The 72,089-nt window shown below is 37.5% G+C and overlaps 1 long non-coding RNA gene across 1 annotated transcript; it reads right to left on the bottom strand.

The window, feature by feature from the left end:
- Positions 1-15,808: 15,808 nt before the first annotated feature.
- Positions 15,809-44,913, bottom strand: LOC144334816 (uncharacterized). The gene is made up of 3 exons (XR_013405056.1): positions 44,785-44,913; positions 23,946-24,076; positions 15,809-16,007 (listed from the first exon to the last, which is right to left on the bottom strand). It is a non-coding gene; the product is annotated as an uncharacterized LOC144334816 (long non-coding RNA).
- Between the last annotated feature and the right edge of the window lie 27,176 nt (positions 44,914-72,089).

Below are 72,089 nucleotides of genomic sequence, written 5' to 3'. Positions count from 1 at the left end.
GGAACAAATTGAATCCCAAACACACTAATAATGAGCTCCGAAATTGAGTCAGTAATAAATAGCCTACCAGCCAAAAAAAGCCAAGGACCTGATGGATTCACAGCCAAATTCTACCAGATGTACAAAGAAGAGTTGGGAGCATTTCTACTGAAACTATTCCCAAACATTGAGGAGGAGAGACTCCCACCCAACTTATTCTATGAGGCCAGCAGCATCCTGAGACCAAAACCTGGCAGAGACACAACAAAAAAGAAAATTTCAGGCCAATATCCTTGATGAACATTGATGCAAATCTCCTCAAGGAAATACTAGCAAACTGAATCCAGCAGCATGTCAAAAAGTGAATCCACCACAATCAAGTAGGCTTCATCCCTGGGATGCAAGGTTGGTTCAACATATGCAAATCAATAAATTTGACTCATCATGTAAACAGAACTAAAGACAAAAATCACATGATTATGTCAATAAATGCAGTACAGACTTTTGATATCATTCAACACCCTTTCATGTTAAAAACTCTCAATAAACTAGGTGTTGAAGAAACATACTTCAAAATAATATGAGCCATCTATGACAAACCCACAGCCATCATTATACTCAATGGGCAAAAGCTGGAAGCATTCCCCTTGAAAACCAGCAAAAGACAAGGATGCCATCTCGCATTACTTCTGTTCGATATAGTATTGGAAGTCCTAGCCAGAGCAATCAGGAAAGAGAAATAAATAAACGGCATCCAAATAATAAGAGGGGAAGTCAAATGATCTCTTTTTGCTGAAACATGATTCTATATCTAGAAAGCCCATAGTCTTGACCCAAAACCTCCTTCAGCTGATAAACGACTTCACCAAAGTCTCAGAATACAAAATCAGTGTGCAAAAATTACAGCCAGGCCAAGACCCAAATCAGGAAGGCAATCTGATTCACAATTGCCACACACACATAAAATAAAATACCTAGGAATGCAGCCAGGGTGAAAGATCTCTACAAATGAGAATGATAAAATACTGATCAAAGAAATCAGAGAAGACACAAACAAATTGAAAAATATCCCATGCTCATGGAAAGAATCAATATCATTAAAATGTCTATACTGCCCAAAGCAATTTACAAATTCAACGCTATTCCTATTAAAATACCAATGACATTCTTCACAGAACTAGAAAAAAACCATTTTAATATTCATATGGGAACCAAAAAAGAGCCCAAATAGCCAAGGCAATCCTGAGCAAAAAGAACAAAGCTGGAGAAACCACTCTATCTGATTTTAAACTATACTACAGGGCTGCGATAACCAAAACAGCACGGTACAGGCACAAAAACAGGCACATAAACCAAAGGAACAGAAGAAAGAGCCCAGAAATAAAGCTGCACACCTACAATCATGTGATCTTTGACAAAACTGACAAAAACAAGCAATGGGGAGAAGACGCCCTATTTAATAAATGGTGCTGGGATAACTGGCTAGCCATACACAGAAGATTGAATTTGGAACCCTTCCTTACACCATATACAAACATCAACTCAAGATGGATTGAAGCCTTAAATGTAAAACCCAACACTATAAAATCCCTGGAAGACAACATAAGCAATACCATCCTGGACATAGGAATGGACAAAAATTTCATGACAAAGACACCAAAAGCAATCATAACAAAAACAACAATTGACAAGTGGGATCTAATTAAACTTAACAGCTTCTGCACAGTAAAAAAAGCTATCAACAGAGTGAACAGACAACCTATGGAATGGGAGAAAATATTTGCAAACTATGACAAAGGTTTAATATCCAGCATCCATAAGAAACTTAAATTTACAAGAGAAAAACAACCCCATTAAAAAGTGGGCAAAGGACTTGAACAGACACTTCTCAAAAGAAGACATACATGTGGGCCAACAGCATATTAAAAATGCTCAACATCAATGATTATTAGAAAAATGCAAATCAAAGCCACAATGAGATACCATCTCACACCAGTCAGAATGGGTATTATTAAAAAGTCAAAAAATAACAGATGCTGGCAAGGTTGCCCACAAAAGGAAACACTTGTACACTGTTGGTAGAAGTGTAAATTAGTTCAATCTTTCTGGAAAGCAGTATGGCAATTCCTCAAAGAGCTAAAAGCAGAACTACCATTTGACCCAGCAATCCCACTACTGGTTATATACCCAAAATATATAAATTGTTCTACCATAAAGACACATGCATGTGAATATTCATTGCAGTACTATTCACAATAGCAAAGATACGGAATGATGTAAATGCCCGTAAATGACAGAATGGATAAAGAAAATGTGACACATATATGCTCTAGAATACTATGCAGCCATAAAAAGAATGAGATCATGTCTTTGTGGGAACATGGATGGGGCTGGAGGCTATTATCTTTAGCAAACTAATGCAGGAACAGAAAAGCAAATACTGCATGTTCTCACTTATAAGTGGGAGCCAGATGATAAGAACTTAAGAACACAAAGAAGGAAACAACAGACAGTGGAGTCTACTTGAGGGTAGAGGGTGGGAGAAAGGAGGGGAGAAGAAAAGATAACTACTGGGTACTGGGCTTAATACCTGGGTGATGAAATAATCTGTACAGCAAACCCCCATGACACGAGTTTACCTATGTAACAAACTTTACATGTACCCCCGAACATAAAAGTTTTTAAAAAGGCTGTTTTAATAACTCTCCATGAAGTTGGATAGATTTATTAATAGAACTCCCTGCTCAGGGGAAAAGGGGAGCTTGCTAAATTGTATTTATGCCATCTTGGAGCCCAGAAACAGAATGTGAAATACTTTTATCTTTTTGAGTCTTAAATAAGATCTGTCTATAAATGTGGTATCTCTCCTCTAATTTTATGACATTTAATTATTTTACTTCATGGAATTTCTATACGTTTAGACCATCTCAACCTTATATTTTCATTACCGTTCCCCTAAGAGCCTTTTTAGATTGATTTAGATTTCCCTCCCCCCATGAAATCTTAATATCCAGTTCTACTGTGTATCTCTTTATGTGCTCAACATATATTTGTACTTTATACATAACAATAGCAAGATTCTTTTAACCTCAAGAATCAGTTTTTATCCCTTTGGGAGCAATATTGCCCCTGTAGAGATTGCATGGATTTGAGTGACAGAGAGAAGCCCCTAACTAAGTTGAGCCTTAGTTCCCTCATCTCTAAAATTAAGAATTCAGCTCAGTTCAATCAATATTTCTTATGCTCTAGGCATTGTTCTAGGGCCTATAGCTGCAAGGGTGAAGGAGACATGGATGCTATTCTTACTGAGATGATTGCTGTGTGTTCTGCGCAGAGCATTTTCAGTATGTAATATGTTCCATAGCAAGGTTTATGATGGATATAGTAGTTTTTCTTGAATGGTGTCTTTAGGATACTGTGAAAATTTTTTTTCTAATTTTTAAAATTTTATTCTAAAATAAAATTAAAAATATTTTTACTGAAAAAAGAGATTTTTCAAAATGTTAGAGTTGAGAAGACCCTGGAGATTATCTCATTCAAACATCCTGGGCCCTCAGACACATACGGAAGAGTTGTTGCTGCTGGCTACTGAACTGGCCATAACTATTTGTCTGGTGCTGTCACTTCAGTCCCAACTCTGTTGCCAACAGACTAAGTGACCTTGGTCAAATTATTGACCATTTCTAGGTCTCCATATCCTCACTTGTGAAATTTAGAAGATGAACTGGAGGAATTTCCAAAGCTTCTTTCATTATGAAAATTTTAAGATTCTCAGATTTTTTTCTTATGTGTACAATAAGGTGTGCTAGTATTCAAAAACAGTGTAAAATGAATGTAGCATATTATTTAATAGAAGCATATACCTTCCCTTAGGGATGAAAGCTGAAAATAAGCCAGACTGTATGTTAGATAGCAAGACTGATTCTTTATTTAGTTTTTCATGTATTTTCCTAAATCTCGCCCAGACTGGAGTGTAGTGGTGTGATCTCACTCACCGCAACCTCTGCCTCCCAGGCTCAAGCAATTCTCCTGCCTCAGCCTCACAAGTAGCTGGGATTACAGACACACGCCATTATCGCCTGGCTAATTTTTATATTTTTAGTAAAGATGGGGTTTCACCATGTTGGCCAGACTGGTCTCGAACTCCTGAACTTAAATGATTCACCCACCTCAGCCTCCCAAAGTGCTGAGATTGCAGGCATGAGCCCCCACGCCCGGCTTCCTTCAGACTTTTTTATTGCTTTCTTTTTCTACCTTCAAAAAGCACAAGTGAAACCCTGCCTGAATTGATTTCTTTACTGTGTTTGAAATTGATTTTGGGTATATGGCCAAACATTTTAATTCTTAGTTCAATGATCAGCAATTTTCATTATTTACTAACATTACATTGAATTGCCAGTACGAGAAAATTATTATTGGCAATAACCTGTTCTGCTCCCTTCTGGATCTCATTTACCTCTGTGGTATTCCTGAACATCTTCTTTTTGTCTTTAGGACTCAGGCCAAGACTGGCTAATTCTTTGTCATGATTTAGCACTGAATCATTTTGATTATTCTCTGATGTGTGTTCTCAGACATAGAATGTCCTCCTATAGCAGTCTATGCAAAACTGCGCATAGCGGCATTCCCTAGTGAAATTTCATCAGTACTTTATGTGATGCCAAAATAACATCAAATACCATAAAATATGGTTTATAATAATCTTACTTGCTTTTCTTTCTCAGCTGTCAAAGATTATACAGATGGTTTGGTGAAAAGTCCACATTTACTCCCACAGAGTTCCCTTCACATTTCTACTTGATAATAATTTTTAATGTTCATTCCTAATCTTTTTTTATTATAAAACAGCTTCATTTTGAGAAGTGGGATAGAAACAATTTTCTCCAGATGAGAGGATGGTAATCCTTTCCTGGGATTGTGTATGTGGGTTGGGGAATGGTGGGAAGAGAAGATTCGTCACAGCCCACATATTCTGTGTGGACATAATTCTGATTTAAAACACTATGGGTAAAGGATGAGAGATTGACAGCATCATCAAGGCAAAACTGGTGTCCTAGGACAGTGCTATCCAACAGAACTTCCTATGATGATGGAAATGTTCTATCTGAACTATGTAATATAGTGTCTATTGAGCACTTGAAATGTGGCTTTTGTGACTAAGGAAATGAGTTTTTAATATTATTTAATCTGTACCAATTTAAAATGAAATAGCTGCATGTGGCTGGTGGCTACCGTATTCTTATCACAACCCCAGGAAGCAATGTGACTAGATGCAGGGCCCAGAGACCTGTTTAAAGTTGAACTTATATCTCTGTTCCACTATTGCGTAACTGTGTTCCTAGGGAATAGTTTATCTCATCTCAATAACACACAATCATCATACCTGCATCTTAGGGCCATTGTGGTGAGCAAAAGAAACAACCTATGCAAAACATTGGACACAGTGACTGTTACACAATACAAGTTATACCTATTAGGTATTATTTTAATAACTTTTTAAGAGATGTGATTTGGACTGTTGTACCAAGAAGTTGAAATTATGTATCCAGAACTGAAGGTTGAATTTCTCCTTCATATCCCTTCTCAGGAACAATATCAGCTCCAGAAAAAAATTGAGAAAGTAAAAAAGTCCTTCCTGAGAGAACTTTGTAAATCAGGGACCTAACCTTCCTAAAGTTAGTATTTACTTCCTCTCAACATTCTTTGGTTCTTTTCAACATGTGTCTGTCTTCCTATTTCATTTTGTGTCATTGTTAAAAATCCAGGAATGTAAAAGCTCTTCATAGAACACTTAGTTGGCAGTGATCAGGTTATTTCTGGTTTTCACTTCATGTTCCCTTCCAGGTATTTGTGGAAAGGGATCGTCGTCTGTGGAAAGGCCGCCAAATGTCAGGTTGCCGAGCAGCAATCACTTTTGCAAGCTATTTGAAAATAACTTGTGTTTGAACTTCTTGATTGGTGCCATCAATCCCTTTCCTCCACAACAAGGGACTAAAGCAAGCCGTGTTTAGATGTCTTAATAGGGATGGTCTTAGAACGATACGAAAATTAGGAAAGAAAAATTTAGTTTCTTATTGACCAACACAAGTCACTTACTTTCATATGATGGTTTCAAATATGCACCTTAAAATTAAATTATATAACCTTGCCTTTGGAAGCACCACCGGAATTTAAGGTGCATTTAAGTAATAGTGGATTGTTACTAGATGCCAGTGGAAGTGCTTCTAGCTTCTATGTCAATGGAAAGTAAATTCACAATCAGTGATATGACCATCAGTACCTCATGTTGACCCAATATGCATTATTTTTTCCTCTTAAGAGTCAGAATAATAAGAAACAGATTTTGACTTTTATGCTTCCTTTTTGTTTTTCATTTCTGTATGCTGTCAACATAAATGAAAAAGGATGTTGGAACTTTTCTCCACCTTTCCCCCGGAATTAAAGCTGACTTCTTAATTTTGCATCCTGCTCAAAATTGTACAGGGCCAAATGTTTACTACAATCCTGCCTCTCTCCTTTAAGGAGCACATGAATGTATATATCCTAACACTTTATTTGAGGCTGAGTGCCCCCTCGTAGCCAGGTGTGCATTTGTTAAATCTAAACTCATAAGCAAGGGTGTCAGAGTATCATGAGCTACAAAAAATAAAATAAAATAAAACCTGAACGTCTGGCTGAACATGCCGTCCTTCTGCAGAAGATAATTTATTTGTTTTCTTTCTCTTGCTGAACTGCCACGCTCTGCCTTTTGACCTTTTTTTTTTTTTTTTTTTTTTACTGGAATATGGGTGGTTCATACCATTCTCTATTTTCCTAATGATTCTCACTGATAGTGATAAAATGTGACCCCAATATAAATTAATTAAAGATTTTCATTAAACCTCAATCCTGGAACATTTAAATAGACTGCCTCAATTGTTTTCGTTTTAATTTGTGAAACACAAGTGTTCCTGAATCATGATTCCTAATATTTTCCTAGGAATGAGACTACATTAAAATCTTAATTAGTCCCTTAAGCTTTACAGACATTATTTTATTTTTATGTCTGATGCCAGTTTAGCACAAAGTACTTTTGCAGTAATTTTCCTTTGGTATTCTATTTTTTTATCTTTGAGGTTAGGCTTTGAGGTTTATGGAGAACATGTACGGGGAGGGCAACTGTTACATCAATCATATTTAATCAGAACCTCTTTTCAGAGTTACTTGCATGGTGAAACTGAAAAAAATCTAAACTGAAGTAAAAATTATTATTTGAAATCCTTTTTAAAAACTATACCAAAAAAGTACTTTATTTATTGATGCAAGAATGCTATTCACTTTGCTACTACTACATGTTGAGTTTTCAATCAGAAAGTGGTGTGTTATCATTAGGCAATATAGACTAACATTTTAATTTCACAATCATTAAAATACAAGGCAGAAAGGAGGTCTTTGTGTTGTAAGTATGATTTTTTTTTGTCTGATTCAAGACAATTAAAATTAGTCCTATCTTCCTGAGGCTGTCCCAATGGGATATATATATATATATGTTTGACTCTATTAATACACTATATTGATCTACAATTCATCTAATTGGTGAGAGGATGTTAATGGATTCCATTAGTCCATTTTCTAATTTCCACATGTTCTAAGGACCATAAATCTTTACTTCATCTACTTGTAAGGAAGACGCAGTTCCAATAGAACTGGCTAAAAACAGGAAAAAGGAAATTTCTAGGAAAATTCATTAGTACAAGTAGGATCCATTCAAATATTCCTAAAGTCTCTCCTTTAGAGATGTCAATTCCATTAAAAAAAACGCCTGCTGAAAATAGCATATTACAAATGCAAATTTGTGCAAAATCTGTTCCGTGATATTAGGGGTTATTCAGTTGGTCCTGAATCCGCAGTCCCAACTGACCTGCACCATTTTTGCTTGTGATTGTTACAGTGATTTTAAGAAGTAGTTGTCTAGGAGAGATACTCTATGCAGCTAAGACAAGGAGGTCTACTCATGAGGGTTACTATAAGCAAGAGAGAAAATGCTTGTTAAATGACGAGCACAGTGCCTGTAACACACAATAAGTACAGTGGCTATGATTATTACGAGGGCCACTTTATCATCTTTAGTAGTTTAGACAATAGTGACAGGAGTTGTAAACAAGTGCTTGCTGTCATCCTTCTTTGAGAGTATTCTCTCAGGTATTTATCTTATACCTATAACAACAGTAGAAAACCAGACATAATCTTAAAGAACCCCAGAGCAGAGCTGATCGAATTGTTGGCTAACAGTGCTAAACCCATCCACACCAAATAAAACCACCTGGGAATTTGTAGTATTAAGGCATTAGACTTAAGAGTCTTGGATGGCAGGGAGAGATGACCCAGACAAGGCCCTTATGATGCTGAGAAGAAATCTGATGACCAAGGAAGAAAAGAAACTTGCTGAAGATTCCAAAGCTATTGAGTTTAGCAAGCCATGAATATAACTGAGATTTTCAAGTCATACAGCCCTGTACTCTTTCCAATATTTCACAATGTTTCCACCTTAGTAAACGCTGATTTGGGAACCACATTCCTTTGTTTGGCTTTACTGACTATTTGTTGAGTGCCTGCCATGTGCAAAATGCTATGCTTAGTGTTGTGGAAGGTGTGAAGATAAACAAGAGTTTGGCCTTCAAAGAAACTTACATATACATATATATATGTTCCTTATATGTAAATTTACATCACATATAACACCTGAGGTTCCAGATGGTCCAATCTCTATGTGGTGTAACATATAAAAAACAGCAGTATCTACTGGCTCTTTGAAGAAAACTGCAATCTTGAACATTCCTTAAAGGAGTTTTATACAGTATACATATCTATTAGAAATATTTCCTCTTTTAAAATTTCTTATTTATAGATGGCACTAAATCTTTTCATCTCTCTCTCATCCACACAGCCTCCTCATTACCACGGTCCTACTTCATCACCATCTTCTCTGTTGTATTTTTTTAATGAACAAAAAAGGAAAAAGAAGAAAGAAAAAGAAAGCAAGCAAGCAAGAAAGAGAGAAAAAAGGAAGGAAGACAGGAAGTGGGACAGTGGGGTAGAGGCCAGGCACAGAGGTTTATGCCTGTAATCTTAGCACTTTGGGTAGCTGAGGTGGGAGAATCACTTGAGATCACGAGTTCGAGACCATCCTGGTCAACACAACAAGACTCCATCTCTACCAAAATAAATAAATAAATACATAAATGCATAAACATTAGCTATTTGTGATGGCACACTCTTGTAGTCCCAGCTATTTGGGAGGCTGAGTTGAGGGGATCGCTTGAGTCAGGAGTTAGAGGTTATAGTGCACTACCACTGCACTAAGCCTGGGCAACAGAGGAAGACCTCGTCTCTTAAAAGAGACAGAAAGAGAGAGAGAGAGAGAGAGAGCTTTGTATCGACTGCTTTCTTTTGGTGGGGGAAGAGTGGTAAATGTTAGCTTTCTGTCTTCTTGAATTCTTTCTAGAGTCCTGGTAAAATTTTTCTTTCTACCTTTTAAAAAACAAGTAATATCTAACAAGGTGATTATTGATGGCCACAAGATTCATGGCTGAGTTTCAATTGCCTCTCACACCCTACTTTCTTTTTTTTTTTTTAATTAATTTATTATTATTATACTTTAAGTTGTAGGGTACATGTGCATAACGTGCAGGTTTGTTACATATGTATACTTGTGCCATGTTGGTGTGCTGCACCCATCAACTCGTCATTTACATCAGGTATAACTCCCAGTGCAATCCCTCCCCCCGCCCCCTTCCCCACGATAGGCCCCGGTGTGTGATGTTCCCCTTTCTGAGTCCAAGTGATCTCATTGTTCAGTTCCCACCTATGAGTGAGAACATACGGTGTTTGGTTTTCTGTTCTTGTGATAGTTTGCTAAGAATGATGGTTTCCAGCTGCATCCATGTCCCTACAAAGGACACAAACTCATCCTTTTTGATGGCTGCATAGTATTCCATGGTGTATATGTGCCACATTTTCTTAATCCAATCTGTCACTGATGGACATTTGGGTTGATTCCAAGTCTTTGCTATTGTGAATAGTGCTGCAATAAACATACGTCACACCCTACTTTCTAAAGCTTTTTGATTATCAAAGTAGAGAGAGGAACCTATGAGAATCACTAGAACTGCTAATGTATTCTTCGCGTTAAAATAAAGAACACAATATTCTATTAACAGGTTGCACAAAAATTTATTTTACATGAAAAAAACTGATTTATTTGAGAAGTTATTGATATGCCTGCTTGGATTAGAAGCTACAACTTTAAAGGAGCCAGATGCGAATTATCAATCATCTGTTTTGTATGAGATGACAGGAAGACTTGGTGATTCTGGAGGGCAGAAATGTAGAAAGTGGGGGTTTGGGGTTACTGAAAGGATGTGATCAGAGTCTCTTTCATGATTCATAAATTCTTGGATCACTTTTTGTTTCCTTTCAGCTCATCCCACATTTCTTTATCAATAAAATAAATCATCCCATGCCTTATAAATGCTAGACTTTAAGCAAGAAACAATGATTTCTCACCCCAAAAGATCCACTGGCTTTAATATATGAGCTAAATGTCAATTTGGCATCTGTCATTTGCAGTAAAGACTTAGGAATTTTAACTTTTCTTTTAATCTTCCAAATTAGCAAGGTGACCAAGGGTCTCATTCTGTTTTATTTCTGCTGGATATGTTTGCTGATTCCTCTTGTCTGCAATCTATTTTAAAAGTTATCTAGGTGTTAACATGTCATTGCACGGTTTTCTCCCAAATTTTCCAATCTTTTTATGGGTGGTGTTTCAGTTTTTTCAGGTAGTATTTTCAAGCTCAACTTCTGGATGTTTCTTACCAGTGGTTTCATGACACCTGCTATCATTAATCTTCCACACCACAGTTTTGTCACAAGGAGTTTCATGCTGCCTGCTAAGACTCTGCAGAAAGGGTTTGAGGGTCTTCTATTATGAATGTTTATTGACATGTCAGCCTGCTCTGTGAACCCTCCCACGGGAAGCATTTTATCATTTCCCTCCTCTCTATACCTATCGCAGTATTCAATAAATGTTTATTTTCTTGAATTGCTGAAGGCTTTTGAAACTGATGTTATGAAACATATTGAGACATTAGAGCTAAACTACCCAGTGTATTCAAGTCACATAGAACTAAAAGGATGAGCTATCACTACTTTTTAAGTTACTCTAGGATTTATTTTAAACAATCAAAGATTGAACATATTTTATGTGTCAGGTGCTTTACATACATTAACTTGTTTAATCTTATCAAACTATATGAAGGTAAGTACTATTATTATTATTTTATGGATGCTGAAGCTGAGGCTCAAGGAAGCGTTGTAACTTGCCAGATGTTAGAGAGGTAATATGTAGCAAACAAGAGTTCAAATGTTGTCTTTTCAGACTTAATCATCTTTCCTGCATGTCACGAGACCCCTGGCTATCTTTGTAAGAGGCAAACATTACTATAGTTAATGGAGGTGAACCCTAAGGAAAACATTAGTTACATTGTTTTCCCTAATTTCCAACGAAATTGAGAATTTCTTAATTATGCTATTTTTTGTTTAATTATAAAGATTATGAAAATAAGATAATCTGAAGAGTAATATCAGGTAAATGTGGAACTTGTAGATGCACAAATATTATTGAAGTTTTTGGAGTCTGAACATACGTTGGACATTTAATAGACACAAATTCAGATGTGTTGTGCTGTTGGCTAGAAATGGTACAGAAGAAGCTTCATCTACCAAATTCTATCCCTTACCTTAACTCCTACCTTCACAGACATAGAAAACAGAGTTTATTCTATAGAGAGGTATATATATATCAAAAATTCTTATTCTATGGTAGCTTGCAGATTTGTTGGACTCCAAACCTTGAATTCAAATGGTATTGAACTGTGTATGTTCCATGTTAATATTTAATTGTGACTTTTTACATAAATTGTTTAAAGTTAAAACAAATCCCTCCCAAAAGTGCCCCATTCTGGGAGATTAGTCTTATGTAATCATGTAATCACATTTTTAAATTTCCATGTTTTATAAATTAGAAGTGGGACTCCCAGTCGTGTGTTGGTATTTGGGGATAATATAGCCAGACGATTCTGCTAGGCATCACATTTTACTGAAAGAACGAAGCATATTTATCCCATTTATTATTATTTGATAATAAAAATATTTAGGCCAAGTAAATATCTTCTTATCATTCAGGATAACATCAAGGGCATAGGTTCTGAATTTTATATCTTGATATATCGTAAAATTTACTTCATTTTGTTGTTGTTGTTGCTCTGCCTTTGTCTCCCCCTGTTGTCTTCAAGGTGTGGAGTTGGTGTTACATCCAGAGATTAATACTAGATATGATTGAACCTATCTGAGTGGCTGCATATAAAAGTTATTCTGATAAAGGCATTCTCTTATAAGTTCCTTTGATAAAAGTTAAAAACTTTTTTTTTTTTAACTTTAAGTTCTGGGATACATCTGCAGAACGTGCAGGTTTGTTACATAGGTACACATGTGCACCTATAAATTCGTCATCTAGGTTTTAAGCCTCACATGCATTAGGTATTTGTCCTAATGCTCTTCCTCGCCTTGCCCCCAACCCCCCGACAGGTCCCAGTGTGTGATGTTCCCCTCCCTGTGTCCATGTTTTCTTGCTTTCAACTCCTACTTATGAGTGAGAACATCTGGTGTTTGTTTGGTTTTCTGTTCCTGTGTTAGTTTGCTGAGAATGGTTTCCAGCTTCATCTATGTCCCTGCAAAGGACATTAACTCATCCTTTTTTATGGCTTCATAGTATTCCATGGTGTATGTGTGTCACATTTTCTTTATCCAGTCCATTATTGGTGGGCATTTGGATTGGTTCCAAGTCTTTACTATTGTAAATAGTGCTGCAATAAACATGTGTGCATGTGTCTTTATAGTAGAACGATTTATAATCCTTTGGGTATATACCCAGTAATGGGAGTTGCTGAGTCAAATGGTATTTCTGGTTCTAGATCCTTGAGGAATCGCCACACTGTCTTCCACAGTGGTTGAACTAATTTACACTCCCACCAACATTGTAAAAGCGTTATTGAGTCATGTCTTCTTCCCAAAGCTATGCTTCATTGGTGAAATAGTGATTCACTATTTCATCTCCATCACTTGGAGAGTAGAAAGAATAATCTTTTATTATTATTATTTTAAAACAAATATCTCCACTGCTTTGTTATAGCCTACATATACATTCTCTTAAAATTTCTCATAGGTTTTACTTCCATAAAATGATCAGTGTCTGTCCCATTCAAACATTTTCAAAACTGGTTAGTGGTGATAAACTCATTTTCAGAGGGACAGTGGTGACTGAAATGGATATGAAAACATTATCAACTTCTGCCACCTAAATGATGATATGGTCATATTCTTGGAGTCATTCTGCATTTTCACATAGAACTTTATTTTCAATATTTCAAAATAAGTTGTCCTGCTATATTTCAAAAATTGAAGATGCCATCAATACTAAAATGTAATATCATTTTGTGACAATGAGAGAAAAAATGCTGCCAAAAAAGCTCAGGCACACCATCAATTATACGACATCTTCTTATTTTAGAGACATTAAAATGTGAAAATCTTTGCTTCTTAGAACTGATGAATGCAATATTTATTTTTATTATTAATTATCCCAAATGACAGCAAAACTCAAAGCATATCACTTTTATTTGCTGGATCAAGCTTAATTTGATTCATATTTATTACATAAGATGAGTGATTAAAGTAGGAGGTATCAAAACTTAACCAATTTACTTAATATGGATGAAACTCCACTGTGAATGAAAGAATGAAGAGAAATATAAGCGTCTGTCAGAACCTCCAGAATGTTTAGCACACTATTTTAACATTGGATAAATGTGTTTTGCACTATGGAAAAATGCAGTGATATGGATCTGGAAATCCTTACAGCTATGAAGCATTACTAATTACAATAAAATGTAACACAGTCTTGTAAATTTAAAAAGTGAAATCCAAAGCAATAACTGTTTTATGAGCTATACTTTTATTCTATGGATAGGCTAGATAACACATTTGTGAACATTTAGTTTCTGCACTAGCATGACAATTTTATCTTATTCTATTCAATAGCTGTTGTCTTTCTAAAAACATATTTATAAGCATACCCAACCTCTGAATGCATAAATTATTTAGTGGGAGAAAATTAAGAACTTTCAAAACAACATAAACTTTTTGAGGTCACCAAGGTACTATTAAGTAAATTATTGCCCCACAGTTCTAAATGGTACCTAGTAGCCAGGAAGAGTTTAATGCACCTTTCAAAGTGCCTAATTTACTCTCAGGGAGGAACAGAATAGTGGACAGGGTCTGGATGATGAATTACACATCGAGATGCATTTTCCCAAGTGAATTGGGCTCAGTGTTGTCTGAATAAAATTAATGCCTCACATTTATTTCAAACTTGTGAAAGCAAAGGTCTACAAATACTTTCAGAAGTCTAAAAAAGACCATTCTATTTACCTAAATGCAGTAAAGGGCAAGGCAAACTCAGTTACATAAAATTGGATTGTTGGAGATAAAATGTTGGCCAAGGCAACTGAATGAAAAGAATCCTGTGTGTAATTTGGAAGGGTCACGGAACAAGCAAAACTGAGAATGAAATCTCATTTGAAAGATAGCTAAACTTTCTGTAATTCTTGGGTGTTCCAGAAAGGACTTACTTGCAAGAATTTAACCTGTTCAACCTTGTAGAATCTATCACATCTGACATCTGCCAGGATCACAACTGAAGGTGGTATGTCTCCAGGCCATCAATGCTGTTGTGTGTATTTGCTGAAAATTTTGTTTCTTTTCTTTTCTTTTCTTTTTTTCTCTCTCTCCTTCCTGCCTTCCTGCCTGCCTTCCTTCCTTCCTTCCTTCCTTCCTTCCTTCCTTCCTTCCTTCCTTCCTTCCTTCCCTCCCTCCCTCCCTCCTTTCCTTCCTTCTTTCCTTCCTTCCTCCCTCCCTCCCTCCCTCCCTCCCTCCCTCCCTTCCTTCCTTCCTTCCTTCCTTCCTTCCTTCCTTCCTTCCTTCCTTCCTTCCTTCCTTCCTTCCTTCTTTCTTTCTTTCAAGTCTCGCTCTGTTGCCCAGGCTGGAGTGCAATGGTGCGATCTTGGCTCACCTCAACCTCCACTTCCCGGGTTCCACAGATTCTCCTGCCTTAGCGTCCTGAGTAGCTGGGATTGTAGGCATGTGCCACCATGCCTGGCTAATTTTGTATTTTTAGTAAAGACAGGATTTCTCCATGTTGATCAGTCTGGTCTCAACCTCCTGACCTCAGGTCCACCTCGGCCTCCCAAAGTACTGGAATTACAGGCATGAGCCACCGTGCCCAGCTGAATAATTTCTATTGCAAATAAATGATAGAGTATTTTTGCCTTTTGAAAATTTTCCTTTGTTAGTCTTACAGTTTCAGAGAGATTACATGAACGTCTGGTAACTTACTTATTATTGCTTTTCCTTTGGGGAGTGATAAAAGATTCTGGAGTTATTTTTGAATCCTAGGGCTCTGAACTCATGTGATCCTTACTTCCAAACAGCCTTAAGCAATTGAAACTTAAAAGCACACTGACTTTGTATTATCACAGTTTCACTTTCACAGATGTCTGGCTATTCAATTCATTTAGTATCATATTTAAGACTACTATAACTAAACATAACGCTCTTGGACTGTAAGACCATTGAGGACAGATTCTATAACAAAGTAGATTGTGTTACTATTCACCAAATATTCGGGTTTCTCTCCCCGTGGTGCCCTCCCCCATAAGAGATTATGTGTCCCCTTTTGGCTGAATTTAGGAATAGTCATGGGAGGAAGTGACATGTAAGTAGTTCTGTGCAGAAGCTTTGAAATTAGTGCTTGATTCACCATTTCTCTTTTCTCTCAATATCCTGTCAATATACCATGTCAAGGCTCCTCAATCGAACTGGGTGTCCTAGTGAAGATGATGATGGAGTAGATCCACCGTTGACCTGTGAGAGACCTATAGCATAAATGAGGAATAACATTTGTTGTTAATGAGTGAGATTTTGTTGTCCTTTGTTACTACAGTATAATCTATCTGACATACTCGTGCAAGTGCATAAGACCTGGCATTTTGTAGGTATTCAGTAAGTATCTGTTGAATGAATCAATTTTTAGACTTTTGTAGCAAATCATTGTGCACACCACCTGAAACTGGGTTTTGATATATCATAATTGCCTGTGGGTAAAAATAAGCACGACAAAACATGATTTCCCTCTAGCTTTGACTCTACCTTCAGAAATAGTCCCTCTCCTTTGAGAACTTTGGGAACATTCTTTTGTGCTTCATCTCATATTTTTTCTTCTCTCCAGCTTCATTGGGAATGTGTCATTTTTTCTGTCAGTGGCAAACTGGCATATATGTCACTAGTTGTTACCTCAAGGCACTGCTGTTGATGATTTTAGACAAAGACAGCATCAAAGATGAACTTGACTAATGTTGAGGATACCAGTGTCAGCATCTACTGGGCAGAACGCTTTGCCGTGCTGCTTTTCTTCTCAAGAACCAAACTTTTTAACAAAACAATTCTTTTGGGGTTGATTTTTAAAAATTTTACTAGATTTCCATACTTAGAGTCAGTCATGAGTTCCTAGTTGCTGAGCTAGAAGATAATCAGAATGACAGGCATCATGCCTTATCCAGAGTCTGCTCCAGTTCCGCTTCATGTCTTTGAACCACATTTGTAGTATAATAGCTAAAACCCACTGAGGGAGTGCTTATATCCTAGCCACTGTTCAAAGAGCTGTACATATTTATTCTGTTGAATAAATCAGCCATGTGATGAAAAAACTGAGAAACAGAGAGGTTAAGAGACTCTGCCGTGGTCACACAAAAAGGTCATCCAGGCTGTCTTCTTTAGAAACCAGTCTATATTATACTTCTTAACTATATTTTGACTTTTTTAAAAATTTACTTTAAGTTCTGTGAATGTGCAGGTTTGTTACCTAGGTATACATGTGCCATGGTGGTTTGCTGCAGGTATCAACTCATCATCTAGGTTTTAAGCCCTGCGTGCATTAGGCATTTGTCCTAATGTTCACCCTCCCTTGTCCCCCAACCCCCAACAGGCCCTGGTGTGTGATATTTCCCTCTCTATTTCAACTCTTAAAAAAAAAATTCCTTTTGGCAGTTCCTTAGACATTCACATAAGCAGAACCCTAGTGGCCACATTCCATTTGCTTTCCATTTATGCCCAGCCAAGGTGCATTTCTATAGGATACGACCCAGTGTCTGCTCTCATGTTGTTGACAAACATTAAGATGATAATAATAATCTCAGACGTCATCTTGTCATTTTATCATGGCACATTCAGTATACTATTCAAAATCCACGAAATATTTGGAAGCACTGAAATTGCATTTATTATAAAATATGATATATTTAAAACGTTTTAGCTAGGACATATTCTCAATTCTTTGTTTTAAAATGGGATATGGGACTTTTATTTTTATTTTTCTTACAAATTGGTTTTTTTCAACAGAATGAGAAGACAGTTTTGTCAGTCTGTGTGATTTCCCATGTTGGATTGTGTAGAAAACACATCTAAGTTGAAATCATGATTTGGCCTTGACAATATAAAATCCCTATCAGAAGTAAAATGCTAACTAATTATTACCCAACCACCAGTGACATACTATATTGTAATTAAAATAACCTCATTTGTTTATAATGAAGATGGGAAATGTGAGAGAATATAATTCTTTCTGAATGATTACAATTCAAAATTATACATGTATTGTATTTACAACCACTAAAGGTACCTGTACATATTCTAATACACAAAAGCTAGAATGGAATGAATCCCAATCATGATGGCTAGGTTAAAGTTGTGAGATTTGGAGCCAATTAAAAATTATGTTTTCAAAGTATTTGTTATTTTTAATAATAAAAGTAAAAAACAACATGAAAATAGAACTTAATATTTAAAAAATCAGTTTCAACAAATTTAGCAATTATATCTAATAATACATTTAATTTCTGAAATTCTACTCTTAGTTATATTTATTAACAATTGGATTGTTGACATCTAATATCTTCCAACTATATTGTTCTCTGTTCTCTTCCTAAGAAATTCAGAGGAGTGAAGTGAGGTGCGTGGAATGGTTTATAGAAATAAGATAAGCAGAGATCTTATCCTGGCTCCTTTGGAATATATAAGGTAATAAAACTCCATACAGTTGTTTTTACTGGCAAATATTCAAATACCAGCCTTTGAGTTAGAGCTTCACTGGTCACAAGTTGGCAAGGTAAGCTTCTGTGCAATGTCTGTGAATAAGAGTCCCTAAACTGATTAAACCGACTAGGGAAATTGCCAGGCTGTATTTGAATGTTATTAGTAATGCTTTAAAGTGCTAGCAACAAAGATCCTAATTAGGTTTCCTTAATTCTATCCAAGGTAGTTCATGAACACAAAGGTCAAGTTCAAAACCAGAGGCTTTTGTATCTGGGAGGGTTGAGAAACGGGCAGCAGCACATGTGCAGCCACTTTTTTCCTTTATCCAAGGTAGACAAGAATCAACTACTTAGCGTTTTCATGATATTCCCACATTGGGTTTCAAACCTTTTTCATGAACGCTGTAAGCAGTTCATATCAATTGCTTGGAGTTATCACATGGAATGAAACTATTTGACATTCCACACTTAACCCACTGGCTTTTCAGATGAGAAAAGAGACTCATGGAAGAAGGTAGGAAACTAATTCTAAGCGTGTTCTGTTTTCAAGGTACTCTGACAGGTATTTGGCATGTGTTCCTTCAAAAAATATCATTAACATTCCCATTGGACAGATGATGAAACCGAATCTCAGAGACGCTAAGCAATATGCACAAGCTTATAGTCCTCACTAGCTACAGATGCACAATTGCCATATGATTCTCTTAACCCTATCTAGAAAATTAATGTTTTGCTCTACCACCAAACTATAAGGTAATGTTATTCTTTCTGTGAAGAAATTAATGTATGATGTTAAAAGAATCCTTCTTGGGTCAATGACAGCCACTCATCTCCCTGTGAACCAGAGAAACAGACTCATAAATAATAAAACACTATGCATAGCAGCCACCTGGCACCTAAATATTAATAGTGTGTATGTGAAACACTTTTATATAACCATACTAAAGGCATTAAATAAATGTCAGGGCTTGAAAAATTACCACTTTGGGTCACTGCTGGCCACTAAATTCTACAGTCTGACTATTAAAGCAGTGATTTTTTTTTTTTTTTTTAAAGACATTTGCTTTTCTGGGCTTTTCTTTCCAGGAAAAAAAATGTATCTTTCTGAACCATAAGGAGAGCAGTTTGAAGCTTAAAATTTGCAAACATCATTACTATTTATGAAGTTTGAGCCATAGTTACTCCTAACAATTTCCACTCCTTTTCTCCGCACTCAGTGTTTGCAATCTCTCCGCAACCTGGGCAACTCAGACTGGCAAATTCTCCACAGTGCAGAGCAGAACCAGGACCCTCCGCGTGCATAGAGGACAGGCTTTTACCATCAGCGATGAAGTATTTGTTCCTTTCTCCAGCTCCTTCTGGGAAAATGGGCTTCCCAAGAGGGAAGCTTTCTGATTAGGAAAGTTTTTCAGATTCCCTTTTCCTAGATAAATCATATTGTGAATTATTTTGTTGAATTCCTTTCCATTTGTTTTCTATTTAGTTCTTGTTTCATTCCCTGTAGATCTCATACATCCCTCTGAATAGTAAATTCTAATCTGTTTTCAAAATAAACATGCAATCAAAGAAAGAAATATTAGGAGGAAGGACAGAAAGGAAAGAATCCAGCTAATCTTTATTATATATTTAAAGCTTATTTAGGAGCTAAATCTTCCTCCACAGCTCTACCCTCACATCAATATATTATCTGACTTCTGTAAAAACAAAGGCAAACAGATACCATTTTTTTTCTAGTTAATTTTAATCAAAATGCAGAACATGTCATCTACATACCCCTGGACCTCGGCCGATTTCCAGAACTCTAGATCTGTTTCCAGAAACTTCTGCTGCTTTGTCAGTACAATTTCTGCTAGACTGACCTTATGATCTCCAGCATCATTTTCTAGTCATTCTTTTCCAAGCAAAGCCATAAGGATGGGAAGAAAATTCTCTGGAATGTGACAAAACTGGCACAATGAGAACCTTATAAGGTTTGTGCTGGCAGCAACACAAAAATCACACTGGCTAGGAGAATTAACCATACCATGTGTAGTTTCATGGTAGGTACTTAGAGTTCTCAGTAATTAATGTCCATGGTATAACCAAAAGCATATCATAATTTTATCCATGTTCTAATGGGAGATATATTGCTTTAAATATAATTGTATGTAATAGCCTAATTTTCTAGGCCACTTTTTGAGCTCTTCTACATTTTAGGACTAGAAAAATAGTGCCAGCATCTGACAAATATGAAAAATCATGTTTACAATGGATTTTAACATATTTTATTTCCTTAAAATAATATTTATCCTGAAAAGTATTCATTAGTGCCGTGTATATTTTCTGTAAGAAGAAAATAAAAATACCCCTATTCTGATTGCTAAGATAAAACCACTGATAACATTTTAGCTATTTCCTTCTAGCATTTTTCTGCACATTTAGTTACATATCAATAATCACATAATTAGAGAATACTGCACAATTTGCTTCATCCTTTTTCACTTATGTGATAATAGCTATTTCCCTATATCCTATTTGATGTTAAAATAATGACTCTCTTTGAGGAGAAAAGAAGTTAGTTTTTGGGAGACACCATTAAGTAGTTGCCTCATTACTAATTCTTTTTAAATTAATGATAATTATTTATACTTATAATTTGTGCACTTTTTGTTCTGTATATTACACTTCAATAAAAAGCTTATTAAACACAAAATCTCAAATTAATTAAAACGTGATTCACCATGACTGCATAACATTCTATCATACATCTCAACAATGATTAATTAGGCCATTCTGCCATCCTTAGACATTTAGTTTGTTTTCAGTGTCTAATACAAATAACACTGCTGTAAATACATTGGTATTAAATATTCATCTGTATAACATTCACTTAGGGTAGAGTTGTAGCATTATTTGCCTCTTTCTTGAGAAGAAATGCATTATAATGAAGGAGAACGATTAATGTAAATACATTTTCTGCAATGTATTTATTGATAGGGTAAACTGGTAGAACTCTTAAATTCCTATAGTTATAGCCTGAAAGAGAAGGTGGGACTGCAAAATCCTGAGTTGGACCCCCACATGTGAACCAAGTTTCACCTGTATGTGAAACTTGTACACATAGGGGAGATATTCTTCATCCTAGCAAACTGAACAATTGTCTGTTCAATTCAATTGGGTAAACCATTTTTGAGCACCAAGTACATGGCAGGACTCTCCTAGACACTAGAGACAGAGATGCAAAAGGTACAGCTCTGTACTTGTTTAGAAATAAGAGTTGATCCCAGAGGAAGAGTCTCAAACTAGTGTGGACATGAATGTTCCTCCTCATTTCCCAATCCCTTTATCTGTATATTGGGATAATAATACTTAACCTTAGTGGCTTGTGGTGAGAATTAAGTCAAACAGCATTTACAGAGCACTAGCCAGTGGTGCTATTCAAAATATTTAACAATCCATATAAACTGGCATCAATCAATTGGAAGAAATGCTGGTTTAGACGAAATGGAGGCAGGTGGTAAAGAATTGCTCTCCGACCTGATGCTTTCTGGCCGAGTACTTTGTGCCCTTGTGTAACATAGGTACTGACAATCATTAGTTTTTCTTTCTTTATTCCTTTTGATTTCCTCAGGTAAAATAAAATATCCCAAAACTCATATTTGCTTTTGAATGAAATTATTTTGCATTCACAATATTTGGAGAAGCAACCTCAGAAATATGGTTTGTGATCTAACACTCTTTCTTTGATTTTTACCCAATAGGAGTCACTGGGCCTCTTCAACTATTCTTCCATTTATTTCCTTTGTGTCCAACTCCTATTTTTTTCTACTGCCAACAGTCACAGCAGCTTGTTAAGAGAAAAATTACATCATATATTTACTCCTAAAAATATTGGCAGTGAATATAGGAACCATGTGGGAGGTGGGGATGGGATATGGGCCTAGTCATATAAATATAGTAAATGAAAAATAAAAAAACCCAAAACCCTATTTTCTGGGAGTAAGCTTTAGGTTTTTGATTACCATTTAAACTGTTAAATTTTACCTAATTTACTAAAGTAAAAATAAATAAAAAGGATTATTACAGAAGTTGAATAACAACTACAAGTATAAAACACACATCAATTACTGTAGATTTTTTTTAGGTGATTATGGTTAAGTAACTACAGTTCAATAACAACAACTTGGAAATATGTTAACATTTGCTCTTCAAATTGAGAAGATAAATACTTTACACTACAGGAATGAACCATCTGAGCTGCTCAAATCTCATATCGCCTTTGAGTTCCAGTAAGATTCCCGCATCTTGCTGCCATCTGAAAAATTTCTTTTTGGAAACATAAGAAATGTGGAGTCAGGAATGGAAATATTAGGTGGTGCAATAAGGAATGAGAGTTTTCTGTAAGTTCATGTCAAAGATGTCATTCAAATGCCCACTGCATAATATGGCTTTTATTGTACTCAACATGCTGCTTTGCCTCTGGTAAGTGCTTAATACACATTGAGGGAATGAGCAGGGACAGAATGAATGCTTTGTAGACACCATAGGTAAAGTGATATCTTTGGAAAGAATATTTGCTCTGGAACCTGAATGTCCATCAAAGGTGCACTTGTTGACTAATGTTGAGGATACCAGTGTCAGCACCTACTGGGTATGATGAAACTGAGTCAGAGAAGCTAAGCAATATGCACAAGCTTATAGTCCTTATTACATAAATATAGGGCAGAACCCTTTGCCTTGCTGCCTTCTGTTCTCATAAGCCAACATTTTTAACAAAATGATTCTCTTGGGTTTGGTGTTTAAAAATATTTTACTAGATTTTCATCATTAGAGTCAGTCATGGGTTCCTGGTTGCTGAGCTAGAAGATAATCAGAATGACAGGCATGTGGTGTCTATGAAGCATTCATTCAACACAGGTTGAAGATCTCCAATTCTATTGGTTACTATCTAAATGAATATGGGAAAATAATTTAAACTTTGATCCTCAGAGTCCTCATATGTAGCGTGAGAAAAATAATATATTTGGAGAATTGCTATAAAGTTTAGAAACAATGTGTATATAGTGACTGGTCAGAGTAGAGTCATAAGTAATAATAACTATCATTTATTTGCTGTTTATAAGTAACATAAAAGTCTAGGAACTATGAAGCTGTGGGACTTTAAAAACACAACAACAAACAAACCTCTCCTTATGGTATCCTCAACACAAATGTAAATGAGCAAATTCAACAGTTGTGACATAAGAGAGGTAAAATTAGGAAAATATCTCCAAATAAACATTTTAAAAATGAATGCTTTACTTCTCTTTGAAGTTTGTGTCGAGTAATGTTGATTTCCACAGTATTTCAATTTTTAGTATAAATAGCAATGCTTTGATCTTGGTAGGAGGCATCCTCTGTGAGTTCTTGTACAATATGCAGGTGAATACCAATCTAAATATTTCACATTTCATCTACCTTCTCATGAAGCTTTACTAGATCAAACACTGTAGGAAAGCTCATTTTTTGAAAACTCTGATCCAGCCAAATTAAAAACTCTGATCCAGCCAAATTCTCTGGAGGCAAAAGAATGCTTTAGTTTGTCAGTACAACATCTAAGGTGGAAGTAAGGTGGAGTAGAAAAATAATTACCTTCTTTCAGGAGGGCTTCAGTTACAGCCTCCTTTTTTTCTGTCACTATTAGATAAACTCTATGCAAGATTGTTCTCCAAGGTTTCTCTCTGTTCTTACCCTTTGGCTTCTTACCCTTCGGTCTTGCATTGACTCTGCTTTGCTCTCTGTTCTCCTGGTCATCCTCAGACCCAGAGCTACAGGTAGGGTAGGCTGCTTCTCGGTCTTTCTCTTCTCTCTAGCAGAGTCAGGGCCCAAATTGGGACCTTTGTGACAGAAAACAAAAACCATCTTAGAAAGGTAGGGAATCAGCAGGATTGGGAGAAATTGAATAAAAGAAGAAGAGTTACATGACCAATGCAGTCTGTGCATTGGGGTGGGTGCACCAAGGAAACAAGCATTTATTTGCTGCCATACCCTTCTCCTCCAACACCCATCAAATGCAGCTCCAGATGTCTTTAATTTCTGTAATTATTTCTGTAATTGTTTATTGTGGTCAGGTCAAATTGTTTATAGCATACTTTCTTTGGCCACCAGCATCAGTTAAATAATATTACTAATAGTCAATTTTCTCACTATGTGCCTGAATATATGCTAAATACATTAATTACTGAAGTTACTCCTCTCACTGACTGTTCAAAGTGGGTATTATTATCAATATCTTACAGAAAAGAGGAGCATAAGCCCATATTTCAATCCAGATAGCTTGACAATAGAGTCTGAGCTCTATGTCATTCTACTGTATTCCTCTTTAGCTATGTCCCAACCAGTTTGTATTAAAAAGAATGAGGTCCCAGGTGTGGTGGCTCATGCCTTATTCCCAGCACTTTGGGATGCTGAAGCAGGCGGATCACGAGGTCAGGAGTTTGAGACCAGCCTGGCCAGCATGGTGAAACCCCATCTCTACTAAGAATACAAAAATTAGCTGGGAATGGTGGTGCGGACATGTAGTTCCAGCTACTTGAGAAGCTGAGGCAGGAGAATTGCTTGAACCTGGGAGGCGGAGGTTGCAGTGAGCCAAGATCATACCACTGCACTCCAGCCTAGGTGACAGAGTGAGACTCTGTGTCAAAAAAAAAAGGAATGAGGTATAGTGACTAATGAGATGCACACATCATGCATGATAAGATCTGACTTGTACTTGGTGCCTGCCCTCAGCAAAATTTCCTTTGCACAAAAATTGGGACACAGGAACACAATCAGACCTTCCTGGCTAATCTTCCTGCTTCTACTCTCACTACTCCATTCTAGCTCATTCTGAATATGGCCACTGATTGATCATGTTACATCTTGTTTTAAAAACTCCTTGGTGGGGATGGCATTGAATCTATAAATTACCTTGGGCAGTATGGCCATTTTCATGATATTGATTCTTCCTATCCATGAGCATGGTATGTTCTTCCATTTGTTTGTGTCCTCTTTGATTTCACTGAGCAGTGGTTTGTAGTTCTCCTTGAAGAGGTCCTTTACATCCCTTGTAAGTTGGATTCCTAGGTATTTTATTCTCTTTGAAGCAATTGTGAATGAAAGTTCATTCCTGATTTGGCTCTCTGTTTGTCTGTTACTGGTGTATAAGAATGCTTGTGATTTTTGCACATTAATTTTGTATCCTGAGACTTTGCTGAAGTTGCTTATCAGCTTAAGGAGATTTTGGGCTGAGACAATGGGGTTTTCTAAATATACAATCATGTCATCTGCAAACAGGGACAATTTGACTTCTTCTTTTCCTAACTGAATACCCTTGATTTCTTTCTCTTGCCTGATTGCCCTAGCCAGAACTTCCAACACTATGTTGAATAGGAGTGGTGAGAGAGGGCATCCCTGTCTTGTGCCAGTTTTCAAAGGGAATTTTTCCAAGCTACCAATGAGTTTCTTCACAGAATTGGAAAAAACTGCCTTAAAGTTCATATGGAACCAAAAAAGAGCCCGCATCTCCAAGACAATCCTAAGTCAAAAGAACAAAGCTGGAGGCATCACGCTACCTGACTTCAAACTATACTACAAGGCTACAGTAACCAAAACAGCATGGTACTGGTACCAAAACAGAGATATAGACCAATGGAACAGAACAGAGTCCTCAGAAATAATACCACACATCTACAGCCATCTGATCTTTGACAAACCTGAGAGAAACAAGAAATGGGGAAAGGATTCCCTATTTAATAAATGGTGCTGGGAAAATTGGCTAGCCATAAGTAGAAAGCTGAAACTGGATCCTTTCCTTACTCCTTATATGAAAATTAATTCAAGATGGATTAGAGACTTAAATGTTAGACCTAATACCATAAAAATCCTAGAGGAAAACCTAGGTAGTACCATTCAGGACATAGGCATGGGCAAAGACTTCATGTCTAAAACACCAAAAGCAACGGCAGCAAAAGCCAAAATTGACAAATGGGATCTCATTAAACTAAAGAGCTTCTGCACAGCAAAAGAAACTACCATCAGAGTGAACAGGAAACCTACAGAATGGGAGAAAATTTTTGCAATCTACTCATCTGACAAAGGGCTAATATCCAGAACCTACAAAGAACTCAAACAAATTTACAAGAAAAAAACAAACAACCCCATCAAAAAGTGGGCAAAGGATATGAACAGACATTTCTCAAAAGAAGACATTCATACAGCCAACAGACACATGAAAAAATGCTCATCATCACTGGCCATCAGAGAAATGCAAATCAAAACCACAATGAGATACCATCTCACACCAGTTAGAATGGCGATCATTAAAAAGTCGGGAAACAACAGGTGCTGGAGAGGATGTGGAGAAATAGGAACACTTTTACAGTGTTGGTGGGATTGTAAACTAGTTCAACCATTATGGAAAACAGTATGGCGACTCCTCAAGGATCTAGAACTAGATGTACCATATGACCCAGCCATCCCATTACTGGGTATATACCCAAAGGGTTATAAATTATGCTGCTATAAAGACACATGCACACGTATGTTTATTGCAGCACTATTCACAATAGCAAAGACTTGGAATCAACCCAAATGTCCATCAGTGACAGATTGGATTAAGAAAATGTGGCACATATACACCATGGAATACTATGCAGCCATCAAAAAGGATGAGTTTGTGTCCTTTGTAGGGACATGGATGCAGCTGGAAACCATCATTCTTAGCAAACTATCACAAGAACAGAAAACCAAACACCGCATGTTCTCACTTATAGGTGGGAACTGAACAATGAGATCACTTGGAGTCGGGAAGGGGAACATCACACACCGGGGCCTATCATGGGGAGGGGGGAGGGGGGAGGGATTGCATTGGGAGTTATACCTGATGTAAATGACGAGTTGATGGGTGCAGCACACCAACATGGCACAAGTATACATATGTAACAAACCTGCACGTTATGCACATGTACCCTACAACTTAAAGTATAATAAAAAAAAAAAAAAAAAAAAAACTCCTTAGAAAAAAATGCAAAACAAAATCAAAATCAAAAACCTTCTCCATCATTAAATTCTTCTGTAAGGTCCCTTTGCATTGGAATTGTTTTGATTGTCTTGAGTGTATTTAAGGTCTACATTGTAAATGAGTGCTTGTCAACTTAAAGTCAGGTAAGCCAATGACATGTTTCCTCACATACATTGAGTGCAGAAAGAGCACCGTGCTCCATATAGTATAGTTGCCAATTCTGGGAAGTTAAAGATAAAACTGAATATTTTATTTTATATAAAAATCAGAAAAGTCAATGACCAGTATGTTGAATTTCCTTGTTTATTTCAGCTGATTATCAGAGCTGATGGTGTCACTCAGATTCAATTTATTGAATATTGGCTTGTGTAAATCTACAATCTACATGCAATATTAACTGAATCTGAGTATCTTTTACAATTGTTTCAGACGTATACACATTATTTCCCCAAGACAATATTACAGATAGTGAATTTTTATAAACTAGCATGGAAACATTTTATTTTTGCATCATATTTTAAGTATTTATGGCACAATAGATGTATATTATTAATATTTTATGAATTAAGCCATAGGTAAGTTTATTAAGTTCTTGATGCCTGATGTAGGAGCACTTGAGAGACGACCTTTTCTTCATTCCTAATAAACTAAAAACAGTATTATTTTTGGTCTAATTGGCATAGATCAAGGTAAATTATATGACATATATTACCAATTAAGTGTATACTATGAGCATCGTTATTTAAACATAAACTTTTTAAAGCAATCACTAAAATACTTTTTCTTCTTCAACTTTTCCCTTCTCCTGCAAACCTGTACCGGTTTAGCTTCAAAGTTTACTACTGTCATTTAGGATTATTGGTAATCAGTTTCCATCTATCTTGCCAGTGCCTTTCTCTGGCACTCCCGTCTGTAAATCCTGCCCTCCACCCAAACTGGATACTTCATTTTTCTCCAGGATGGTCTTTGTATTCCCTTCTCTGTATGTATCTGTTGATGTTTTGCCCTTTTCTCTCACCCAAATGGATCCTTTCTTTTCTTCAGGATTCCATTCAAATTCCATTTTCTCCCCTGAACTGATCAAAACTTTATTTCCTTCCATTTAATATAGACAAAATCAAATACATCCACAGTTCAGCTTAGACTTATTGTTTATATAATTTACCAAATACTTAAATTTATGTTGTCTCACAGAAGACAGCGAGGAGTAAGCCAAAAAGTCAAATAACAGAAAGGGAGTTCCTCCGTACCCCTCCATAGTCCCTGAGGACATTAATAACCAACCTCTCTCATACTCTTTGCTGAGCCAAGACACCATGCAGACTTCTCAAGGTGGCATTCCACTACCAATCAGAGTGGGTGCAGATGATGGAGCAGTCAAATCAGAATCTGGAAGCATCTGTTTTGCTTCTGGCTGCATCTCTCAAGAGCTGTGTGAATGGAAGCTTCTATTTCTTTATTTGAAATGGTATAATGCATATGAAAGCATATGAAACATTTTTTGAACTTAGATATTATAAATAGGCCAGGTAATATGGTCTCAAACTATTATTTCAGTCTTGTATTGAGATAGAGCCAGTGGTGTGCCCATTTAACAACCAGGTGTCCAGGAAAAAATAGCTCTGATTTGTAGCATTTGCTGACTTCCTTGGTGCAAATACCACACGGCAGATTTTAAAATACCAAAGAGACATCATTGAATACAGACTTGGAATTCACAGCAATACACTGTTATGCAGTGTTTTCATTGTACAGATACAGTAGATGTCAATTCCTCAAGAGCATAAATAATAGTAGAGGGTAGTAAAATAATTGAGAAGTGATGATGTTTGAGTATTGCCTTTTGTTTTAGATCTACATTTAATTTAATATTTAGTATTTAACAATGGCTGTTTTTAGCAACTGGCCTGCAAAATTTCTGACAATTTAACAATTGGCTTTCACGAGTGGGCATGAGTCAGCTCTAGCACACTCTGGTAGCATCCACATTTTCTTCTCCAAATGTATTAGCGCAAGGCGAGGCACAGTAGCTCATGCCTGTAATCCCAGCACTTTGGAAGGGCAAGGCAGGTGGATGACCTGAGGTCAGGAGTTCGACACCAGCCTGGTCAACATGGTGAAACCCTGTCTCTACTAAAAGTACAAAACAAAAAACAAAAAACAAAAAAACAAAAAAACAAAGTTAGCTGGGCATGGTGGCGGCTGAGGCAGTAGAATCGCTTGAACCCGGGAATCAGAGGTTGCAGTGAGCTGATTTGCACCATTGCACTCCAGTCTGGGCAACAAGAGCAAAACTCTGTCTCAAAAAAAAAAAAATGTATTAGTGCAAGAGCAGTGTTTGACTGAGTATTATACTCCAGTGTTTACACATAAGAACTTAATTTCTATTTTTTAAATGAATTGCAGTGTACTTAAAAAAAAAAGACTGATTCCTCGACATATTTAAAATATGTATTTATTCAAAAACTTTGTTTAGTGTGCACAATTTGCCAGCTACTCTGTTAAGCTAAGATAGGAGGAAAAACATCATATGGGTTAATATTTAATCATCAAATATTCAAAAGCAACTGCTCAAAAAAGTCTGATCAATTATTTGTGAGTTCCTTATAGGTCCTCTGCCCATGCTTGCAACTAATAAAGGCAATAGCCAGGAAGCTCTGTTTTACCTTCACTCTTTCACTTTGTTCAACTTCACCAAAGGTGACGAAACAGCAAGTACTGGTTTACAGTTACGTTTCCATTTTCCTCAACTCCTTACTTTTCTGATTTCCTCCATTTTCTGATTCCCTTACACCATTGCTCAGCACAGGGGACCTTAGCCCAAGCAGCCCCCTCCATGGCAAACTCTCAGATATACTACTAGGCCTGGAGTGGGAAACTGTCCATGGCCGGGAGATCTGCTTACCTACCATGCCAATGCCCACAAACTCCCTCAGAAGCAGGTCCTGCTATTATTCACACTCTATGAGTGACGAAACTGAGGTTCCAAGAGATTACTTATCTTGCTCAGAATCATTTCACTAGTATGGATTACAGCTGGCAAAACTCTTATTTTTCCCCGTCATAAGACTTTGATTTTTCCTCCTTCATATAACAGAAGAATGTCTTGCTCCAAGTTTGTTTTTTTATTTTTTTATTTTTTTTATTATACTTTAAGTTCTAGGGTACATGTGTATAACGTGCAGGTTTGTTACATATGTATACTTGTGCCATGTTGGTGTGCTGCACCCATCAACTCGCCAGCACCCATCAACTCGTCATTTACATCAGGTATAACTCCCAATGCAATCCCTCCCCTCTCCCCCCTCCCCGTGATAGGCCCCGGTGTGTGATGTTCCCCTTCCCGAGTCCAAGTGATCTCATTGTTCAGTTCCCACCTATAAGTGAGAACATGCGGTGTTTGGTTTTCTGTTCTTGTGATAGTTTGCTGAGAATGATGGTTTCCAGTTGCATCCATGTCCCTACAAAGGACACAAACTCATCCTTTTTTATGGCTGCATAGTATTCTGTGGTATATATGTGCCATATTTTCTAATCCAGTCTGTCACTGACGGACATTTGGGTTGATCCCAAGTCTTTGCTATTGTGAATAGTGCCGCAATAAACATACGTGTGCATGTGTCTTTATAGCAGCATGATTTATAATCCTTTGTGTATATACCCAGTAATGGGATGGCTGGGTCATATGGTACTTCTAGTTCTAGATCCTTGAGGAGTCGCCATACTGTTTTCCATAATGGTTGAACTAGTTTACAATCCCACCAACACTGTAAAAGTGTTCCTATTTCTCCACATCCTCTCCAGCACCTGTTGTTTCCTGACTTTTTAATGATTGCCATTCTAACTGGTGTGAGATGGTATCTCATTGTGGTTTGGATTTTCATTTCTCTGATGGCCAGTGATGATGAGCATTTTTTCATGTGTCTGTTGGCTGTATGAATGTCCTCTTTTGAGAAATGTCTGTTCATATCCTTTGCCCACTTTTTGATGGGGTTGTTTGTTTTTTTCTTGTAAATTTGTTTGAGTTCTTTGTAGGTTCTGGATATTAGCCCTTTGTCAGATGAGTAGACTGCAAAAATTTTCTCCCATTCTGTAGGTTTCCTGTTCACTCTGATGGTAGTTTCTTTTGCTGTGCAGAAGCTCTTTAGTTTAATGAGATCCCATTTGTCAATTTTGGCTTTTGTTGCCATTGCTTTTGGTGTTTTAGACATGAAGTCCTTGCCCATGCCTATGTCCTGAATGTATGGCAGTCTAGAGAACCTTTCCAAAGTGAAGGAGAAGAGGTCGACAGTATATTATATTTAAACCTGATTTTCAAATAAAATTGCCTTAACAGTTTGTATTTGACTTTCTCCTCATTTAAACATAATAGAAGGCTGAATAGTGATGTTTTGATGTTTGAAGGCAAGTAACCACAGGATTTGAAATTCTCCTAAAGAGGTGGGTTACAACCTGCAATTGGGCATGTAAACTATGAACCAAGTGGAAAGTCAACTCTAACGAGATTTTCTCCTCCTTCTCCTTCTTCTTTTACTTTTAATTTTTATGTAAACACTTATATTACTGAGGTATACCATAATTATTGTTTACTTCATGGTGCAGGAATACCACACATGCAGCACAAAGTGTAAGACAAATGTTACTCCTGGGATTTCAAGCTCAGGTTAAAAAATAAGACAACAGTCTCATTATTATAGTGGGGAAGGGACAGATGCTGCTGACAGTTATGACTCCAGAAAGCCAGATTCATTTTTCAGGAGACTGCTAAAGCTAAACACAAGATATTTAAGAACAAAAGATGCAGAAAAGGAAGATTTTTTAAGGAATCTATCATTTGGAAATATGGGACTGGTGGAACCATAGCCACTGTGATATGAACTCAACTGAAATAAAGCAAAGGAAAGTTCAATAAACAAAGCAATCAAACCCAAATCATATTATGTTGGCTCAGATTTGCATTCTGATAGCACTAGAAGAATTTTCAACTTCTGGAGGGATATATCCCCCCAAAACCTGTAAGAGAACAAAAATAATGTGACAAGGAAATTTTCAGAAAAAAAGAGAACAGAAAGTGCAGCTAAAATATCAGTTGGGATATGATTCTCTGACCAGAGATTTTTATGAGAAGGAGGGCAAAAACCAATAGAAATGACTAAGTTCACCCTTTACTGGGTTTTTATGTAATGTGGCTATTTACACAGTAGGCCAATACACAGGTGCCAAGAGAATGTGGACCAAGAAAGTGACAATGGAGTAGAGAGCTAGGTCCCAACTCATCCATGCCAAAAGCCTACTGAAGGTCTTCCGCTTTCTGGGTAAGACATTCTGCTGCTAGGCACAAAAGGGCTTGTATAAGCCACAGTCACAGAAGACACCAAGCCTCCATTTAAGGGAGCAACTATGGTTCTGTTTTGCCTACTCTGTATGCTAAGGAGGATGAGGTTTTGTGTTATGGAGCCAAGAAAAGGAAAAGTCAAAATGATTAAAAACACGGAAGCGATTTTACGTTTCAAATAGAATTCAATGCTGGAGAAAAAAGTCAAGCATCATCAGATATGTCTAATTAATAACAGGTCAATTCCCTTTCTCCATACGTTCTTCCCTTCTGTGAGACAAAAATGATCTGTTAATTTTATTCCAGAACAGAGAGAACCTCTGTGACTTTCGTAGACATTTCTATGCATTTAAAAGGATAAAGTAAATAATTTTCTGTGATTTTTCATTCTGGATAAATGTACAGTCGTTTAGTTAGGCCAGTCTAGGTAATAATAACAATAAAATATAGGGACGTACAAAGTGTTCTAGCATTTAATTCTCATTACTACCCTACAGTGGAGAAAATATTGCTATTATAATTTACAATAAGGAAACGGAGGCTCCCAGAGTTCAATTTACTTGCTCAGAGTCACATGGTAGTAAGTAGTGACTATGGTTAGGATCCCAGACCTTTTGTGTCCTCGTCCAGCTAGATCACATGTCTTTCTTAGACCAGTGACAAAACTCATTGAAATTACACAGGAGGGTTCATTCTTGGCCTTTTGGTGTTTTGCTAATATATTTTGGTACCATGGGCTGAATTAATTTAACAGAGTTGTCTATTTTTTTCAAACATTATTAAAAAATGGACCTGAAGGAGGATTAGGAAAGCCTTTTCCTTACAAGGTCTGAATCACAAATGTTACATTTGAGAGATTACAGAATTATCTCCTTACGATAATAAATAATTTGCATGTTGAAAATTATAATGTGCATAATCCTCATTTGTGGTAAATTAAACCTGAAGAAAAATTATACAGTAAGGATTGAGAATCATTTGAAAGTCAAAGGGGATGGTTCAATGAGGAGAAAAAATGCAATATGTAGTCACCACTAAAAGCATATATCCAAAGAATGTTTATACCAGTAAAGTGGCAATGGGAAAAAACTACATATATAGCATGATCCCAATTTTGTTTAAATAAATACCTGATAGCTCTGTGTATGTATGTGTGTGTATATGTAAGTTGTGTGTGTGTGTGAGAATATACAATTGGAAGGAAATATTGGAACCCACAATATCTTAATAGTGTGTGCTTTTGCTCTATGATGGGACATAGTTGATTTATGAATGATTTTGGGAGCTATGCTGGCATGTAGTTATGCTGTGGAGTGAACAACTGACTTTGACTCTGAAGTCCATCACTTGTTGTGTTCCCTTAGGTACCCTTTGCCTTCACTGTTTCATATGAAATGGGACTAATATTAGGAGCTACCTCATGGACTGCTGCCAAAATTAAAGAGGGTAAATATTAAAATCTATTAAACAGTATGGTCATTGCACACAGTAATTCTTCAAATATGGCAGCTGTTAACTGAATTTTCTTTTATACTTTTCTGCACTTTTCACATTTTCTAAAAACTTTGTTTTTGTTTTATAATCAGAAAATAGAAATAAATCCACAAAAGTATTTAAAAGTGAGAGAATTAATTTAGCTAAATTTTTAACCAGTGAGTTGGTAGGAGGAAGTGTGGTAAGACAAACTTTTTTGGTTTGCCACATTTTAGTCTTTTTAATTTAACTTAATTTAATTTTTATTTATTTATTTAATTTTTTGGAGACAGGGTCTCACTCTGTCAATCATACTGCAGTGCAGTGGTATAATCTTGGCTTACTGCAGCCTCGACCTCCTGGGCTCAAGCTATCCTCCCACCTCAGCCTCCTGAGTAGCCAACACGCCTGGCTAATTGTTGTATTTTTTGTGGAGACCAGGGTTTACCACATTCCCCAGACTAGTCTGGAACTCCTGAGCACAAGGGATCCTCCTGACCTGGTCTCCCAAAATGTTGGAATTACAGGCATGAGCCACCATGCCAAGCCTTAGTCTATTTTAATTTTAACAATAATTTGGTAAGATAAAGAATGCTCCCTGTCTGCTTTTATAAATGAGGCTTGGATCCTGGACCAGGCTATCATTGGTTGTTAAGGGTTAAGAAATGAAATTCCAATTGGGTCTTGCTGTTTCCAAATCTAAACATGCATCAGTGGTCTCCACTTTTCTTACCTACCCCTCCTCAAAGGCATGATCCCTATTCCCTGTGTCCCTACCTTTCTAGGCAGTTGAGTGAGAAAAATAAATCTCTGAAATCACTAGCAAAAGAATGAAACAGCAAAAAGCATGATGGGAATTCAGAAAAATGGTCAGAGTATCCTGGGGTAGTCAGAACAGGGAGGAAGCAGAAATTGTGTTGGGCCCTGAGGGATCAATATTACTAACACAGGTTTAAGGGATATGTCCGTAAAGGCATGTGACTAAAAGGCCAATAAAGTGGCAACACTTCATACCCTTCATCTAGGGTTTTCTTTTTTTTTTAATGTATGGGGAAAAAAAAATGAAATGTTCTCCAGGTTTGCCACTACGCTTTCTTTCTTGTGCTGCCACACTTCCAGCGATGTTTGTTATGGCATTAAAATATTTCGCAGACATTTTTGCCACTTCCATCCAGTGACAGAATTTTAAAGGAGGTATATAGTGGAGTAAATATGCAAATAGAGAACTAAGGAATATCTGAGTTCTAGGAACTCGCACCCCCACAAAGATACACAGCCTCTCACAGTATACAAAGACTTGCACAGAAATCCCAATAGGATTCTCTTCACAAAGTAAATCACTGTATGAAATCACATGTTGGAGTGCACAGTTCAGAGTTACTGTCATCACATGTGTAGCTCTTTGCAGCTGAGAGATTGTTTTAATTATAAAAAGGAGTTCAATTCAGGAGAACCAAGAGAAACGAGGATGCCATTGGATAATAGGCCTGGATTTTAATAGGCACCCACTGATTTTGAGGCCTTGATTTCCTGCTCGCTGATCTTAAGAACATGTGAACCTACTGGAGACATTTTTGAAGGAAAAGCGGTTTGGAGTAACTTCTAGAAGATGTCTAACATCCCTGTGATACTAAGATTTTATAGTAATTACTACCGTTTTCCAAATACCTATTATGCGCTGGATTTCCATGTACTTATTTAACAGATAATTATCAGGTATCTAATCTTTGCTAGGCATTGCGGATACAATGCTGAACAGAATGGACACGCTTTGCCCTTAGGTGTCTCATAGTCTGGTAGAGAAATGCTTAATCAAATAAATGGTCAATCAAATACAATTAAATCTGTGCCACAGTGCAGGAGAAGTATATGGTGGTGATATGGGAGCAGGGCAAGGAAGTGCTGGGTAGGGCAAGGGCTGGTCCCTGGGTAGGGCTCCACCCCGGGGCCTGTGCCCACAGACCTAAGTAAGGACAGGCATTTCTGTTTTCCTGCCCAAATGTTGCATTTCCCAAGATCACCCTGGCCTGTTAACGCCCCCATCCTGTGCTTATAAAAACCTGGAGACCCTAGCGGGCATGCACACAAGCGGCCGGACGTTGAGAGGAACACATCGGTTGAAGAAGATTCAAGCAGTTGGGCGTTGAGAGGAATGCGCTGGCATAAGAGCATGCCAGCAGAAGTCAGCAGGGAGAACAACGTGGAGTTTGGCCGGGGCGGTCGGAGGAGAGCCTGGCTGCTGAGCAGCCCGACTCCAGGGGAAAACCAACTTCCCACTCCATCTCCCTTCTGAGTCCCCCATCTGCTGAGAGCTACTTCCACTTAATAAAACCTTGCACTCACTCTCCAAGCCCACTTGTTATCCGATGCTTCCAGTACACCAAGGCAAGAACCCTGGGATACAGAAAGCCCTCTGTCCTTGTGATAAGGCAGGAGTCTAATTACGCTGATAAACACAAGCCAACTGTGGACAGCTGAACTGAAAGAGGACTTGGTAACACACTCCCACTGGGGCCTCAGGAGCTGTAAACATTCACTCCTAGACACTGCCGTGGGCTCAGCCCCACAACCTGCCCGTCTGCCTGCTTCCCTTAGGGGTTTTAGCAGTGGGGTGCTGAAGAAGTGAGCCACACCCCCATCGCCTGCCCTGAGATGGGGACAAGGGAACTGCTTCTGTTTCTGTAGTTGAAGAGCACACAGAAGGGATCTACTTAGCAAGATCAAGGAAGGTTCCACAAGGAAGTGCGGACGGAGCTAAGATATGATGAAGGAACGGGAATTAAATACTTAACAGAGTGTGAGGGAAGGAGGCAAGCATGAGGGTCAGGCTTCCAAAAAGGTCAGTCTGATTACATCAGACAGAGCAAGAATCAGGGTTAAAGCAGAAGAGACTGCAAGGAAGGAAGGAGCCAGATCATGCAGATCTTTTACAAAAATCCGTGGTCACAAATTTTCACCCAGCTCTGTGAATTAGACTATATTCTCACTTTGTAGAATAGCAAGATGAAGCTCAGAACTGAGGAACTGGCCTGTGGTCACAGAGCCAGTAGGTGCTGGAGGTGGGGTTGGAATAAAATCTATCTGCACACTTCAGCGCCTGGATTTTGAACTGATTGAATCTTCCAGGGTTTCACAATCTGACATGGATGCATTGTCCGGCAGATGTTCCCCATGGGTGACCCATTAGGGACAACTTTATTCCCTGGGCTAACTCATTGCTCTCCTGTAAACAGTGTACCAAAGGGAGGATATCCTGCTGTGCGCTGCCAGGTAAAAATTATGTCTGCTTCAAAGTTGAAACCTTATTTTTTTTTCTTTTTTTCTTTTTTTTAAGACAGAATCTCACTCTGTCACCCAGGCTGGAGTGCAGCGGCACCATCTTGGTTCACTACAACCTCTGCCTCCCAGGTTCAAGGCTCTCATGCCTCAGCCTCCCAAGCAGCTAGAACTACAGATGCGTGCCACCTTGCCTGGCTAATATTTTTTGTATTTTTAGTAGAGACAGGATTTTGCCATGTTGGCCAGGCTGGTTATGAACTCCTGGCCTCAAGTGATCAAGGAGTTTACTTTTGGGAGGCCCACCTCGGCCTCCCAAAGTGCTGGGATTACAAGCACGAGCCACCGCACTCGGTCTTGAATCCTTATTTCAAACAGTGTCTACTTTTCAGTTTTCTGATCAAAGTCATCAGTATTCAGAGCTCCCCTGGATTACTATGGTGCATGTTTTTCCCCAGGAAATAAAATAATCAGTTACATTGTTTCATTTGCATAAGACTTTCTCTTGTTTATTGAGCAGAAATAGCAACATTAGATGTTTATTATGTACCAGGCATTCTGCTAAAGCATGTTATATATATTATCTCAAGGCAACCTTAATTAACCACACAATGAGGTAGAGGTGTCCCATTATTCCCTTTTCACAAATGGGGAAATTGAGCATCACTGAGTTTAAATGGTTTGCCTTAGGTCACTCATTGTATAAATGACAGAGGTAAGGTTTGAATCCAGAAGACCTGTCTGACTCCAAAGCTAAAGTTTTAACATAATGTATGAAAAATTCAACTTTAAAAAGATAATTCGTGTTTTTAGAGAATTAGTGAAATAAGAAAATTCCTAAAAAGATTGCATGCCAGGATATACTGTAATTCAACAATAATTACATTGTTAAACAAGGAAGAACTCATCATAAAAAGATTCTCCTTGGCTATGATACCAATTATGGATGCTTTAAGAAATCAGTAATCTCCTAAATTAAGATACAAAGTTTAAGATGCAGGAATAGTTTTTAAACAAAAGTGATTTGCTTTTCAAAGATGAAGGATACATATATTTTGAGGCAGTGTATGGGGGGCTGGGGTGGGGAGGAAGAAAGGGAAAGAGAGGAGTGAAATATTCTATCTAGGTAATGTTTAACAAAATGACAAGTTTGTTTTCAAAGTTTATATGGTAAGAGGGTATGGTGAAGAAAGACCTCATCGTTAAGGCAGAGAACATCCATAGAGCAAGATCTTGTCTCTGTAGGGTTATATTTCTTCCTTTCTAAAAAAGAAAGGTTTTCCTTCACAGTGCATTTACATCAAAATTCTAAAACCTCTCACAAGAGCCTATCATATCAACCTTGTCAAGTCTCACTTGTTGAAATGAGTGGGATTTGAAAACTTCTGAGTGTGCTATTACATTTTCCATTTATGTTCAGGGAATATGGCTGTGTGAAAAGGAGGCCAAGAGTTGTGGGGGTGGTGGATTTGAGGGAGAGACAGCTCTAAATGAGTGAAACCAAAGAGACTGATTGTTTCAGGTGGTGGAGGGTAGTCTCCATGAAGGACTGGGCAAGGACTTTGAGAAGAAAATGCATTTTGCTTTTTACATTTCTTAACATTTATTGCCCTCACTAAACTACATGTTACCTCAGTTATCAGAGTTTAAATACAAGAATCCAATGTTTCTTTGCTTCAAAACTTGTAAACAATTTACAACTGATCTATTTATTCTCGATGAAATAACAATAGATACTTCTTTTTATTTTCTTCTTGTCTTTTTTAGAGCTCATCAAGAGACAAGGAAGCATCATGTAGAAATTTGATACTTCTATTGAGATTTCTCAGCTTCTGGAAAACAAATTTGTTATTTGTGTCAGGTTAGAGAAAATGCAACCCTAAACCTAACCTTCATTATATTTTAACCCTAACCCAAATTCTATGTAACAGAGGGTACTAGGCAAGGGAATGACCAGATATTTTTGAGTGAGGGCAGAAGTTGTTTACTGATGTTAGAAAATTCACATAACTTGGCCAGGCGAGGTGGCTCACGCCTGTAATCCCAGCACTTAGGGAGGCTGAGGCTGGCGGATCACCTGAAGCCCAGAGTTCGAGAAAATTCATGTAACTGTCAACTTTTAAAATTCTTAGTATTTGTGTTGCTATCATTATAAGTGAATATCTTTCAGGTTTACCGAGAAGCTTAGCCATTTTTTAAACAAAATTTAATTTGGTGAAGATGCTTTTTAAGTAAGTAAACAACAAATTTCTGATTGATAGAGATCAAATGTTTTCCCCTAGCAACCAGTAGAGGGAGCTGTTGGCATTTGATTTGGCATTATAACTCGACCTGGAAGTTCCCTTAATTAATTCAATGTTTGAAATCAAACCACAGTTTAAATGTAATGATATTAATATGCAAGAATAGATGTGTAAACGTGGAGATTTTCCATTCCCATTAAACTTACTACACAACCACAGATTTCTGGTTCTTCTGTGGGCCCTTTTTAGAGAGCTTATGTTATAGAAATGTTGGCTGCTGTGAATTAAAGCTGCTCAGAATTGAGTTCATGTACCTAGGCAATGATTCAACATTTCTAAGACTGATTGCAAGTCGAGAAAGAAAGCAGCTTCTTTCTCCAGCTCATAAAAAAAGAAAGCAAGAAAAGATGTTTGACCTAGAATGATACTTGAAGTTTTCAAAAGAAAAAAATGTATATATTAGGTTGATAATAAGTTTGAGTATCTCTAATCCAGGAGGAAGAATCCTCTGCAGTTAAGGTTCTGGGTATATTTGATGCCGTCCTTGTGGTGAAATATAGCATATTGATTTTTCTTATATTCCCTTCACCCCAAGTTCATTTCCACAGTTATAGTTTAAAAAGCAGTTATTCACAGCCTAGTGTTTAAAAGATACTTCTCCTTTTTGTAATAGATTTAAACTAAAATGGATTATAAGTGACAGGTCCAAGCACTTCACCAAGTATTATCTTTATCTCAATAAACCTTAATATGTAATGTACACACAAAGTTGTAACTATCTCCAGATAACCTAGCAGAGAGCTAGGGAAAGGATTACTCTGATAATAGTACTTCTCAACCGGCCTCAGAATTCAGTTGTAAACTCTCTAGGTAAGAGAAAGGTCGAAGAGAGAGTTGGAAATAATCATTCTGATTCACTTAAATTTTTCCCCTCGCTAATGTAAACATAAAAATAAACTATTGCATATTTAAATCTATGATATTACAGACATGAAATCTTACCAAACTTGAAATAGAAAATTACTTGAAAAGATAAAGAAGAAAGCAGTGTTCTGTTTTGATACAGATTAACAAATGAACATTAAGCACTCTACCCAATCGTTACCAATAGATTTAAGAAGATTACTCCTTAAGGCTACACTGAAAGCATACTAGAGATAATAGGGTTAATTGTGTTCTGAGTACATAAAGAAGTGCCACTTTCTGGGGACAGTATGCCACATTGCAATTTGCACATTAAATGCTAAACCAAAATCACTTCCCCTGTTCACAAAACATGTGGAGCTTCTTGGAAAGGAAAAAAAGGTGTTTTTTAACTGAGTGGGGACAGTGTTCTGTGCTATTTCCAGGAAGTGTGTATTTTCTCAAATTACTTATGCTTTTTAATGTGTTGGACCTGGTCTGTGTTTTGTGTTGATTTCTGGGCCTTCCAATCAAAATTAATTTTGCTATTCTTTCTGAGAGAACTTTTTAGAATGAAAAATGAACCACTCATACAGAGTTGAAAGACAAGGACCAAAAGTGCTGTATTATACTTCTTGAATGGTTTAAATCTAGCTGGAACAAAAACCCCCAGCACTATTAAAAATATAATTTTAGGTGAAATTTCGTTCCATGTGAAGCATTAATTTTAATAGAGACTTATATATAAGCTCTCGTTTGAATAATAATGTAAAATTAAATTTAAATTGTAAATAACGTCCAGATACTAGTTGTTTCCTGGCTCAAATTCTTTAGCACATATGGTGCTAGCATAAGCTTGTGCCTGTCTGCCTACTCTGGGTAATTTTGCATGCAAATAGTTTTAGTGCCTATGTTGAGGTGCTAAAACGTGTTTAGTACACTTGAAAATATTTGCATTGCAAAAGGAGAGCGAATCTCCTGAGGAAAATCAAATTGATATTTTGTATTAAGAGACCACTTTGGACACTGCGTGGTATTCTTCTAGGGAGAATTCTGTTTACAGTGCAACTAGCATTTTTAATTGACCTTTAGAAAAGAAGGTCTGGCTTCAGCTTTGCCAGGTTTATAAACCGTTGGACCATCTTCTGGCAGCATTCACCACATTAATCAGTAGGAGAGAGAAAGAGAAGGAAAGAATCTCCTTGCCTTGGCTGGACTGTAGTGTGTCATGCCTCAATTTGGTGGATTGGTAGGATAAATATGGTAATTATAATTAAAAGTTTCAGCTGGAATGTGCCTAACTAATTAGCTAACTAACTAACCAACTAACTAAGGAAAGGCTTTAGTACAGTGGAGCGGCAGTGGGTGCTGGGTGTGAGGCCCCACACACTCTTCCATTTGCCTCATTCCCATCTGCTGCATTTGTGGGAACCATTTCGTTAAGAGTCTGAACTGAATCCAAATAAAATGCATTTCTGGTGCAAGCCCGATGACTGGTGCCATTCTACACTGCATTATGTCAAATTAGAGTTGGTTTGGAAAAGAGGTTACAGGGATCCTACGTAAATGTCGCTTGCATAGTACATCGATCAAATAAGAGTTGTGCACAAATTTGCCATCTAAATTCCTATAAACAAATCAAGCACCCCCTTCCTTGATTTTGCTCCTATTCACTATGAGTGATTAGAAAATTAGCGCTCCTAATAATAAATAAAATTCAAGAGGCAAGCTAGTAAGAGGTTTGTGGAACTTTTCTTGTAACAGTTATTTCAGTGTTTTTAGATAATTTTATTACATGAACCAGTTCAGATGTAGTATATCCCTATAAAATGAAAGTGAGTTCAATGTCCATAAGAGAAACAGATGATACTAGGTCTACAAGAGGAATTGAAATCATGACACCCCTCTGTCTGCAACTCCCTCCTCTGTCGAGAAATGATGCCAGATGGAATCCTAATAACTCCCATTGTTAAAGCAGCTCTATCGCTTCCAGCCCAAGCACCATGCAGGAGTTACCTACTATAGATGCTTCTATTGGCTAAAATCTGCTGCAGGATCCAGATTTTTTCCTGCATATTTTACTCCTTCGTGCTTAATATTTTATTCTTTCATCCCTGCCACTTCTCACAGTGTGCAAGGTGCAGTATTTCGTGTCAATGAATAGCCAGAGACAGGTAGCAGGCAAGAGCCAAAAGGAACTCATTATGAATACAAACCAGTAAGGAGGAGCTGACTTACTGTGTTACTGAAACTTTGCTTGCAATCTAGTTCCTTTAAAACAATCATAAAAAAAAAAAAAAAAAGAAAAAAAGCTTCTGTTGTCTGTGGGATCCTAGCACATCAATCAATCCATTAAGTAAGTAAATAAAGCAATAACTAAACAATAAATCATTTTGAATTTCACGCATGCACAAATCTTTTGATACATAAATGACAAGGTTTAGGTTCGGAGGCTACCACCTCTGTTCCAGTAGTTTAGCATACAAGATAAAGAGTTGTTTTTAAACTGTGATGCACTGCTCATTCTGGTCCCCACATCATGGGGCTTCTTTCACCCCTTTGGTGGTGGTGTGTGTATGATGCACGGCCTGGGAGTTGTTTGCATGTGTGTGTGGTGTGTAGGGGGGGCCATGCTGTTAGGGGGAAGCCTACCACACATTTCTGCCATCGCAGACGGTGGGCAAACAGCTGTCTCCACAGCTGAGACCACTGGAGCTGCTTGCGCTGCTCCAGTAACTCGAGAGCACACGGCTGGTCCCTGGATGGCACAGAGCACTGTGCCTGCAGCAAAGCGCCTGAGCTTTCCTGGGGCTGAGCGGGCGGGGTCTTTGCCACCAGACACAATAAGCATGTGAAATGGGGTTCATGAATTATTCATCCTTAGTGTCCTATGAAACAAAGAAATGATATGTTTGCTGGTAGATAACTGTGTTGTGGCATTTGTAAATCTTTCTGAATTTGGAGTTGATCATGTTTCTTGTGTTGGTGGGGAAATATGTGTGTGTGTGTGTGTGTGTGTGTGTGTGTGTGTGTGTTTTCCCTAAAACAAAAATTTGGGATTTCAACACAATAATCTTAGAGCAAAGGTCTTCCATGAAATATTGAATGGATTGTACTATTTTGGCTCATGATTTACAAATTTTAAAAATCTCATTCAGTGAAAAAGGATGTTAAAATGGTTTCACTGCAATAAACTACAGCAGGATACCAAGTTCTCAAGGAGATTATTTTTTTTCCTTAGTAGGCATCCAGCTCACTTTTGCTAATGCAAGTTTCATTACTGTGAAATAGAGAACAGTGGTGCCTCCAGCATGATACTACGGCATCGAGAGAAACGATTCTTCACTTTCACTAAAATATTAGTAAAAATGATACTTTGGCGAATTGAGCCCTAAATTGTTTTAGTGACAGTTAAATACCCACTAATTTAACATCAGTTAAACTGGCAATAAAGTGACCCCCAACTGAGTTAAGCCACCATCCTATTCCTGCACATTAGCTCCAGACCTGATGCCAGTGATCTATAAAGCCACTGGGTCGAGTTTATACATTTGCATAACACATATTTCTGGAGCGTGGTATAAAGTAGGTAGCTACTCAAACTTATCATAATTGATATTTATAATTAGCATCTGCACATTCCTTTCATTTATTCTTTAATATCTCAAAGAAAAAAAAGAAAATGATTTAATAGTTCTTCATTATCTTTGAAACACAACCTGGTGAAACAAATCATGGTAATGTTCACTGTCACCTCTTCACTAATTATCTCAGGTCTGTCTTCCAGTAGTCACTCACGCTTTCTCCATCACACTTTTTTTTTGCAGTATCGCCTCGCAGTCCCCCTACCTTTCAGGTTGCCCGTGAAGCATTGTGTATCCATAAACCTCCCACAATCTGATATATTTGGCAGAGAAAATCAGGGAGAAGGCACATTGACTGTGCTGAAAAAAAAAAAAAAAAAAGCAAAAACAAAATATGGATCTGCCAATTATATGCTGGAATGAAAATACAATTCCTTCTTGCTTTCAGGTGAGGGAGTTGGCAGTTGGGGTGTGAATTGGTAGGTAGTAGGATTTTCAGTAAAAAGAAGTGCAGCGAATGCTATATGATGGGTGTTGTTTGGATTTTTTGTTGTTATTTGTTTCCTTAAGCTCCAATAATGTACCAGACAGTAGACCCAAGAGATATATATATACACACACACAAGATACACACACACACACAGGTAATGATTACCTTTCTTTACCTTGGACATGTGGGATTAATTAAGATTGTAAATAAAGTTATAATAGGACATAAATTGCTTCTTACCTTTTGGAAAGAAAATAGATGTCCAGTGGAGATAAATGGTAACAATGTCCTGGAACCAATGAGATAATCATTGGGCATAGAGGTGACAGCCTTAAGAGGAACAAAACAGAGACAGAGCCCTAAAGGACTTAGGCAGAGGTTAATGGAAATTTTCCTGATTTCCCATTCACTGCTTGCATCACTTCTACTTCCTCCTTGTGTATTTTGTTTTAGTGTGAGACAGCAGAAGTTGCTAATAATATTTCCTCCCCTCAGCCTGGATGCTTTTTCAGCTTCAGCTGGTCATTGAAAGAGCCCATATTGCTATAATTTTCTGGAATATTATCACTTGGTCTTCCAACATTTTGTTTTTAGTATATAGGAAAAAATCCTTTATGGGAATAACAGGCAAATTCATGTCTCTAATTATGTATATTATTCCATTTATATATCTGAGAACTAGGGTTGGGCGTGGTGGCTCACACTTGCAAACTCAGCACTTTGGGAGGCTGAGGTGGGTGGATCACTTGGGTCGTAGTTTGAGACCAGCCTGGGCAATATGGTGAAACCCTGTCTTCTACTAAAAATATAAAAATCAGCTGGGTGCGGTGGCGGGCGCCTATAATACCAGCTACTTGGGAAGCTGAGACATGAGAATCGCTTGAACCCGGAAGGCAGAGGTTACAGTGAGCTGAGATCATGGCACTGCATTCCAGTCTGGGAGACAGAGCGAGACTCCATCTCAAAATAAATAAATAAAATAACTATCTGGGAACTATAAGGACATTTAAGTAAGAAGTATTTAAGGATATATGCTATAATAGCAATCAAAGAGAAGAATCAGCAGGAAATTAATCAACAATTTATAAAATTGATAGTCTATGTAAAGTTAAGAAAACCCAGGATCTTTGGATCACAGACACTTGGATTTGAATCCTGTCTCTGCTACATTTGTGCTACAGTGACATTTAACCTTGATGTTTAACCTTCCTAAATATATGTCCTTATCTGTAAAATGGGGACAGAAATACATAGAATATTTGTTAAAGTTCAGAACTAGTGATCTAATATTTTTGAAGCATGCATGGTAATCTGTAACCCTCTAAAGACATTAACATCACCTGGAGAGCTTTGACAATTTGTTGATGCCCTGTTACCATCTCCGACCAATTACATTCAAGTCTCTGGGGAATGGACCTTCACATTACAGGTTTTAAAACCTCCCCAGGTGATTCTAGTGTGCAACCAAGGATTTCAACAACTGGTGGAAAAGTCTAAAACTGAATGAGCACTCACTAAATATTTTCCACCTTTCCTTGTCGATGTGGTGTGAACAGTAGCCTAAAAAGGATGCAGATTTTTATGACTGGAAAAAATTCTCGAGGTCAATTCAAATCTTTGTGCTTTCAAGGTAAAGAAGATGAAACCAGGAGGTTAGTGGACTCTGGTCATATTGTTAATGGTGGCATTAAGACTGGGATCCCAGTACTCCTTTTAGAATTTCAGAGTTTTCCTTCCTACCACACCTTTTAACAGGGAAAGAGTTCTCAGATGAGGCTAAGCTGATCTTTCCTTTTCAGCAGTATTTTATGGCAATGAGGATGAAACTAATGTCAGAAACGAAGGATTAAACCTTTAACTATCATCTTCATCTTGGCCTAGTAGCATTCATTCATAGAAACTTCTGAACAGAAAAAACAAATCTCAGCCCTGCTTCCACATGGAGGGCAATGCATATGTAGTGTGGCTTCTGAAATTTGGTGTCTTAAGGCTTCTCCATCTCACTGAGCGTTTCCTGTGTGATTGATATGGAAAATCTGAGTGATTTACCGCAACACAGTTATGAGCCATCATACAGGTGCATTTAATTTTTAATTACTCTTAAAAATGTTTTTAATAATTAGTAGCAATAACCACTAATTGGTATATAAGCCATTCTTGCACCAGCAGGCAAACTGTAGGTTTACTTCAGCACACCCACACCCAATCAACTGAAAATTGCTTGAATGCTTATCTTATAATTACTGTGCTTAATGCTGTTTGCATTGTTTGGAAGCTTTTGTGATTAATTGATTTTTTTTTTTTTTTTTTTTTTTTTTTTACCTCTGAACCTGTAAATGAATGGATGAATGGCAAAGATTAGTCTTTTGCTCAGTGACATCTTATTTGCATTGAGTTGTTAGACACATTAAACAGGAGAAATAATGGGTTTTGTTTTTACATGCCAAGTGTATTTCCTCTGTTTATGCTATGGTTATATAGACCCCACATGGAAGTTGCAACTGCTCTTACTACCTGCATGTCTTGTGCCAACGCTATGCAGGATGGCACAATTACATTTTTAGGCCAAGTATTTACCTCTACGCACCTTTATACCTTCCACTTATTTTTCTGGATAAAGGGCAATAGTTTGAGAATGCCTCTATTTAATAGAGGCAAACATAATTCAAGTTGTTTAGTTTATTCCTTGAGCATCAATAATTGATATATATGCATGTTAGTAATTGTGCTTTTGATCTGAAAGTGGCAGTCACAATTAAGCTCAGAAACAATCATAAAATAAACAAGATTATTGGTATGCTAAGGCAATGTTAGAAATAGATGATAGATCTGCCAATGTTTGCATAGTACTAAATGGCAAATAAAATTTTATGATGACAGAGACAAAGGATAAAAATGTGACTTTGTAATTGTAGGCCATTTTATATTGGTGATGAACTGATGAAGACATGGACGTGGATATTTCTTATTCTATTTATTCACTCACTGAAGAGTTATTGGGAATATGATGTGCCAAGCAATGTGCTAGACAATGAGGATCTGAAAAAAATAAGTCATTGTGGGAAAATGTGGTCTTGGAAATTAGAAAAACTCAGTCAGAAAATCTTGGTTCCTAACTAGTAACTGTGTCTAAGACATAAAGAAAATTATCTGATGTCTCAGAATATAATTTTTGTCATCTGAAAAGCAGGGAGAATATTAACTACCTTGAAAGCTCATTGTGAAAATGAAATGAAATACTGTACATGAAGTATTTTGTACTTGGTTGGTGTGCAGTATTTAATGCACACATGCTGTAATTTTAATTAGACCAAAGAATCACAGTCCAGTGAGAGAATGCAATACATCTGTCACTTACAGGGTTCTTTGATTGCAGGCAACAGAAACTCAGAGGATCGACTAGAACACTGGAGAATCAGGCTTGAAAAGAGAGGAAGAACTAGGCACATATCTAAGGATTTGGGTATCAGGAACTTCTCAACAGTTTTGGAGGGCACTGCTGGTGTACAAATGCATTCAAAATTCCCTGCTTGTTTTTTTTATTTTTGTTCTCAAGATTGAAAGTCAGAGAGTGGGGAGAGGAGAAAAAGGCAGACAGAGACAGAGAAAGGGGGAACTATGGCTGCCACTAGAAAATAAAGAGTGGAGTGATTAATAACCCAAAGTCAACACAAAATATTATGTAACACAGAAACTGATTACAGTGCCATGAGTAGGGTTGCCTCCACAGACATGTGATTTTGCAATTACAAAGGGCCCTATGCCTAGCAGGCCCCATACTTTGTTTAATGTTCTGTGTCACCATTTTGAAATTCTTAATAATTTATGAACAAGGGGCTCCACGTTTTCATTTTGCTTTGGCTGCACAAATTTCATAGCTGGTCCTGGTGCCATGTTCTAAAGTGGGGGTCTAGCGTAGAAGTACAGAGAAGGAAGAACATCCAGGTAGGGATTCATACAAAGACCAAGGAAGCATTCAAGGAATTAAAGTATCAGGCAGAGGTGGCCACATGGAGAAAAGGGGAAACGGCATTTAGATGATAAAAACCTAGAAACAGAAGCCATCAGCAGTTCTTATTATGAGAGATATTAAGCTCAGTTCTGGCATAATTTTCACTGAGTCATTCTCTTTAAGAGCGGTAAAGCAACTAAATTATGATTATAGATTGCAGAAAACTCCCTCTGTCTAGAAGTCTGCAAAACAACAGAGGAGGCCTGCAAGAACTATAGGCACAATCCCACCAGTGCTAAAAAAAAAAAAAAAAAAAAAAAAAACTGGTGTGTTTTTAGGCCACTAGAAACTTATGACTTAACTGTCATCTAGGTCTTCCTTCCATCCAGCTTCCTCCTGAAGTCACTGGAAGTATGAGCTGTCCCCAGTGTAGAATCCTGTCTTCTTGGTACCAAGCTCATGTATTTATGGTAGTGCTTTTGAGTGGGACTGTGGGGCGAAGAAGTAGAGCAATTTAGTTGCTTTCCATGTATTACTTTAGAATTTATGCAACTCTGCTTCTCAGTGTTCCCATAGACCATGACTTCTCCCATTCTTTTATCAAATGGTTTTATAGAATCTCAGGATTCTAGCTCAGCTCTTTTCCAAGGCGTGAAAATCCTTAATGTGCTCAAAAAGTGCTCCTCTGGTTCATTCCAGTTTTGCTTTTTTTTTTTTTTTTTTTTTTGAGACAGAGTCTTACTCTGTCATCAAGGCTGGAGTGAAGTGGCACAATCTCGGCTCACTGCAGCCTCCACCTCCTGGGCTCAATTGATTCTCCTGCCTCAGCCTTCCAAGTAGCTGGGACCACAGTTGCGCGCCACTATGTCCGGCTAATTTTTGTATTTTCAGTAGATACGGGGTTTTGCCATGTTGACCAGGCTGGTCTCGAACTCCTGACCTCAAGTGATCCACCTGTCTCAACCTCCCAAAGTGCTGAGATTATAGGAGTAAGCCACTGAGCCCGGCCTGGGTAGATTTGATTGTCAAAAGTTTCTTTCTGTTGAGCTGAATTTGCCCTCTCTGTAACATTCACCAAGATGTGTTTTGGAACCACCCAGATTAAGCCTGACTCTTCTGCCTTATGCAAATTCAAAACATATTCTCTAATTACAGTGAAAATGTTCTTTGCCCTGCCCCATTCCAGTGAGAAAACATGTATAAGATTTCTTTTGAAGAAAGCTTCTTAGAGTAGTTTGAGAATCTCCTATTAGCTGAATAGGATTATGGTATGTTTCCAGGATAGCACAGACCTGGAAGTTTCCCCTACAGATTCATTTTGTCTTCTAAACTTCATACTCTCTGTGGGAAACAACTTCTCCATTCCCTCTGTCATATGCAATGCACCCGGCACATATCCAGCTGAAGGCATTGCATGAGAGACAGAGCCAGTCACAAACACACTTGTGTCAGGAAGGATAGCCCAGACATTTGCCATCTGTGTCTCAGCTTTCTCCCGCTCTCTTCTTAGGTTGCTTGTCTAGGGACACACCCACACACTATTTTCCACCCACCCTGACAATGGGAAAATTGGCACATTGCACGATTTTTGAGAGAGGCCTTATTGTGCAAGATTTCCCCTGAATTATAGTGAGTTTTTTTTCAAGGATATGCTGGAGTATCATGCATTCAGATGGGTAAGTTCAAGTTAATCTACTCAATAATAACAAGAAAATCATCTTCAGGATGACTTTTGTTTGTTTTGTAGGGAAATCAAGTCAATGCCTACAGGCTCTTTTCATGAGCATAAACATCCATTGCTTAAAAGGGAATTAGAATTGTACATATTTGTATATTTTCCAGAGAGTCATGTTGACCAAGGGCCTCTTCCACAACCAAGAACTAAATATCACGTCTCCTTTTCTTGAGTTGCATGGCAATATGCTGCCTCTTAATGCTGAAACCAAAACCATGGCATTGTGCTTCCCTAGCCCTTGACTATCAGTTTCAGGAATACAATAAGAGATCGCCCAGTTTTTTTCCCTTGATCGTCTCTTTCTCACTTCTTATGCTCTAATTTTCTTTGTACAATTTTTTTTTTTTTTGCACTTGAGTATTTGATCCCTAGCCAAGGAAGAACTGTTTAATCAGGAAGGACTTAACTGGAATTGAGATGATATCAGCAACGGATACAGAATTTCAGAGAATGTAAGGTAGAACTAATTATAAAAATAGAAGCCAGACTATTTATAGAGCACCTACCCTGAGCCACGCTCTCTGATGGGAATGAAGCATACATTTTCTTTAATCCTGCCTTGCAACTTGGAGGCAGAAATTATACATTTTAAAGATAAGTAAAAAGTAAACTGAGGCCCCAAACATTTACATAATTATCCTCAATTCAGCTTGCTTTTAAATGGTGTATGTAGGATTCAAAGACATTTGACCTAACTTCTGAAGTTAATGTTTCAAGTGAAGAAATGAATAAAAAATTCTGGTCTTGAAATACTTGGACTTGGCTGCATGTGATTTATACTATCTTATGATGCTACAAGATGCAGTGTGCATGCATATATCACATTATTTCTGGTGTAATCTGGAATTCCGTTGGCTAAATATTGAACTTCTAAGATTTTATAATGGTGATCAAGATTTTGGTAACAAATGTCTTGCTTTAAACCATTCTAGATTGGATGACAAGGACATTTATATGTAGAGCTATAGTTGATTTTGCAACAGAGAACCCTAATTTTTGTTAATTCTGCTTAATGCTGTTGGCATCATCATTTGTTTTCTTGTAGCAAATATTTAAAAAACATTAAAATATATATTAAAATATATTTTGGACATACACATTTATATCTGTTTATTTTTGTTGAAGACAATATAGAGCTGTATTCAGAGGTAATCTTTAGCTTCAACTCCATTTAGTATTTCAAAAGTCATTCACAATGTCAAATCACAATGTGCTTCACTTTTCTTTTTTGGGCCTAAGCATACTGTGTTTGCCTGTTCTTTTTTGCCTGCCTTAATAAAATAGAATGTCAGTCCTCTAAGGCTGGCAATGCAGAGAGATTTAAAATATAGGCAGGATGGCCAGATTGGGCAACTATAACGTGGATCCAGCAGGTCTGTCTCCTCTGTGAAGGAATTACTCATTCCTTGGCCACATTCGAGGGGGCTAGATTTCCTTTTATTAATTGAACTAGCAGGTGACAGTGGTAGACCAATACAGACTTACCTAATACAACGTAAATAGAGGCTCAGAGATCCATCCCAGGGGAAGATTATTACCGAATTTGGAGGATCCGGGCTTACTATTCTTAGAGGATCTAGTGGATTTTCTTGCTAGTATTATAGCGGGTTAGTATGTAAGTATTAGAAGGTTAGTTTCCTTAGAAATGATCTAAAATAGGAATTACAGGCAAGAGAAGGAAAGGCTAACAAGGCTAACATGTACTTTTTAAAAACCCAGGTTTTTCTTATTTCTCAAGGTCATTGGGAAATTCAAATCAGAACAAGATGTGAAATCACAATTCAAATAGTAAAGGATTAAACTAGCTGGTGACAAATCGATGCATATTATAGTCTGATTTAATAGTCATAAATCCTGATATCTGGTTGGGAAGCTTTTTTGGCTTTGCTTGTAAAATGTGTTGTTTGTGTTTATTGCTGGAGTTAGGTCATGGTGTGGCTGCTAGGACTCTGGGTTCTCGAGTTAGAGGAAGCTTACATTCTTCACAAGCTTCCTCACAATGTGACCTTAAATGCTTTATCATGTTTGCTGTCTGAGATGTGATAAAAATGCCCATATAGGGTTTGGTAAGGAGCACATGAATTAATATACGGAAAGCACTAAGAAAGTAGCCTGGCTCAGGCTAAGTGCTCAGAACTTGTTCTGTGTTATTTACCATTAAGCAGATAGAATATTAAATATTTTCAACACTCATCCATAAAAGTCTTTGGTGCTAGAGAACCTTTGTAGTGCCTGGTATTTTACTTCCGCAAAGACTTCAGCTGAGAAGCACTTCGTTCTGAATGGTGTTGATATTGAGGACAGTAGGCAGGGGAAAGGCATAACTTCAGCTCCCAAGAGAAAACTCCATACACTACTGTGCCTTGGTTTAAAAAAAAAAAAAAAAGATTAATTTAATTCTATGGAAGGGATTAAAATACTCTGGAGAGCCAAGAACGTTGATTGTCTAGAGAGAGGAAGTCATATATCCCTGAACACACATCTGTGGTCTGTCACAAACCAGGGTTGGAACTGCAGAACTCTTAGTCACAGTTGCTCTGAGAGAGCGAAGAGTTGCGACTAGGGATTGTAAACTCAGCCTTGGAACATAGTGACACTCAGTTGTATGGTGGCCCCAGTATTTCATGCTGTGGCACCTTGACTGGACATAGCGGCATTACATGTAGACGGCAAAATTCTCTCCAACATGAGATGTTGAAACTTTCATGCTTCTCAGTTCTTCTGCCCTGGTCTTCAGCTCCTCTATGTCACTTTTTTCTTTGTAGTATCAATAGACGTCTTCAGGGAACTTTTGAATTACTTTTAAATATTTATGTTATAATAAACAACCAGACTTAGAAATAATCTTTCAACTTTCCCTAATTTTATAGGTAGAGAAAGCAGGAAACTGTGACTAAATGAAGATCACAGAGCCAGTTGATCAGTGGGGAAGCTGCATCTGAAATCCAGGACTTCTAGATCCTGGGTCAGCTGATAAGCAGAAAGATCTACTAGTAACATACTAGATTTATTAGATAATAATATGATGTTGATTATTATGGTAGTAAATATTTTTTGAGTACTTATTATATACCAGCCATTGTTTTAAGTGCTTTTTATTTATGAGTTCATATAGTTCTTTTCATAAGAGTATGAGGGAGGTATTATCATTATTCCCATTTTACAGTTGGATAAACAGACATAGGGTGAGATTGAGTGACTTGCCCAAGCTCACAGAGCTATTAGGGGCATAACTAGGATTTGATTTCATGTAATCCAACTACTGAGTCCATCCTTTTAAGTACACAGATATGCTACATGTTATTTAATTCTGCCCACACATAGTATAACTTATTCCTGTTAATCTGCTTTACTTTTTAAAAAAGTCTACATCTTTAGATTATTGATTGGAAACCAAAAATTCATCAAAAACCGCACATGCCCATTTTATGCCTTTCATGTAGTTACCCATGTACACAGAAATCTTTTTTAAAAAATGAATCCGTTTCTGTGTATACGTTAAAACTACCACATAGAGGGCATTTCTCTGGGAAGGAGTGAGCAATACTCAGTTTGTTAACATATTCTGACCAATTAAGTTAACAAAACAGTCATGCATAGAGTATGCACTTTTGAAAAATATTGAAGTTGAAATAAACTTGACACTCAACTGTACTCATCATAATTCATCTTAATTTTAATTCTGATTTTGAGGGCATGGCGAGTTTTGTAATGGCCTCCAGTCTTCCCTATTAATGTAATTTTACATTCCTAAGAAGGATGGATACAGAAGAGGTTGGCAATTAAACTGTCTTTAAATGATATTTCAGGAATCTTTAAATGATATTTCAGGAACTTTTCTATGAATTATTTCACATGGCTATATCCTGGGGGTCCACTTTTTCTATCTGTCACTTCCCCACATTAAAAATGCAAAAGGTGAAACAAATTTGAGTTATTTAAGCCTAGTGACCTGTTGGAGACCCTGAAATGAGAATTTACCTGCACCTTTACTTTATTCACATGCCACAGTGGGATTCACAAAAAGGGGAGAAGAGTAGGAGATATTGTTTCAGTAATAAAAACATCAAACTTCATAAATGATAGGATTTGCACATGAGAGCTAAAACTTCTGAATAACAACCAACATTTATCATCCACAAATTAGTAAGATAACATTTATGCTCCATACCCCAATACAAAATATTTTCTATGTGGAAATTTGGTTTTCCTTCCTCAGACAGTATCCAGAGGTTATTTCTTTGTTATTGTTGTAATTGTAATATTTTTACTCACATGTCCAAATACAAAACTCTCATTCAGCTCATCCTAATATGAAAAATGTCTGTGTAAAAATCCCATCGAAAGAGTTCTTTAGAAATCAGAATAAGATGCATACTCTAATTTTGCTATAGAATTGTTTTTTTAAAAAGTGAAATACTGAGCATGGTCAAAAATAATTATTTTCTTTGCAGGAGTAGTAATGCTAAAAACTTGCTGTATTCTTGCAGATCTCAAACTTCGACTTTATTCTGTATTTGGAATTTACCCTATAGCAAACTAAAAAATAACAATAGGGAACACACACACGGGCACACATACACAAAGAGACAACTTACACTGAGGATCCAGTCATCCATCCCCTGAAGAGATGTAATCTATGCGTAACAATACTTAAATCAGCACGACATTTACAACACATATTAAGTGGTTTGTTATTTATTTCAAGACTTTAATTGGCACAATATATTAACAGCATTGTTGCAGGGGTTCCACTTAAGGTTTTATTTTTTTCTTTTTCCTAAAAAGAGAAAGAAGAACAGGGAGAAAAGCAATCAACCAGTATTACACTGTTACCCCTGTTTTGTTATTCCTTTAGCCTTAATGAACTGCTAAAGTTAAAGGAAAAAAAAAAAACAAACTAGCTTCAGCAACCATATTTTAGATTCAATTCAATATTTTTAAACCCAGACCAGTGTTTTTTTCTGCCATTCTAATGGAACCTATTATGAGATTTTTTTTTTTTTTCCCAGGGACAAAAACAACACCAACTTTCCCTCCCTAAGAGCTTCTTATTGTTCATTTTCGTTGCTATTTGGAGAAAAGGCTCATTAAAATATTATGAAGCGCATAGCATAATTACGTGCCAGCCTTTGCCAATGAGGAACATCTGTAGCACAGTGTATGTATATTTATGTTACAGTAAACTTGAGTGCAGACTCTCTCTTTCACCCCCTTCTTTACTTTGCCTCTGTTCTACAATTCTTTGTCCTGACTACAGAACCCGGCAAATGTGTGAAGCGCACAGGCTACAGTGAGCGCATTGTCAGCCTCTCGGGGCTCCAGCGCCAAATGTTATTATTCTATCATTAGCCTGTAGCTCACGCCAGGGTAAACTGTGCTCTGCTAAATGCCTCCAAACCTTTTTTGCTCTTTTTATTCCCCTAGTTATTTTTAAAATGTATCTTTTCCCTCGTTCGCTCTCTGGCACAGAAAGCTTTGCAAAGTGCATCCAACACACACCCAGTTCCCAAATTCGTGCTTCTCTTCCTTCTTTACATTATTCCACTTGCTTTAAAACCAAAGAACCTTGGGCATAATAAAAACATTGAGAGCTTGCCTATACCACAAATATTTGTGGAAAGCACATGGTGCCATTTTGCCAGACTACTCTTATTTGTTAAACTGAGTTAAGTGTAACGTGATTCCAAAAACTGCCTTTAGAATGAAAGAAAAGGCTTCTAAAGCCAGGGAGATAATTACCGCAATCTGGGTTACAGAAAATGCAAAACAAAGGGGCACAATCCCATTTTGTGTGTGTGTTGTGTGTGCGTCTTTTTGTTTTGTTTTGTTTTTTCTTTGTTGATGTACCCAAACATGTAAATATTCCATGGCGCGTGTTGTACGGGGATGGAAATCAACCCGAATCCTTCACAGACATAACAAAACATACTCTGTAGTGGACAGTGGCATGTTTGTGGTGGGAATATCTTTTCAGGAGGGAGGGCTTTCTGTCTGTCTTTTTCTCTCCCCATCTAGCAAACACACACCCAAAAGTTGCAGTTATCACTAGTTGCCAAGACTCTGACACCCACGTAACCTTCACTTGAAACTATCAGTCTATTTTTGCACACAGAAATAAACGTTGATTTGCAAAGAATTAAGTTTCTAAAATCTTTCCTATGAATCCATAAACATGCTAAAGAATCTTCTAATTCCCCTCTCCCACATTATTTTTATGGCGATTATTATGCTATCAGTCTCCCTATTGTTGGGAAGGTTGTCCTCTGGGATAGTTTTGTAGACTGGACCGTTCTCAGTTTTCCTTTCTTTGTCTGCCAATTGTTTCTAGATTGAAACCACTTTCGGAGAGACAATTATTACCATACGTGTGTGTGTATGTAAATATTAATAATCAGTGCATGTGTTTATATTTATGCATACAAAAATAAATACTATCCCCACACATATTTCTCATTTTAAAGTACTAGTTCTTACTCCATAAAACGATTTGTGTTCCCCAGTTTCTACTTCATAAAATGTACTTTATTAAAGAGAAAGAAAGAGCAAATCTTGTACATTTCCTTGTTTGATGTTTAGAGTAAGTGAACCTTGCAGGTCTGAGCTAAGCTTTTTGGTATGTTTTAGCTGAGTCCAGATTATGGGCTGTAGGTTTCGAAACTAATATCATCCAGTTTTCTCAAAAACCGTCGCGGCAGTTCTCTCTTTGAATTTCATCTGGACTGTCTCTGAAAGTCCCAACTGACCCATCATTTCCTTCTTTTATTACTAAACATGCTTCTTTCCACGTGCACAACAATAAGATATTTTTCAGGGCAAAAAGCAAAAATATATTAGGGGTTTCTTTCCTTCCAGATGTAGACATTTTGTTACCCGAAGAGCAACCAGAGGACGTGGAAAATGAACCTGAGCTCAGATGAGACAAAATAGAGCATGCCACTAAGGTGCATGTAAGGATAAACCCATGCAGCCCTAGAAGCAGGATTTGGCAACAGAACTGTCCCATTGAGCCAAAAAGCCAGCCAGGGCATGGAAGCTTGTTATTATGGCTTGCTCTGCGAGTAAGACCCGCAGGGAGGATGTGAAGGCTGCTTAGTGGGAAGCCTGTTTAGAATATGGGGAAGTATAAAATGAGATGGGTCTTGAAGGATTCCGAGTCTAATCAGGCTGTGGATGTTCCTAACCTTCTTAGAATCTAAAAAAAAAAAAAAAAAAAAGATACAAAGCAATTGTTTTTAATCCCCAAAGAAGATCATAGATCCCATCTTGAAATTCTGTTACATTAAATACAGGTAGTTCTTAAACACAGAAATTTTTGAACTACCCATCGGAAACTGGGTGAGAAGGAGTGCACTGGAGTGAAAGTCCAGCCAAGTGCCCATGATTAGAAATTAGCACCAGGCAGGTCGTGAGGGAACTAAGGTGAGCCACATTGACAGTTTTGGTTAAGAAAGCCTAAAACGCTAACTATCACTCTATGATCATGTTTAGCATTGTTGGCTCTTTTCTCTGTATCTTTCATTTTTGTTTCTAAACATAATTGAATTCTTTTTATCTTCACTTAATATTAGATTGAACTATGTGTGACATTTACAGTTTGACATTTTTGACTTACAAAAATGTAATTTATATAGTTCAGCCTAACAATTCTGATAATCTAATTTCTTGTGATTGTTAGAGTCCAGTATTATTTTTATGTGGTTTTGTTTCTTTTCCTCTGCTTTCACATTTAGTCATCTTTCGTATTTTAATGCCTGCTAACATTTTGGAGAAGTGAGTATTTGGTTAAATGAAAAGAAACCATTTGAAACCTGTGTTTAATGTGGGCTCTAAAGGAGATCGTTTTCCCTTCAATTTCTATTCAGGGGGCCTCTGTATAGCGCTCAGTTTTCCAGATCATTTGGCTACTGCACATATTAGGGCCAGGATGTCATATTTGATGGCCTCAAGGCCTCTACTTCTCTTCAAGTTTTGAAAAAAGGGCAACTTGATTTTAAAAATAATCCATGTAAAAGAATTAGGGTCAGAAAGACAAATGTGTTTATAAGCTCTATTACAGAAAGTGATCCTTTCATAAACTCAATTCTCCCGAGGGTGGGGAAGGGAGTTTCCATAAAGTATTGTCCATATGCTTCCTAACATGTGGGAAAGGGAAAGAATGGCTCTTTCCTCCCCTGTTCTCTAGGAGGGGTCATGCATTCTGGAAAAAGATGCAGACTGGTACAGGCTGAAAGCGCAGCGGAGATGACACTGTTTCAAGATTCCTGCACCAGCCCCTTTGTGGTTATAGAAGTTGGATTAAATAAAAGGGTAAGGACTATCTGAATCAGAATCTAAAATAGCCAATGCTATGAGAGTTTATTTCAGTGAGAGATTTTCAGCATCTTCTCCAGATTTTAGGGGAAGAAGACATGAATGGAGGAATTAAAGACCAGATGTATTTTAACTCCTCTGTTGCACTTGGACACTAGAAAAAGCGGAGCCCAACACACATCATCAGTTTAGGAACAGCAATCAAAAGGAGTTTTGAAAATTTTTATGTAACATGGCACAAGTAATGTGTTCATAAAAATCCCAATTCTATTTTACTTCCCTGGCATATAACAGCTTTAATTTATATTAGTTTAAAAAGTCATGTTGGCATATCTCCTGAATATGAGTTTTGGTTTAAAAATTTTCATAGCTTCACAAGGAACTAAAAAAAATTAATCTTCATATGTCTCAAAATAATAATAATGCATCTTTATACTGTTCTTTATAATTACTAAAACTAGAAAAAAATAATATTTATTTTGAAACCAATAGGTGGTGCTATAAATTTCCACATTTTAATTCAAAGCAATATGTTCATTTTACTTTCCATTCCTCAGTGGCATTAGAAATATTCCTTATTATCATAGTATGATTTTTTACGGCCAAAAAAAAAAAAAAAATCCTGCAGTTAGCCACTGTGATTTGTCTCTTTTCCAACAGAAAACTCACCATAACTCAGAGTGTAAGATAAAGGGAAGCTATATGATTTTTGACAGAAGAGTTTATTTATGGAAACAGACCTATATATCATTCTTTGTGGTCTCTCTTTTTTCCCATAGTTCTTCAACTAATGGGAATGCTGTGGAAGAACATAATTTAAATATTTAATTTAATATTTCATTGTATGAACTCTCCCTAGGTGTTAGATTTATATAAAAAGCCATAACCACAGTAGTGAAAGATCACGATTCTGTGTTATGGACTCCCAGAATCATGGAACACAGCTTAGAGAACCTTAGAGATCAGGCAGCTGCAGATGAGACAATTGACAAAACGAAAGCTGAAAGTGCTAGAAATAGGCACTTGATATTTGTCATCATGGGAACCAACATGTTTCTGGTATAAGAGAAGTTCTGAACGTTCAAAGACACTGACAAATGAAAATCCAGATTGTATTGCATCTTTCAAGTGTAAATAGTATTTTCATGCTAATATGTTTCCTTAATGTATATACCCTGAAGGTATACATCTAAATCCTTCCCTTCTGTTAGAAAAGCTATGGAAATCTTTCACAACTTCTCTCTGTCTTTCTCTGTGTGTGTGTGTGTGTGTGTGTGTGCATGCATGCATGTGCACACATATTATAAAACTGGTATGTTGAAGAAACATAAGAAGTTCAACGAGATCTTGTAAAAATGCCAAAAAGGACTACAGCAGCTGCAACTAGCTGCAATATCAACCCTATCATTCCTCAAACATCTGGGTGATTTCCACCTCTCTTCTTCCAGATGTTTTGGTATCTTGTGGAGATAGCCTTAAACACTTGTCAGTATTGAATGAACAGCCTCATTTCTTATTGGAAGATGTGTTTGTAGAAGACATCATAATTTGCAAACGATTACACCGTGTGCAGCAGACAGTTTCCTCCTTCCCACCGGGAGACCTTTCTAGGCTGGCTAGTTATTTCCTGCTTCCCCCAGGCTTGCTTTTCTCTGCCCTTCAGGATTCAGCTGCCTCCTCCTGGCTTAGCTGGTAGAGATTGGACTGAACCAACTGTTATCATTTTTATACTCAAAAAATATTTTATAATATTTAAGATATAAAAAAGAGGAAAACATGACTTAACAGTAGAAGTAAGTGTCTCTTAGGAGACATTAATAGAAATGTGGGGAAAGGAGTTGAGATCTTGTTCTACGCTATGCTACACAAAATTCAACTGGAGCATTACATTCAAGACTGAGCACCACGTTTCAAAATGGGTTTTGACAAATTAGGGCACAACTGAATGGAAGTAGCAAGAATAATGAAGAGACATGATAAGCCATGTGAAAAATGGTTTAAGGAACTGCAGTCTTTTAGTTTGAATAAGAGAATATTGGTGAGGTATAGTACGGTTGGATATGATAACTGTCTCCCAGTAATTGACAAACTGTCATATGGAAAAGGCATTAAAGATATTTGATGTGATTTTAGCATACTTATCAAGGATTAATACAAAGAAGTTGCCATTTGGCATCTGATTTCACTGTCAAGATATTAGCATGAGATGTAAATAGCTTTCTTTCACTATTATAAAGTGAAATACAACACAAAATGAATCCAGCTATAAATTGAAGTGAAATAGACTTAAATAATCATGGCGTGTTTGGGCACAATAGTAAAAATGCATTTCTTAAAAATTGAACTATTCAGTAAATATTTATTGTACACCTATTATGTACCAGGTATTTTTCTAGGCACAGTAGATAAAGCAGTGGACAAAGTAAAGTTTTTGCTCTTATAGAGCTTTCATTGGTAGCTGAGGAGTATGGAGTCAATAAATAGAGGAACAAAAATATGCAATATGTCAGGAGGTGCTAAGTGCTATAAAGAAAAAAGGATAAAGTGGTGGAGTGCTATTTTGGATAGAGAAACCAATCAACACTACCTGTACATTTGAGGCAGAGGCTAATGAGAGCAGATCACAGAAAATGTTCCAGTAGAGACTGGTTAACCAATTTGGGAGGGATAAAGTATTGGCATGTATTTCTGAGCTTATCTACCCCACTAGCTTATACATTTATTTTGAGCATGGGTAAAATGGGATGAGTAATACATATTTCTGCACATCTAACCCTTCCTACCTGCTACACTAGGGTGGAGTGAAAAGTCTACAGGGAATTAGGCATTGGATATATTGTATGACCTTGAAAGTCCCCAATCAATGATATATAATTTGTTTCCTTTTTAAGCATTCACTCTCTTCCTTCTCTTTTCTCAATTCTACATCTTCCCTTTCTTCTCTAAGCCCTGGACAAGTGAGTATTAGTTTGATTTTTTTTACCATTGCAAATATGTAAGACCTTCAGTGGTACGGTTGACAAAAAGAAGCGTAAGGAAGATAAGGTTGCCCAGAAAATCATCTAATCCCTCTAGTCTCAGTTACTTTAAATGCAGGACTCCCTTCCTGATACTTCTTATAAAAATAGGAAAGGTAATTCAGCTTTTTTGCAGGGGAACACAACTTGTTTAATTAGGATTAGATTCAGCTGCATGGAAATAAAATCTAAATAACTGTGGCTTAAAAACTAAAGGTTTCATTCTCTTGTAAAAATCTCAGAAGTTGGAGATGCAGTGCAGATAAGGCAGTAGTATAAAATCCTCAGAGATCCAGCATCCTTTGAAGATTTCATCACACCTAGAGTGAGGCTTTCTTGTCTATATGGTCCTAGGAGTTGCTGGAGGGCCAGTCAACCATATGAATTTGAACTTAGAAAATGAGCACTAATATCTCCATTACTTTCATCTGCTTTATATGTAAGCATTTCCATTTAGTAAATGAATTTGGATGTTAAAAAATATGGTGAATACTAACCTCTTTAACAGACAAGAATTATGAGACAAAGAGAAGTTAAGTACCTTGCTTGAGACCCTAGAATTAGCTATTGATAGGGAAAAAGGAAAATTTAAAGCTCCTGATCACATCTGTCCCATTTTCACTGTTAGGATAGTGAGTATCTTCTCCAAATCACATGTAACAGTGAATATCGAAGAGCTGAGAAATACCACACCATTGAATCTACCCACCAGACTATGCACACCTTTAGTGTTCAGTATGGTGAAGAATATTAGAAAATAGTGATAGACCCCATCTGTAGCAACATCACACTGTTTTGAAACAACTTGACACCAGGACAACAAGAGAAAGTATAGGAGATGCTGTTCCTGGGATCATAAGGATAATACCAGTGTACCTTTAAGGAAGTGTCATTCAGTTACTGCACCAATTTGTTCTGAAACATCCTTCTTTTGCCCTTCTTTTATTTCCTTTTTCAAAGAATTTTCAAAGATGTTTGGAGTAAATATGGCCCATTAGTTATAGCAGCCATGAAGATGTAGCACAATTGATTTGGTAAGATCATATGGGAATTGCTTCTTTAATATCAAACCTATTAGAGAAAATCAAGGCTTTGCCTTTATATAATATCCAAGTAATGCAAGCCATTAAAATACAGCCTCCATGAAAGCTGGGCAAAATGGTTTCAAATAAGGGTTGAATATGTCTGAAACAGAGAAATTTGACACAATCAGTTCCTATTTTGTGTATAGTTGAACTGATTGAATTACTATTTCTGCCTAGAACCACAGAAGCTCAAGAGACTCAGGGGCCTAAACCACAAACAATGGCTCTTTTGTCTAAGAGGAACCCGTGGTGGAGCTATTACACACAAACTTGTGTGATTTCAACCTAGAGCAGAATAATTAAGAATTCAGCTTCAGTCCAGAGCAGCTTATGCATCTGCCTACAAGCACTCAGCCCAAACCTTGATATAAGAATAGAACATACTACCACACACGAAAGTAGGGAAAACGTTTTTCCTTTTCTCAATTATTTAAAAGCGACAATTAATTGTACCTGTGATTTGCTCCATCTCAGTTTTGAGACATATAAAGGAACCAATTCCTCACATTTCTGGGAGAATGGTGTGAAAGTCATTGAAACTGGCATGATACAGAGCATCGCCACATTGGGATCTACTGGGGAAACCAGACAGTGGAAGGTGATCCCCAGATGACACTATTGGAGCAATTCCCTCCATGGGGCTGCACATCTGGATTTTGCTGCTGCCAGGAAGAAAGCAGGCACTTCATTAGCTGTAGTTCAGAATTAAAATGTGGAGAAGCAGAATGTGTTCTGCAACATGGCAATGACGTAAAAATGTTCAGAGTGAGATGTTGAGTTTTGTTTGGTGTGTGTGTTATGTGTGTATATGGCAGAATAGTTTGCAATATTAGGTATTCATGCTTCTGAACAACAGCATGTGCTCCTCTAAGCACAATTTCCACCATGGGCCCAGCAGGTTTAGACACAATTCATGGGAAAAGCCCACTTGATGTGTGTCAAGAGAATAAGAAAATGACAGTTTGTCCAGAAAGTCTTTGTCTGCAATTAAGATAGACATGTAGCTGGTTGATTAAATGATATTGAATGATATTTTGTAGAAGGTGAAGAAAAACGTTGTAACATTTTAATAGATTCAGGTATGCTTTGAATGTAGTAGGCATTTAATATTTATTCACTTAGTATATACAGACCATATATGCACATTTAAATATACAATTATTGTACTGCTCAAGAATAATATTGTTTATTTTCCTATTAACATCTATCTAGAAGAAGAAATATTTAAGTCATATGGTAGAGCCTGTCATTGATCAGGATTAGCAACTAATGAGGCCCATGAATCTGCCTCATTTTGTTCTTCATTATTGCTGTTTATACAGTTTGTATTCAAATTCAAAGACCAGGTTCCTAATGAGTGGTTAAAGCCTACGATGGTGTAATGATGCGGTTGGTTTGGGGGATTATATAGCAACAACCTGGATAGCTAAAGTGACCCAAACTAAGCAAAGAACATTTTCATGTGTCACTGCATTTCATTGTATGACATGATTCTACCACAATATTTTATAGATATAGTGACATGATGCAGTAACAGAAAAAGAATAGTTATTCTGCAAGACGTATCTTGTCTGTTGAATGAACATGTAAACTGAAGATCCTATAAGTATTCTTAGAGCCATGGACCTGCTATAATATTAAGGAGTAAAGAAAAATGAGGCAGAATGCATGTTTTCTATTCTCTTACTTTTGATTCTCAGATAAATCAGTGTTGGTGCCCTGAAATGGTGGCAGCAGAAATATAAGTTTATTTAAGTTGTAATTATGGAATCTGAAAGCTGGAAGGAAACTTGGAGGTTTCCGGTCGACTTTCCTTAAGTTGAGATCCTAAGATGAGAAACTCAGGACCTGGAAAATTTACCCTTTGTTATCTCCGGAAACTAGAGTCTGAAATCCAAGCCACAATTCCTACGGCTTTTGTCTCCTTTATCCGCCCCATTGACTCATTAAGGCCAAATATATGTTATTAAGTAAAAACAAAGTTTATGTGTGTTTTTGCTATCTAGATAATTTATTAAACCTCCAAACTTAACTTCCATCTACTTCCAAACTCCCCAGTGCCACCCAATTCTCTCTGGTTACCAGAAATTTTAATTTTTGTCCATGGCTGAAAATTCTTCCTTCTACAAACATTATAGCAGTCTTAATTTTTCTGGAAATTACGTAAGAATATAGAGGAACCCCAAAGAAAGGGGCATTTCTAAAGTTATTCTTAAAATTTTGATTGGCTCCATGAAGATTATGTAGTGTGTAGACAAAAGCCACTTCTGATTTGTATCCCCTTTTATTCACTTGACTGCTTCTCCAGAATCCATTATGTTAGAGGAGACTCACCCACACCGAAGAGTCCTGGCCACACTGAAGTAGAGAAGAAGGCTATGTGGCCCTGTGAACCAGATGCACAGTGCTGTGGAATTGGATATAAGCAATGAGGGCTCGCAATGCAATGCAACAACAGGACTCATGATGTGTTACAGTGGTTGGTGATGCAGTATTACCCTATGGCTTCTAAATGTGCAATGAGAAGCCACCAGCTCCTTATGTATCTAATGAGTAAATCTCACACACACACACACACACACACACACACACACACACACACGAGTTTTTATTTATTGTAAACTGGTTAGGTTCTTCAAGCACACAGAAAAAATCGAGTCCTAGAAGTATTCAATTTGCAATTTGCTTCTTATTTATTGCCAAAGTGAGCACAAAACCAACAATAATGAAATGGTAGAGCTCTGCTATCCTGCTTTGAGAGTTGCTTTTTTGCACAAGAAGCATTTTCCAGAGTTGTTTTGTATAGGTCCTTAGACACCACTTCAGTGTTAATGGTTCTGAGATGTGGGGGTTTACACTGAAGTAGACTAAACGTCCATGTATTTTGCTTAATATTGAAAAAGATCTTGTGTATATTTAACTAGAGGGTTGCATTAGTGTTCAGAGTGCATACTTTTATTTTCTTCACATCTCAATGTATTCTAATGCTTGTTGGGGGGGCACCCTTTAGACCCTGTGTCACCTGGGAGGGGCTGCCTGGTGAGATTTTCACATGGCATAATTCTGGCAGTACCTCTGGGGATTCCACCATGCTGACCCAAGCCTGGTCTCAGAGTTTTCAAAAGGTCTCCAATTTTATAAATGCACTTTCAATTAAAGATAGTCATTCTCCAGCAGTTAACTAAGGAAGATTTTATTTTGTCATTCCCTGCTTGGAACAACTGAATAGCTCAGTTTCAGTGTGGGAACAGGAGGAAATAAAATAATGCAGTAAGGGCTTGTGAGGGCACATCTGCCACTAGAACTGAAGACTGGACAGTCCCCATATAGGCAAATTCTGTTAAGGCAAGGCTATGATCACATGAAATCAAGCAATACTGTTATATTAAAGAATACAAATAAAGAGACATAAAGAGACTTCTCCAGAGAATATTTTGTTGGAAAATGTAAATAGATAGGTAAAAAATAAGTATAAGTCTTGCAAAATTTTAAGTTTGATTGTCTGGGAATTTGCCACATGATAAAGCCTAACACAGAATTCTAGATATTATTCTAAAAATATACCGAGTTTACAGTTTTATTTGCTTTTTTTATACTTAAAGGGGGTAATAATACTTATTTATAAAATTCTGAAAGTGAGACATGCCTTAAAGAATTGACAGAGATTTCAGAGGATAATTGCAAGGGCTATATGTAGAAGTTCCAGTTTGGCTGAAAGGTCATTGGTTGAGAATTGCATCTTTATGCTGCATCTTTATAGCATTTATAACTATATAGTATATTGTTCCTATATATCTATATTATATATAGATATCTTCAAATATGCATCTTATAAGTATATTTTTGCTTAAAAAGGCTTAGTAAATAACTCTAATTTCAAACCCTTAGTATACAAAGTGATGCACAATTTCACCAGAATTTCAGAATAAAAAAGGCTCAGAAGATGTTTTTGGAATTAGAATAATCTTTGAAGGAAATTCCCAAGTTTATCATAACCAATAGGAATAAAAACTGCCCTAGCTAGAGAGAGATTCAACTCTCTGGTAGATTAGCTAGTGGGCTAAATCGCTAGTAAATTAATTTTATATTCCCTAATAATTAGCTTTGTTAATCTTGTGCCATCAGAGACTTTCTATTCATGGAATCACAAACAGCATTTGTTGCTGAAAAATACTAACACTAGTGAAACCTAACCCAGAAATAGACCCTATTAAAATATGGCTAATTGAGTTTCATGTCAAGGCTAAGTAAAAAATACGGTAAAATAAAATAAAGCCAAATTTATCTAAGGTGGTGGAATGTGTGGGAGGGCATGGCAGGGTATGAGATGTTTAATTTTCTGGAATAACATCCTGTATCTCTTCCACGTCCTAAATGGCCACTGTGGAACGCAATGTCGTAGACCCACCATTAACATACTGCGTTGCTGTCTCTCACATCTGATTTTGTCCCCAAATCACCCAGTGAAATCAGCACAGCTGGCAGGATTTTTCTTTTTTCAGAGTCTCATCCTGTCACCCAGGCTGGAGTGTAATGGCACCATCTCAGCTTACTGCAATCTCTGCCTTCAGGGTTGAAACGATTCCCCTGCCTCAGCCTCCTGAGTAGCTGGGATTACAGGCACCCGCCACCACACCCAGCTAATTTTTGTATTTTTAGTGGAGAAGTGTTTCACCATGTTGGCCAGGCTGGTATCGAACTCCTGACCTCATGATCCACCAACCTTGGCCTCCCAAAGTGCTGGGATTACAGGTGTGAGCCACCACGCCCAGCCTGGCAGCTGGTTTTGATTGAGAACTATGGTGTTAAAGCCGGCTGCTTTAGTAGTGAACTACCTTTTCCTGTAGAATGGAGAGCTAATTATTTGTCTTGAGATTTCTTCTTCTCTTCAAAGGAAATCTGTTTGATTCCTCCAAAGTTGTCAAGCATAAAAGAGCCCTGCCCCTAAATTGAGATTGTCTTTTTTCATTTTCCTCATGTTTTCTGAGATTTTCACTGTTGTTACTCTGGTCTGCATATCCTGTTTTTCTGCTTCTACTCAGACACGCCAATTAAAGAAAGATATGGTTTATTAAAAAAATATGGTTCTAGTATTGACTGTAAAGAGAGCTCTTAAACAGGCCTGAACTCTTCATTGGGATTAGCTGAATGTAGTAAGTAAATCCCATGTTGAATGGTGACCTTGTAAATTCTCCAACAAAGCAGAGCTGTACTGAACTTTGTAGCAGCCTAAGTGAAACAAACCTGCTTCTTCCCTTGGGTCTTACCAGTCCTGGGGCAGGCTATGTAATGGGCAAGATACCCACTGCAAGAGGCTATAAGAATGGTCTAATGTATTCATTTCCAAAATGTGGTGCCTAGACCAGCAGCTTCAGTGTCATTTGTTAGAAATGCACATTCTGAAGCCCCTGACAAATCTGGGCGCTCAGCACACTGTGTTTTAGCAAGTGCTTCAGGTGTTTCTGATGCATGCTAGCACTGGAGAACCACTAATCTAGTGCATAACAGGCTTTCTGTTGACACCTGTTGAAGTAAGCATAGTTTAACTTCACTTTAGGGGAAAGACAGCATTCTGAATTGTAAGAAAAGTTGGATGGGCAGATAAGTCAATGGGGAAAACCACTCTTATATTTTGACTGTATAAGGACAGCCTGATACTTAGATATTTTTCCTTCTCTTTATTTTTCTTCCCTACCACACCCCCGTCACACATACACACACACACACACCCCAGTTTGTAGATACTGTAGATACTGTACATTCTTTCCATAATTAGTTGTTACTATACATTAGACGCCATTGCAGAAATTCAGAATACTGTAATGAACAAAATACACTAAGCCCCTGATGTCATTCTGCTTATAATCTCATAGGGGAGAACTTCGAGCCCATAAGCAAGTGAATGCATGCGGTGCTAATAATGGGGCAGGGAGTGTAGGGAGTGACAGGGTAGGGATGGGGTGCTATTTTGGATAAAGTGGGTAGGGAAGTATACGTAGCTCTTGAGTTCCAGCTCATATCTTCTTAGCTCTTATTTCATACTTCCCTGCAGCAGTCAGATTCACACAGGCATCAACTAACGACATTTCAATTTAGTTACTTTGCATCTCCAGTCTAACAGCACCTCAGTTTAGTTGTACTTCGCATCTCTAGTCTGCACAGGGGATTCTCTGCCCTTCTGAGGATTATCCCTCGTAGTCATCTTGGTACATGCACATGCTCACTTGTTCAAGGAGGGTAACATGGCGTGGGGCAACCCTTGACCAATTGGAGATGAGGGGCTGGTGGATAGATGCTCCTTTTTTTCTCATCTGGGAAGATAATTCTGGGGAGCATTCGACATGATTCTTGAAGGGAGCCACCTAGACTGAACTCTGGTTACCTACAACATTGGTCAGATTTCATAATGTACCTTGATTTAGGTTTTTCTACTTCATCCCTGACTTATTTCCCTGGGATCAAGTCCCTCCCAAACTACTTGAATTCAAGCATTTTCTTTGCCTGTGCTACTGTCCGGGCCAGGACAGTAGCCATCCCCAGTTTGGTTGAGACATCAGAGACATGGGGAAGTCATGCACATAGCTTGAGGAAGAGTGTTCCAGACAAGAACAAATGCTGTGAGACAGGAATATGCTTGGCATGCTGAGGGATGAGTGTGCAGGCTGGTGTAGCTTGTGTGGAGTAAGCATGGGGGAAGAATGAACATGGCAGGGGATACGGTGCAAGAGGAAGCAGGATGCTGCTCGTGCGAGGCTTGAAAGGCCATCAGAGAGATTCTGGCTTTTCCTCTGAGTGAAATGGAAAGACAGTGGAGTATACTGGGCATTGGAGGGGCATGAATCTGAAAGATGGTTTTAAAGGATCACCCTGGCTCCTTTAGGAGAGCAAGGGTAAAATCAGCAAAACTATTCAGGAGGTTTTTGTAGTAATTCTGGCAACTTGGACTATGCTGGTAGCAGTGAAGGTGATGAGCTGAGAGAACTAACCCTTGAATTGGATATGGAGTGAAAGAGAGGAATTAAGGATGTATCTAAAATTTTTTTCCATTCATTCTAAATAATTGAAATGAATGGGGTTGCCAATGAAATTATTGATGAGAGAATTCCTTAGCAAAATACATGAAACCTGATTTTAAGAAAAGAAAAACAAAACATGTTGATTTGTATTCTGGTTTATCAATAACAGTCTAACAGTTATGACCACTGGAGAGTTAGGTATTATTCTTAATCTATAAACTAAACAAGTACATTGCCCAGAATAGTGGAAATTAAACAAGCCACCATCTTTTCTGAAGACATAGCAGACATCAGCATGATAGAAGCAAGTTTTAAAATAATATAGTATATAGTTTCAATAATATTTATAATAACCACTTATTACATCAACCACTCTTCATGAATTATTATAGTTAATCCTTAAAACAATCTGAAAGTTAGATATATTTATTCTAATTTTATAGATTATAAAATTGGCAAATACTGTAGCTAAGTAACTTCTCTAGTCCCACTGCCTTAAAAAGAACAGATCTGAGATTCAAGCCCACATCTTCCTGACTCAACTAGTATTTCCTACTGACCACCAAATCTCCTTGTCTTCTTCCCATCTTTATCATAACGGCCTTCCAAACCTTAACTGCTCAACTTCTGCCAGCTTAGGTGAGACTGACAGTTTCTTTCTGTCATGGTTTTAACATAGAAATTTATTTCTGTCTCCTGTAATAGTGAAATGCAAGAATTCCATAGATTCACAGTAATGAAACTTTGACTCTTTCTGTCTTGTTGCTGTGGTAGTTTGTTGTTGTTGTTGTTGTTTTGTTTTGTTTTGTTTTGAGACAGAGTCTCAGTCTGTTGCCCAGGCTAGAGTGCAGTGATGTGATCCCAGCTCACTTCAGCCTCAAGTGATCCTCAAGCAATCCTCCCATCTCAGCCTCCCAAATAGCTGGGACCACAGGTGCCTGCAACCACTCCTGGCTAATTTTTGCATTTTTGGTAGAAAGGGGTTTCTCCATGTTACCCACTCTGGTCTTGAACTCCTGAGCTCCAGTGATCCACCTGCCTCAGCCTCACAAAGTGCTAAGATTATAGGCGTGAGCCACCGTGCCTGGCCGGTAGTTTTTCTTTAACCACTTTTTTTCCACCTTCTCTGCAATAGGACTTTGACCAGGCTTAGTAGATATATTCAGCATCAGGTGCAAAACTATTCTACCCTAAATATGCCACTATAGGTGATTATACCAAATTGGTTTTCTTTCACCTTTTCACTCATCCCTTCATCACCTACCTCTATACTCTTCTAAGATTGTTTTCTCTTTCTTCATTTCAATGCATCTTTCTCTTAAAGACCTGAATACTAATGGTAAAATCATTTTTGGGGACAAATGCAAATGGCTCTAAAATGGAGCAAAATATACCAGCTGACATGGTGTAGAGACTGTTTTTGACTCAACTTCCTCCCTTTCTTTCCTAGTATTTGCAATGTGCGTCAATTTCCCGCATTGGGAAATTGAGGTGAGTCACATAGTGTCTCAACTAATGGGTCAAGGTAACCCCCTGCATTTGCATCCCATTCAGAAGGCTGGGAGTGAGTCCAGCAAGACCTCTAGTCAAAGAAGTTCTGAGGGCAGGCTGGATACTAAGAGCTGCCCACAATAGTCAAGAAGAAGAACCCAAACTAGTCAGAAAGCAGGACCAAGTTCAGGCATGAAGAATGTAGTGAGCTTGTAAATAGGAGAATGTGTAATGAGGCTATGAGCCAGAGTGGTCAGAAACACATGAAGTGTAGTGTGTAAGGTAGGTTAGGACAAGTGGTTCAGACTAAGATTGTGTCTGATCAGAGGGTATTGGAAACCTGTTTTTATGAGATGCCAGCTGCTTGGTACAAACATAGATTTAATGGATTAAAAGCCTGGAAACCAGACCTTGTTCTTAAGTAGGAGATTTCAGGAACTATAGGATAATAGCTTAATTGTTCATCATCCAATTAGCCAAGATCAGCTCTGACAGCTAATTCTGTGTAAATATCTTCACCCTGTTGATCCATTCATTCCTGCGTTGCCATCAGCATTTTCAAACATGCATCCAGCCTGTTTTGTGTCGAGTACTCTATTGGGGAGCAGAACTGGAACTAGAAAGATGAACCGGCATCATCCATATTCCCAAGTTTTTAGTTTTCTTTGGAAATAGATTTAAAGCAACAAATGAATAGAAATAATATGATTTCATAAATGCATTGGTGAGAGCAGGTATAAGACTCAGTGGAAACATAGAGATAGTACTATGCTCCTAAATCAGAGATGGTTTCACAGAGAAGGCTGTGCTTGAGTTGATTTTGAGGTATTAGTTGAAATTTGTTGAGCAGACAGAGGGGAGAGGAGGAGTGATGTAGGAGCAGGTTTCTAGGCAGAGAGAACACCTGCAACTGAGAAATGGTCAAGCATGGCATGC

Source organism: Macaca mulatta, chromosome 15 (genome assembly GCF_049350105.2).
Source record: "Macaca mulatta isolate MMU2019108-1 chromosome 15, T2T-MMU8v2.0, whole genome shotgun sequence".
Lineage (NCBI taxonomy): Eukaryota > Metazoa > Chordata > Mammalia > Primates > Cercopithecidae > Macaca > Macaca mulatta.
Note: the sequence above shows the minus strand (reverse complement) of the source record. Positions and strands in the feature narration are given on the sequence as shown.